The sequence below is a fragment of the Carya illinoinensis genome, chromosome 11 (genome assembly GCF_018687715.1).
Source record: "Carya illinoinensis cultivar Pawnee chromosome 11, C.illinoinensisPawnee_v1, whole genome shotgun sequence".
Taxonomy (NCBI): domain Eukaryota; kingdom Viridiplantae; phylum Streptophyta; class Magnoliopsida; order Fagales; family Juglandaceae; genus Carya; species Carya illinoinensis.
In genome coordinates, this window is record NC_056762.1 from 11,378,506 (window position 1) to 11,450,594 (window position 72,089).

At 34.0% G+C, this 72,089-nt stretch overlaps 3 protein-coding genes and 1 non-coding gene across 7 annotated transcripts; 2 read left to right on the forward strand and 2 right to left on the reverse strand.

Moving 5' to 3' along the window:
- Nucleotides 1-17,577: 17,577 nt before the first annotated feature.
- LOC122281994 (tubulin-folding cofactor A) lies at nucleotides 17,578-22,681 on the forward strand. Of its 4 annotated transcripts, XM_043093901.1 has the most exons (5): nucleotides 17,578-17,778; nucleotides 18,379-18,476; nucleotides 20,073-20,231; nucleotides 20,451-20,537; nucleotides 22,342-22,681. In XM_043093901.1, the coding sequence occupies exons 3-5, from the start codon at nucleotides 20,079-20,081 to the stop codon at nucleotides 22,441-22,443; spliced, it is 342 nt and encodes a 113-aa protein (XP_042949835.1). In that variant the 5' UTR covers nucleotides 17,578-17,778; nucleotides 18,379-18,476; nucleotides 20,073-20,078; the 3' UTR covers nucleotides 22,444-22,681. The 4 variants fall into 4 exon arrangements, with proteins under 4 accessions (XP_042949835.1, XP_042949833.1, XP_042949832.1 ...); XM_043093899.1 differs by lacking the exon at nucleotides 18,379-18,476 and having other exon boundaries at nucleotides 17,594-17,749; XM_043093898.1 differs by lacking the exon at nucleotides 18,379-18,476 and having other exon boundaries at nucleotides 17,617-17,778.
- A 2,599-nt stretch (nucleotides 22,682-25,280) lies between these two features.
- Nucleotides 25,281-31,230, forward strand: LOC122280447 (ent-kaurene synthase TSP4, chloroplastic). Its single transcript, XM_043091347.1, has 14 exons — nucleotides 25,281-25,539; nucleotides 26,816-26,868; nucleotides 26,963-27,248; nucleotides 27,321-27,501; nucleotides 27,865-28,082; nucleotides 28,184-28,304; nucleotides 28,422-28,519; nucleotides 28,602-28,828; nucleotides 28,951-29,063; nucleotides 29,188-29,286; nucleotides 29,671-29,886; nucleotides 29,977-30,118; nucleotides 30,398-30,643; nucleotides 30,761-31,230. The coding sequence occupies exons 1-14, from the start codon at nucleotides 25,488-25,490 to the stop codon at nucleotides 31,058-31,060; spliced, it is 2,352 nt and encodes a 783-aa protein (XP_042947281.1). The 5' UTR covers nucleotides 25,281-25,487; the 3' UTR covers nucleotides 31,061-31,230.
- A 6,785-nt stretch (nucleotides 31,231-38,015) lies between these two features.
- Nucleotides 38,016-38,123, reverse strand: LOC122283561. The gene has a single exon (XR_006230960.1). It is a non-coding gene; the product is annotated as a small nucleolar RNA R71 (small nucleolar RNA).
- A 13,815-nt stretch (nucleotides 38,124-51,938) lies between these two features.
- LOC122282727 (ethylene-responsive transcription factor 5-like) lies at nucleotides 51,939-53,365 on the reverse strand. Its single transcript, XM_043094724.1, has one exon. It carries the CDS (start codon nucleotides 53,246-53,248, stop codon nucleotides 52,283-52,285), a length of 966 nt encoding a protein of 321 aa, XP_042950658.1. The 5' UTR covers nucleotides 53,249-53,365; the 3' UTR covers nucleotides 51,939-52,282.
- Between the last annotated feature and the right edge of the window lie 18,724 nt (nucleotides 53,366-72,089).

Here is a 72,089-nt window from a genome sequence, read left to right on the forward strand (position 1 = left end):
GTGTGCCCTGAAGGTTTCCAAGTACTCGAGTGGGTCCCTGGCCTTGTCATTCATCTCCATGAGGGAGACCCGGACTTTTGGTGGTAAGGGCACCACCATCACTTCCTCACTGTAGGGCAAGCCCGTGTTGATAGGTAGTTGGTCCACTGATGATGATGTGCCCATCTTTCTCGCCATCTTCTCGTACTTTCCCTTAAGGTTATGCAACTCATTCTGCATGTTTTTCCTCTCTTCCTCTGCGTCACCTTCCCCCTCTAGCATTTCTGGACCCAACATGCTCGCTATTGCTAGGTTCCACATCGTTCCTTGGCTTGTTGGTGGTTCCCTTTAGTGACTCATTCTCTTTTTGAAGGGTCTCCACCTCAGCAGTCAGCTTTCCCACCAATTATTCTATTGCCGCTAATCTAGCTTCCATGTTGAATGGCTTTTCTTCCTCTTATCCCCAAGTTATCTAAGTATGGGTTCTAGCGGGCATATTAAGGACACGTGAAGTATATGGTGATCCTACAAATGGCGCCATTGTTAACGTCATATTTTGCAAACCTTTGGGCCAAACTCTTAACAATTCGGGTCTTCAATCTTGGTCTTGTGAACACAAAGAACACAAAGAAAACATTATAATTGTCATGGTAATTTCTACCTCTGACTTTAGAGAACGTTTTAGAAGCAAAGCATGCCCTAAATCCACTTTCTATCATAAATAAATAAAACATTATACTTGCAAGATAGTACTAAGGGCACCCCCTCCTCATTATTAACATAATAATATTTAGTTGGTAAGAGTTTAATTTTAAATATTTCTTATAAATCATATTATGTTACGTTCGGTGGTCCTTCCACACCCATCATATATGAAAAGTCTCAAAATAAATGTACAATTCATTTTTTTGAGCTGAAATTAAAATATGAGGAAAATATATGATTATTCCCTCACTCCCTAATGGGATTTTAATTCTTTGAATTTTTTAAAATATATTAGAACTTGAAAAAACCACAAAAATGGGAGTAGTTGTCTATTTATATAAGTTTGAATATTTTAATACCATAAATCGTGTGGGTTATTACAGCTCAAGCCCTTCATGAATGGAAGGATCTTTTCCTTGCAACTCTACACATTTTCTCGTACATACACTTAGAGACGAAATTTGTTAGAGACAAAATAAATTTTGTTCCTAAAAATACTTTTCAGAGACGTCTCAAAATATGGAGTACCTTATAAATCCGTTCGAACTAATACATATTAGTTCGAACCGGAGATTCTAGGACGAATTAGATCGTCTCCAAAAATCTTAACCTTTCGAACTAATAAAATTTAATTCGAATAGATAATTAATCTATTCGAATGTAAAATAATTGGTTCGAATGAGTATTACCTTGTTCGAACAGTATTATTTAATTGAAAAGATATATTGTTAAAATTGTAATAATACGTATTTTTTATATTAAAAAATATAAAAAATATATGTAATAATTAATTTAAAAACATTTTAGTTAAATAAATATTATTTTAAAGATATTGTCCTTTTTTTAATTATCGTGAACATTAAGTGTAATGAGAAAAAAATATAATTAATAATAAAGAGGCTAGCAAACACTAAAAATAAAAATCATACATTAATTACATCACAAAAAGAGTTAGACGTTCTATACAACATAAAAATAGTAAAATAATAACTAATAATATCTATTTATTAAGTAAATCAAAATCCTCATGTAAGGTATGTAAGCATTATCCCAGGTCTTTTAACTTTTCCATGATGGGCTGAATGAATTCCCTCAATATAAATAACAATAAGGGCTGCCAAAAATTATCTTTAGCTCGAATGATTAAAATTCAATTCGAATGGCCGAAAATTTCATTCAAATGACGTTAAATTCCATTAGAATGAACTTCTATTCCAATCGAATGACAATAAATTCCATTCGAATGGTCTTGAATTTCATTCGAATGGAATTTAGGCTCATTCGAACGGAACTAAGCCAAACAGATATGGTTGAGTCGACTCAGTCCCGAATCTAAAAACTAGTTTTTCACCATAATCCAAGATTTTAATTGGTAGAAATGATTTAGGAGTAAAGCTCCATCATTTCTACCGATTACTTTTGTGTCATTTAGCCCCAAAACAACAAAATGGGGTCAGAGAAGAAACTGTATCGCGGCATATATAACATAATTTCGTTCGAACGAAAAGGATATAAGTTCGAACGAAAAAGGTATAAGTTCGAATGAATTATATAATAATTCATAAAAATATATATATAAGTACAAGAGGTAAAACAATACGTTTTATATTACTAATACTAGTATATAATACTAATATTGGTACTAATAAAAAATTTCTGGATTAGTATATATAATATAGTATATATATAATATATATTAGATATCTATATTATATAGTATAGAGTATTTAATTAGTTACTTATATATATTGTAAGTAACTAGTATATATATAATAGTATATATATTATGCATTAGATGAGTATAAAATAGTATTATGTAAAGCATTGCATTATAAAGTAATATACTAAGTATATAGTAAAACATTGCATTAAATATAAGTACAAAATACATATATCTAATATATTTAGTTTGTATATTAGTAATAAACCAAGTACTTAGAATATATTATAAGATATTATAATACTATTAGTTTTCATATATTTATGCTATCTATACTATAATATCACTTAGTATTATACTATTAGTGATACTTAGTATTATATTTATAGTGATACTAATTATAAGTATAACACTATAAGTGATACTAAATAAAATATTATACTATTAGTAATACTTAATATTACAGATTGGTAAGAAACTTAGTATTATTCTATTAGTGACACTTAGTATTATATAGTGTATATATTTTTTACAAATACTAATAATAATACTGAAAATATTATGTGTATATTTATATATTTCTAGAATTATCTATTCGAACGAATATAAAATAGTTCGAATAGAGATAAAGTATGTTCAAACGATTTTTTTTTTGTTTGGAGGGAAAACTCGCGCCAAATTATCAGTATATGCTGGAGAATATTCCATTTTTTTGTTCGAACGCTTATATTATTAGTTTGAACGGGAAAATATTGTGGGAAAAATTAACAGTCTTTTTGAATTTTCTCGTTTGAACTGCTAAAAAATCCGTTCGAACGTAAATTCACATATTATTAAACCGATCATTTCACTTCATTTTCACTCGGATTGAAGTTTGAGAGAGGGAGAAAGAGCGACAGAGGCTTTGAGAGAGTGTTGTATAGAGAGAGCTTAAAGAAGTGAGAGAAAAGAGATTCTTGAGAGAGAAAAGACAAGGACAAGAGGTAATATGTTTTTTTTTTTTTTGTTATTTTTCATTCCGATTTTCTTTTACAAGTATCTTGATATTTGCTGCATTTATTTGTTGGGATAGAACAACGGTTTAATGTGTTTTATATATATAGGTATTGTGGATTAATATTTTTATTGGATTGCAAAAATTAGAGGTAAGTTGTGATGACCCGCTTTTACGTGTATTTTCACTGAAGGGTTGTTTTTAATTTAATTAATATATTGGTTTATTTATTTTAAATTATTGTGTTTTAAATTGGTTTTTAATTTATTTGAGGTTGTGTTTTATTTCTTTTAGTTGTTGTGTGGTTTTAATCTTTTTCGGCGGTTTGTTTCGTTTCCCGGAATGAGGATTGGACCTCATTTCTTTTCACATCTTTTTCCTTTTTTCTCTTTTTCCTTTTTTCTTTTTCCCTTCTTTTCTTTTTTCCTTTCTTTTTCTTTTTCTTCTTTTTCTTTTTTTTTTTTTTTTCTTCTCCCCGCGTCCGAACCCCCCCGTGCTCTCTCTCTCTCCTCCCTCTCCCTCACGCCGGCGTCCCCTTCTTCAGCTCAGACCGCCGTCGTCCGGCCACCGTTCGGCCTCCCACCAGTCCCATTCTCTTCCTCTCCCTCCGGTGCACCACCCCTCCAAAGCCCACCCCCAACCGGCCGGCCATTTGGCCGGAAAAAGCCCAACAAAGCCGCACGGTTTTGGCTCCGATCCGCCGCCGTCGCTCCACCTCCGGCCACCATTTCTTCACCACTTCATCACCGGTCCCTTTCCGTCCTAACCCACCCATTTCCGGCCTCCAACGACCACCGGAACAGCTCCTACGAGCTTAGTTTCCGTTTTGGGTAATCCGGCCATTTTCGGCGATTCCGCCGCCACCCACGGCCGTTCATCACTTCCAATAGCTTCACAACCATCCCTAGACCATTCCCTATCAATCTCGTGTCATAGTTTGTCCCCGTTCAAAAGTGGGTTTTTCAAACCCACGGCCACAGTGAATTTTCACTGTGACGTTGTTGTTTTTCCGCCGTTTGCAACGCCGCTTGTTTTCTAAAATTGCCATATAGCGCTGTAAGTATTTTCCAAACCCTATTTTCAGATTTAAATATATATTGCTCATTCATTTATTTTATCTGCTAGTTGGTTGATTCCGGACTGAGTCCGAGGAGTTCGGGGGTCGGATGGATGGAGGACGGAGTTGCCTGTTTATTTGATTTATGATTGTTGGATTATTTTATTATGCATTGTTATGGCATGACATGGTGCATGCACGTGTGTTTGTGGATTTATGTGAAAAGCCTGTGTATTGGCGTAAGTGTATTGCGGGTGCGTGTGTATCACGAGCCCAAGCCGGGATGAGTTATTATCTCGGTGGAGCTCCTCTGGTCACTCGGGAGCGGAATAAACTGAGTGATGTCCCCTGAGTTGTCGCTAGACGACGGGAGCGGGGCTAGGGGATGCTTGGCTACGAACGCGCCGGGCGTGAAACCGGGCATCGCTCTACTCACCGACTCCGTGGCCCTTCGCTGGCGAGGGCTAGAGGATGCTTGGCTACGAACACGCGGGGCGTGGAACTGGGCATCGCTCGTTAGGTGTCACATGCGTGGTGGGACTCTGCGGTATGGCACTGGAGCCAGGGTATGCGGATGACCCCTAGGGGAGGTCATGGTGCATACGGTTAAATTTGGATAATGGTTTGTGAGGCCAAATGGGACTTTTGGCGTGGGCCAGATGGACTTCTGGCGAGATATTGGGCCAGATGGACTTCTGGCGAGATATTGGGCCAAATGGACTTTTGGCGGCCAAATGTGACTTTTGGCGTGTTTTTCGGAAAGGTTGTATTTTTGGGCCAAATGGGTTTTTGGCGTGTGTGGAAAACTTGTGTTTTCTGGGCTTGGTGCATTGGGCATGTATCATGCATATTGTTTGAGTTCTATGTGTTTTTATCTGGTAGTGTTTGGGTTTTGCTTACCTGCGGTACCATTTTTGGTTCCATAGCTTTTGGTGCAGGAGATGAGGATGAGGAGGAGGAGGCTGAGCCCGAGGATGCGGCTCCGCCGGGTTGCTTATGATAGGTTTTATATTTGTTTAAATATGTATTTGTGTTTTGTAATATTTAATCTATGTACGTTTTAAACAGCTTGTATTACGTTAAGAAAAATTCTGGTACTTAGTTATGACTTTCGTTATCCGCTGCGTGTTTCTCTGTACACATCTGTTGCCTTGCACACACTCGGCACCCGTCGATGGGATGGTGACCCGGGTTGTCACCATCCGGACGTCTCAATTTCCCCGTGTTCGGGCGTGGGGATTTGAGGGCGTCACAGGTGGTATCAGAGCGGTTTGGCTCTGGGTAAAACCACATGTCCCGTAGGGAGTACCAGAATGTTTTTAAAGTTGTGTTTTAAAATTTATGTTAAGTAAAGTTGCTATTTGATTTGTTTTATTTGTTTGAACTTGTTTGCTGTTTTTGTTTATTTGGTTATGTTTTTGCATGCTGGTTTCTTTTGTTTCTTGCTGTATGGTGTTTGTTTTGGTTTTTGGTTTTATGATGGTTTTATTTGTTTTCTTAAAGGAGGGTCCAGTAGCATGGTGCAAGCCGGATGCACCTATGAGCGCTTCCTGGCGCATAGGACTCCACACTTCACTGGAAATGAGGATCCACTTCAGGCTGAAAAATGGATCAAAGATCTGGAGAGAACCTTTGAGGTGTGTGGATGCACTGAGGCACAGCAAGTACTCTACGCCAGCTATCTCTTGCAAGGTACCGCTTCTGATTGGTGGGATACCAAGAGGGTGATGCTGGAATCGGAATTGGGATCTTTCGCTGCGGTGACCTGGCAGCGTTTCAAGAAGGAGTTCAATGACCGCTTCTTTCCCGCATCGGTAAGGAAGCAAAAGGTAAGAGAGTTCTCCAATCTGGTCCAAGGGGGCGCGACAGTGGAGCTGTACGCCCGGAGGTTCATAGAACTTGAGCGGTTTGCTCCTCACCTTGTCGCCACTGAGGAGATGCGAGCAGATCGTTTCCAGGAGGGGCTACGCCATGACATACGCCGTATGGTGGTCAGCTATCGGATATCCACTTTTCAGGAATTAGTGGATGTGGCCACCCTGGTGGAGCGGGAAAATAATCTGAGTGTGGGCTCCCCTCCAGGGCATAAGAGGCGGAGTTTTTCTGGTGAAGGAAGCAGCTCGGGTTCGCCCCAGAAATTTGTTCAGCGGTACGGAACTCGACCTCAAACGTCCTCGGGTGTTCGTATGGGAGGACGGGTGCCTATTTGTGGAGCTTGTAATAGAGCTCATGAGGGCGAGTGTCGGATGAGTAGTGGACCCCAGTGTTACCGGTGCGGTCAAGTGGGACATATTGCTCGGGATTGCCCCGTCAGAGTTCAAGGAAGCCGTGGAGGTAGACACGGTGGAAGAACCAACCCGAGACAAGCAGTGCAAGCCCGGGTTTATGCTGTCACATCCGGAGATGTGGATGATGAGACACCAGCGACTCAGAATGCTGGAGTCATGTCAGGTATGAGTCTAATCTAATCATTCGTGATGAATGCCTTGTGTGGTTTTGTTTTGTTTTATATATATGTTATCGAGGCTTAAAGAGAATGGCATGATCTGGGTGATCTTTTAGGGAAGTAGAATAATTGAGTCCTTTGGTTCCGTGGAGTTTATGAAATGGTCTATAGCGTAGTAGTTTGTAAGTTCAACAAATTTCAAGGATAGATTTTATGAAATTTCATTAAAGTTTTAAAGTTTGGGGCCTTATAGATTTTAGGAATATAAGTTTATGGTACTTAAGGTGTTAGGTTCGACAAGCTTTGGGGGGGAAATAATTAAATTTCGAGTGGTAAATTTCGTGATTCGGATGAGTAATTTGGTGGCAATTGGGGCTTTAGATTTTACAAGCTTTTAAGGTGAATGATTTGGATTAAAACCACCAATCTTGAGAATTTCAGAAAATGATTTATTATCTATTAATGTTTTAGAATTTGAAAGATTTGGGAGTCGATTGTTCTATTATGGGATGTAAGTTCCTTGATCTTAGAAGTTCCGGAAGATGATTCTTACTTGATTAAAGGTTTTAGAATTGCAGAGTCGAAGGACTGATTTATAATGAGAATTGAGTTCTTAGTTTTACAGACTTAGTGTTGTAGCTTGATTTACTCTAGTGAGTGATTAGTTTGTAATCATTAAAAATGAGGTTGATTCGAGTTGAGTTGTTGATATGAAAGTTTTTCTAGAGTGGATTCCTTTGAGGATTGGAAGTAATGATCCAATTAGTGTTTTTCTTTGAGGATTGAAGATATCGAGCTAGTTTAGAAAATGATTATTGTTAACTCGAGGTTGTAATAGTAGATTTTAGGAAATGATTTTTATTGGTTCGGAAGAAATAGATCCATCGAGGTTTTGGAAACAATAGTTTAATTGTTGGTATTGAATTTGACTGAAGTTGAGACCTCATGTTCTGGAGACTTTTAGGAACGGATTATTAGTAGGTTTAAGGTCATTTTCAGTATAAAGTTTTAAGCGGTAGCTATTTGCTAATGTTAAGGGTATAAGTTAAGCAAATATAGGAATGATTCATGTTGATTTGCGGATATAAGTCGAGATGATGGAAATAGTGGTAATAGACTATTTGTGTGTTGGAATGACTATTCGTTTCGGCTAAGGACGTATGAGATCGACACGTGATAGTGGTGAATAGATTGGAGTGTTCAGTCGAAACGTGTTACTCAATGGTATGTTGGTTGGCAATAATTGTTATAGCTCGAGGTTATAGTGATAGGTTTTAGGATTGATTCATACCGAGTGAGGATAATAGATGATGCAGGTTTTAGAAAATGAATTTTTGTTTATTTTGAGGATAAGGTACGGATGTTGGAAATGGAAGTGATGGATCACTTATCCGTTAGAATGATTATTGATCTTAGCTAAGGGGTACATGAGATCCATTTATAGTGGTGGTGAGGGTGTATGGATTTCGGAGAGTACAAATCCTAGTCTCTTTTTGGCTTTGAGTTGTTTGGTAAGTTGAATGGAATGTACAGTTGAAGTGGGTTACCAATTGGAGTGATGGTTGGCATTAATGGTTGAGTCTATCTTCAAGAATTAATTGTGACTTGAGGTCACACAGGAATTTAAATTGGTGAGGCTATACTTTTCTTTGGAGATCAAGTATCTAGTTGGGAGAATTGGGGATATGGTTATATAGCTTGAAAGGAGATCGTTAGGTCACCATGTGTGGAGTATGAAGTAATGAATCTTGGAAGTTGAAACCTATGCATCAAAGGTGGGTAGCATGATCATATGTATGAAGTAATAAAACATTAGGATTCATGAGTGTTGTTTAATAGTTTTGATGGATTGAAGATTTAAACAGTATGGCCTGTCTTGAGATTTATTTGTGAAGTGCTATTGAAGGAATTAGTTGTGCTAAAACTAAAGTTTTTGAGGGTATAAGTAGGTGGGTGAGTTACCAAGAGCGTTTTGATTATGTCTAGGTGAAGTCAATGGGAGTTTATAGTGAGTTAGTTATTGCAAGATTAGATGTTATTCAAAATATAGGTTATGAGCTTGAAGTGTGGGATATCGGATAGAGGTTATAGGCGCCCTTGTTGGTTGGCGGGGAAGGACTTGGGCCTTTTGGAGATGTTCCTTATCTTTAGAAGAGACAGGTGTATTTTGGGGATGATGTTATATGTTTTCAAATTGGGGCCTGGAGGTTGATTAGTACTGGTTCTGTCATCAATCAATAGATGTATTTTGCGGAATGTTGGTTTTCGATTGGGGCAGCAATGGCCAACTGAGGAATGAGTGGAGATTTGAGGTTTTTGGAGGTATATGATTTTCTATGGAAAAGTGATAAAGGTTTTATTATGATTAGGTGTGGCTTGAGCTTATACTTCATGATATTAATTTTGAGGATATAGCCTTTATGTATTTTGGTGAGTTATCAGAGTGTGCGCGAAAGCGTGATTTTTGGAGATTCTTAGGAGTTCAAATTTTGTGTTGATGTTGAGGATTTAGTAGTGATTCGAAGTTTTAATGGGAGATTAATCTTTTGGTCGTGCAATTTGGTTTATTGATGGTTAATTTTGGAGGTGGCTATTAGGTTACCAAGGTTGGAATAGGATGAAAATTCGGAAGGTAAAGCAGAGGCGTCGTCGATATTAGCAATTTATGGTGTGAAGTTAATAACCATTGGATTTGTTGGGAGTTGTCGATGATATGTATATCTCAAATATGTTCGGAGTTGTATGTTGTATCTGTTTGGCGCTGATGGTTGATCTTGCAAATTTCGAGGACGAAATTTGTTTTTAAGGGGGGAAGGATGTGATGACCCGCTTTTACGTGTATTTTCACTGAAGGGTTGTTTTTAATTTAATTAATATATTGGTTTATTTATTTTAAATTATTGTGTTTTAAATTGGTTTTTAATTTATTTGAGGTTGTGTTTTATTTCTTTTAGTTGTTGTGTGGTTTTAATCTTTTTCGGCGGTTTGTTTCGTTTCCCGGAATGAGGATTGGACCTCATTTCTTTTCACATCTTTTTCCTTTTTTCTCTTTTTCCTTTTTTCTTTTTCCCTTCTTTTCTTTTTTCCTTTCTTTTTCTTTTTCTTCTTTTTCTTTTTTTCTTTTTCTTTCTTCTCCCCGCGTCCGAACCCCCCCCGTGCTCTCTCTCTCTCCTCCCTCTCCCTCACGCCGGCGTCCCCTTCTTCAGCTCAGACCGCCGCCGTCCGGCCACCGTTCGGCCTCCCACCGGTCCCATTCTCTTCCTCTCCCTCCGGTGCACCACCCCTCCAAAGCCCACCCCCAATCGGCCGGCCATTTGGCCGGAAAAAGTCCAACAAAGCCGCACGGTTTTGGCTCCGATCCGCCGCCGTCGCTCCACCTCCGGCCACCATTTCTTCACCACTTCATCACCGGTCCCTTGCCGTCCTAACCCACCCATTTCCGGCCTCCAACGACCACCGGAACAGCTCCTACGAGCTTAGTTTCCGTTTTGGGTAATCCGGCCATTTCCGGCGATTCCGCTGCCACCCACGGCCGTTCATCACTTCCAATAGCTTCACAACCATCCCTAGACCATTTCCTATCAATCTCGTGTCCTAGTTTGTCTCCGTTCAAAAGTGGGTTTTTCAAACCCACGGCCACAGTGAATTTTCACTGTGACGTTGCTGTTTTTCCGCCGTTTGCAACGCCGCTTGTTTTCTAAAATTGCCATATAGCGCTGTAAGTATTTTCCAAACCCTATTTTCAGATTTAAATATATATTGCTCATTCATTTATTTTATCTGCTGGTTGGTTGATTCCGGACTGAGTCCGAGGAGTTCGGGGGTTGGATGGATGGAGGACGGAGTTGCCTGTTTATTTGATTTATGATTGTTGGATTATTTTATTATGCATTGTTATGGCATGACATGGTGCATGCACGTGTGTTTGTGGATTTATGTGAAAAGCCTGTGTATTGGCGTAAGTGTATTGCGGGTGCGTGTGTATCACGAGCCCAAGCCGGGATGGGTTATTATCTCGGTAGAGCTCCTCTGGTCACTCGGAAGCGGAATAAGCTGAGTGATGTCCCCTGAGTTGTCGCTAGACGACGCGGGGCTAGGGGATGCTTGGCTACGAACGCGCCGGGCGTGGAACCGGGTATCGCTCTACTCACCGACTCCGTGGCCCTTCGCTGGCGAGAGCTAGAGGATGCTTGGCTACGAACACGCGGGGCGTGGAACTGGGCATCGCTCGTTAGGTGTCACATGCGTGGTGGGACTCTGCGGTGTGGCACTGGAGCCAGGGTGTGCGGATGACCCCTAGGGGAGGTCATGGTGCATACGGTTAAATTTGGATAATGGTTTGTGAGGCCAAATGGGACTTTTGGCGTGGGCCAGATGGACTTCTGGTGAGATATTGGGCCAGATGGACTTCTGGCGAGATATTGGGCCAAATGGACTTTTGGCGGCCAAATGTGACTTTTGGCGTGTTTTTCGGAAAGGTTGTATTTTTGGGCCAAATGGGTTTTTGGCGTGTGTGGAAAACTTGTGTTTTCTGGGCTTGGTGCATTGGGCATGTATCATGCATATTGTTTGAGTTATATGTGTTTTTATCTGGTAGTGTTTGGGTTTTGCTTACCTGCGGTACCATTTTTGGTTCCGTAGCTTTTGGTGCAGGAGATGAGGATGAGGAGGAGGAGGCTGAGCCCGAGGATGCGGCTCCGCCGGGTTGCTTATGATAGGTTTTATATTTGTTTAAATCTGTATTTGTGTTTTGTAATATTTAATCTATGTACGTTTTAAACAGCTTGTATTACGTTAAGAAAAATTCTGGTACTTAGTTATGACTTTCGTTATCCGCTGCGTGTTTCTCTGTACACATCTGTTGCCTTGCACACACTCGGCACCCGTCGATGGGATGGTGACCCGGGTTGTCACCATCCGGACGTCTCAATTTCCCCGTGTTCGGGCGTGGGGATTTGGGGGCGTCACATAAGTTTTTATAGTTTTTTAAGTTATTTAATAATCATATTTAGGGATAATCATTTAGTTTTCAATGTATTATATTGAAATATGCTGTAGTGTATGTGAAAATTATCTTTTGTGGTTCAGTTTTTTGCTCTGTTTCGTGAATGGTTTCTAGCTTGGTCCCATTCGAACACTCTGAATACCGTTCGAATTGAATTTTCTCCGTTCGAACGGAATCTCACTCGACCAGAATTTAGTTCGAACAGTTTGAGTGTTTGTTCGAACAGTACCAATTACGTAGACATTTTAAAATGTAATTATAAAATGTAATTATAATGTATAATTGTAAATATTTAAGTACTATAATTAAATAGATTAATACTTAAAATCTAATTATACATTATTTAATTAAAGAATTATAATGTATTAGTGAAAATATTTAAGTACTCTAATTAAATAGATTAATACTCTAAACATTCTTATAAAATATTTAATTAAGTAATTATAATGAATTATTGAAAATATTTAAGTACTCTAATTAAATATGTTAATTAGTTAAAAGATAATTATAAAATAATTAATTAAAAATTATAATTAAGTATTTGAAAATATTTAAATGCTCTAATTAAATAGATTAATACTCTACATATTCTTATAAAATATTTAATTAAATAATTATAACGAATTATTGAAAATATTTATGTACTCTAATAAAATATAATTAAAATATATGATTTTGAGACGACATTTAAAATATTAATTAGTTAAAATATAATTATAAATTAATTAATTAAAAAATTATAATTAAATATTTAAAAATATTTAAGTACTCTAATTAAGATGATTAACATAGTGGAATATACTTATATAATATTTAACTAAAGAATTATAATGTATAATTAAAAATATTTAAGTAGTCTAATTAAATAGATTAATACTTCATTTTATACATTTATTATAATTTCAAACAAAAATGTCTCCTAAACGCAAAAGAACACGTGAGACATCCCCACCACTTACTAATTCCCGTGTGATTCACCTGTTAACAATGATGGGCCAACATCACCAGAGCCAGAACAATGTATTTTATCACTGAATATCTTTTAAATAAAATATGATATTATTTTTTCGTATTGTCTCTATTAAATCTTAATATATACATTTTTTTCGTATAAATTATTATATTAATTTTCATTTTGCAGCAAGAAGAAAATCCTACTGATTATGATCTGACCCAATTGGATGCTAAAGTACATAAAAATCATGATGGTGCTTGGAGCAATCTTGAGGCAGAGGCAAATTATGTAAGTTTAAGTTTATTTAATTTCATTGTTTAAATATATTTTTGTTACATATACTAATTTTAATGTTTTTTTTTTTCAAGACAAGATGATATCTCTTAAAGACACTGTTGTGGATCCATCTGATCAATCATCTGTCAACGATGCTCAAATCTTTTGTCAAGTTCTTGGATCACGTTCTGGATATTTGAGGGGCTTAGAACGTTGCGTGAAGCCATCCTTAACATCTTCATCATCTTCTAAAACCAGATCGAATGACGATAAGACTAAAAAATTAGAGGAAGCTGCACTTGAGATAGAACGATTGAGATCAAAGGAAAAATAGTTGCTGACCCGATTAGAGCAAGCAGCAGATTTAGAAGCAAGATTAAAAAAAAGGCTACAATTAAATAACCAAAAAATATTTGAACAATTTCAATTAATGATGTCTCAAAACCCTATACCACCACTACCACCACAATCATAATTCATTTGGTGTTTTTTAATTGCCTTTAATATTTATGATGTTTGTAAACATTTGAACAATTGATGTATATAGATTACAATTTGATGTATATAGATTACAATTTGTATTAGTATCAATTTCATTTTGTTTGATCAATACCGTTCGAATGGTAAATTACCATTTATGCATACATTCGAACAAAAACATATCCATTCGAACAAAAAAATTCCCATTCGAACAAAAAAAATCCATTCGAACAAAAAAATTCCTATTCGAACAAAAATATACCCATTCGAACTTACCGGGAAATACAATCCATGCGTTCGTTCGAACAATTAAATACTCATTCGAATAAATTCATTTCTAATAGTCCGTTCGAACAAAAGATTTCTGTAAATAGATTATTTGTTCGAACAGTTAATATTTTTCTTCGAACTAAAGTCACTTACGAACTTGTTTGTTCGAACGAATTTAGTCAGATATGGTTATTGGTTCGAATTAACATTTCATGTTGTTCGAACAAAAATATTTTCGTTCGAACTTGATTCTGAGACGACATTTTTTTGTCTTAGAAAAAATTTTCCGTTCGAACGGTTTTGACCCGTTCCGCCCAATTTCGTCCCTAAAAATACTTTTCGGAGATGAAATTTCTGGGACAACCTTTTTGAGACAAAATAGAGACGAAATTTTTTCATTTCCCAAAACTTTTAGGGACAAAATTTCCATTTTCTCAAAAAATCATATCTCTTGTAGTGATACCATTTCTCTCTATTTTGACAAGTTACTAATTATAAATTAATTTCATTTCCAATTTATTAAAATAAACGTCATGTTATTCAAAATTAATATTTGTAAACAATTTTACCAATGCAGTATTTTGTGATAAGATGAGAATTATTATTCAAACATGTCATGCACTTATAAAAAAGAAGACATCACTCATTATTTTTCAAATATATCATGTAAACGTGAAAAAAAAAAACATCAATTATTTTTTAAAATTTTAAACTTTCAAACATATCATGCATATATGAAAAATGACATCATTTATTTTTCAAAATTTTAAATTAGTAAGAGATGCATGGAAATATATTTGGGATGTTTGAGAAATGAGATGAAAATTTTATGAATAATAGTAGGATGATTTGTGGATAATAGTAAGATAGTTGAGTTAAGTATATATTAGATTTTGAAAAATGAGAGAGAAAAAGTTGAATAAAAAATATTATAAAATTAAAATATTGTTATAATATAATTTTATATATTATTTTTATTTTAGAATTTAAAAAAGTTGAATTATTTTTTATTTTTTATTTGAAATTTTTGAAAAGTTGTAATAATTAGTTTGAAAGTATTTATATTTAAATGATATTTGAGAAAGAAACAAGATGAGATAAGACAAAACAAGATAAAATGAGATAAACAAGATAAGACAAAACAATCATTTTTCAAATTTTAAATTAGTAAGAGATGCACATAAAGATATTCTAATCTTCAACAAAAGATCTTATATCATCTTATATAATCATTATAATTTTTTAAAATTTTTCACACAAAATATAATAAACAATTTAATTTTTTCAAATCCCAAAACAAAATTACTATTAAAAAATTATATTATAATAATATTTTATTCAACTTTCAACAAAATATCTCATCTTATCTGAATTTTATAACCAAATGAGATTTTAAAGCTTCATAGGTAAATTTGTTCACTTCTTGCTCATGTTTTATTGGTTGATATCTTTAACCTTTTAATACCAATGATATCATGATCAACTTAAGACTCCTTTATACTTCAAAATTTTTGTTGTCATTAATTTATAAATAACTATAAAATTATATGATATTAAATTATAACTTTTTTGTTGTCATTAATTTAAAAATAACTATAAAATTATATGATAATAAATTATACTTTAAGTGGAGTTTGGATAGTGAGATGAAATTATAAAATGATTTTAGATAAAAATTAAAAGTTGAATAAAATATTATTATAATATTATTTTTTAATATTATTATTTTTAGGGATTTAAAAAAGTTAAATTGTTTATTATATTTTATGAAAAAGTTTATAAAAATTATAATGATGAAATGAGATGAGATATATTAAAATTTTTTTATTATCCACACTCAACCTTAGAAATACTTGATAATTTTATTTTTAACCAGACTGACAGCGAAATATAAGAAAAAATGAATAATCTAGTTGCAAGTACAACCACGTACTAATATGTGTAAATCTAATGTGATTGATCAAAAAGTAGATTTTATTGAAAACAATGCCAATTTATATTTTGAATATGAATAAATCAGTATTAATATGTAAATTAAAATGCGACTTTATTTGTATATAACAAAACTTTATAAAAAAATGTCCTACGTGGATTCCATAATATTTAAATTTCTTTAATTTGTTTTTTATGTTAGTCTAAGATCCGTTAAGAAGTCTTCTTCTTTTTTTTTTTCGTGATGATTATTCTGTCACATAGGGTTGGCCGTTTGATGATTACTGAGTTCTATTTTCATTTATAAAATTAAGAGATGATTTTTACCCGCAATACATAAGCTCTGCATAATTTATTTATAAAAAATGAATTTCATCTTAAATAGTATTTGAAAAATTGATTATTTTTAGTGAGATCAGACTTGTTTATTGAGGGTCTGTTTGTGGTTGCATTAAAAAACTTAAAAAGTAATTAAATAGTTTTAAAAAAATACTTTAATAATAATATTAAGTTGTTTGTTTGACACATATTAAAATATTTTTTAATATTAAAAAAATTGAAATGTAGGAAATCAAACCAATTTTTTTGAATAATTAATAACGTAATTCCACATTTTTAATGGGAAAAAATACCTATACAAATTTTATATAATTACAACTTTGTTCTTATCTTATGCATAATTGTATTGCTATTTCATTTATGTATTATTGAAAGGAATTTTTTTCATTATATTTATTGAAAATTTTATTAGATTATTTTTTATGTTATTTTTATTATAAAATTTAATTTCTATGAAGAATATGATGATATTTAAAAAAAAAAAATCAAATGACGGTTGATGTCATTTTTATTTAAAAAAAATAGTTTTTATATTTATTTTCAAATAAATGTAATATATTTAAAAATATTAATCTTTTAGACATATAATTTTCAAACAGTACATAATTTTTAATAATAATACTTATTATAATTTCTATGAGTATGAGCGTTAAAGCTAAAAGTTAGATTACTTTTTTGTTTTTTTTTTAAAAAAAAAAAGAAAAGAAAAACTGCATTCTCATTCATTCATAAACTTATGCATTACACTGTTTTTCAACATTAATACAATGCATAATAGCTTCTGGACAATCTTCCATCCAAACTTTGAGAAGATAATGCTAACTTTGCTAACATATGTGCCGCTTCATTCCCTTCCCTTCTAACATGTTGAATCCTCCACATACCCCTACTGTTAAAAAGGTTCCTTATGTCTTCTATGATTGTTCATTGCACGAACAGTCTTCATCTTTGCTCTGCACAACCTTTGCAATAGCCAATCAAAAACAGCGTTTGAAACTCCTCTCTCAATGCAGAATTCAGTAGTTCTATCTAAAACAACAATCTCAGCCAGTGAGGGATCCTTTACAAAATATTTTGGCATGTAAACCGACCCAATCAACTCCCCTTCCCAATCTCTTGTCACAATACCACCTCCCATATTCAAATTTAACCCATCTAGCATCTCAATTCACTTTATACCAGGTCAACTCGGGCTTCACCCGTCTAACCAAACTTGATTTAACCCATCGATGCCATTTTCTTTTTAATATGTTTCTCCAACTTTTATAAAAAAATTTGTTTGGAACGTGAGATGGGATAAAATAAAATTATTTTAAAAAGAATTAAAAATTAAATAAAATATTAATTTTAAATACTCTTATTATAAATTTGTTAAAAATTGAATTAAAATTAAAAAAAAAATTAAATTATTTATTATATTTTATTTAAAAATTTAAAATAATTATAATAATAAAATTAAAAAAAATGAGATAGGTTGAACCAAATCCAAACAGCCTCTTAATTTCTCCACCAAAGGAGGAAATCGGCACCTTATTCTCGTATTTTCTTACTGTCCACCCGAAGCCTTGCGCCCTGCCAGTGAACCCGGAGCAAATCCTTCACCACCACACCAACCGCCACGTTCTTCTTCGAAGACGCCGCCGCCTTCCAAGTACTCCATAGACGATATTTCTGTCTACGGTATTTTCTGTTCTTCTCTCCCTCTCTTGGAAAATTCTTTCTGCTCTAAATACCCCCCTCTCTCTCGCTTCTGATTTTATACTTTTTATGGTGACTAATTTGTTATTTATGATGATTTGGCTTTGGAAATTTAGGAATATATGGTAGAGTTTTTCTGTATTCTAGGGTTTATTCATGCAGTTCTCTCCCACATTTTCCTACTTGTTTTGGTTGCATTGCTGGGTTCTTCAACTAATTCAATAGCTTGTGGTAAATTTTTAAGTTTAATGGCTGTCTCGCTGCTTGTTACAAAACTCAAAATGGTTTGGTTTTGGTCATTTCAAAATCTAGGGGCTGCATTTTATAGAGGGGCCGAACGCTGTGTTCTTGTTTATGATGTAAATGCGTATAAATCATTTGATAAATGACCACATAAATAATTTGATAACACCACTTGGGCCAACCCCTTGGGGTTAGCCAAACTTATAAATAATCCAATGTGGAATGTATGGGAACTAGATTAGCTAAAATAGCCAAGATCCCATCTTTAGCTTAAATTTAGCTAGAAAAATACAAAATCCAGCATTAGTACTCATACGCACACTGTCATTCTACAATCTGCACGGCCAAGCACAACAAACTCTAGCTGTCACAGCCCAGCCAAGCGACCCACCGTCGTATTTTCTTACTGTCCAATCTCCTCCAATCTTGAAGTAAGGGTAAATCTTGAACTTAGATTTCTCAGATTCATTTGGAGTTTTGAATCCATGTTTTATTTAGTCTCTCTCTTTCTTTAGATCTTTTTTTTTTTTTAATCGCTGGATCCTTTTGTTTCTTTCTTCTTTGAGTCATACCTTAATCAAGCGCTGTCAAATTGATCAGAAACTCTTAAGACTGGAATAGTTCCGACTAGTGTTCATCTAGGGTTAGATCTGTACAATGAAATCTAAGATTGGGATTATTTGGGTTTCTTTCCTTTTGGGGTTTTGTTTCTTAAAAGTGTGTAAATTATATTTTACGTAGCCGTTGGATAATGTGTCACCATTTAATGAAATTTATCAAATACACAATTGAGGTTTTTTTAAAAAAAAAAAAAAAACTCTTTTTATGTTCTTTTGATGTGGCATTGAATACAAATAGTTTAAAGGTACGATCTATGATTGAGGTTGCACTCACAACAGATGTGGATACAAACAAAGTAGCCATTTCATTTGCATTTCAATGGTTGAATAGAAGTAGTGTCAAAGTACTTATAAACAGAATAGTAGTAGTTTCAAAGTATGCAATGCAGTGTATGCCGGATATATGAAGGTTCTCATGTCCTCTATGCAAAAAACCAACAAAGTAGCCAATTCTTTTGCATTTTATGCTTGAAACTCAATCCTTATCTTGTAAAACCCAATCGTTTTAGAAAGGATGCTGCTGTTTAATTTATTTATTTTTTGCATTCCTGATTGAGAGAGTATGCTTGTTTGTGTTGCGTAGTAGTCTTATTTGCACTGCTTGGGATATAGGAAAACAGTGCATACTCATATCATGTTGTGTTTCCTCTTATTTTTGGCATGGAAAGCACCATGTTAGAATTTAGTGTTTCCTCATATTTTTATTCGGGAGCCTTTTTAGGGGTTAAATATACTTTGCACCTTAAAATCCCGAGAGGTTTTGCCATATGAGGGGTAATGCCATCATTTTACCACCTTACTTTTACTTGCAAAAAAACTATCTGAGATTTGCACTGTGCTCCCCAAGCTACCAAAAATGACACATTGCACACTTAAACTACCAAAACCTAACAATTTGCACCTTTTGTTAAGATCTGACCATCAATATTTTTCATCTATGTTAATGGTTAGAATTGTTTTTGTTAAGATCTGACCATCAAGATTGTGTCACATCACCTATTTTTCATCTATATTAATGGTTAGAATTGAAATAAGATGCAAATTGTATGTTATTTTGTAGTTGCAAATTCAGTTTTGATAGTTTGGGCACAAAGTGCAAAACTGTTGCTAGTTTGGGAGTGCAAAGTGTACTTTTCCCTCTGTTTAGTTAATGTTATGGTAGCAAAAAACTGAACCTCACATTTGTTTATGATAGCATGTAAGTTCAGAGCCTCATTATTGCCCCACCTTTTACTCATCAAAAAAAGAAAAAATTAGAACCTCGTTTTCAGATGTTCAATAATTTGGTTGTGTGTTGATTATCTTTAATAAACTCTATAATGTCTCAAATGAGAAGAAAATCATCAAGCAGCATTGTGCCTATCCTAGATTTCTTGTCATGTACAAATAACAGTGAAATTCTTTCTTCAATAGGTTCCTATGGCGACCATAAGAAATCTGAAAATCAAGTCAGGGACTTGTAAACGAATTATTAAGGAGTTGCATTCATATGAGAAAGAGGTTGAGAGAGAAGCTGCCAAAACAGCAGACATGAAAGAAAAAGGAGCCGACCCTTATGACCTTAAGCAACAGGTGTGACAAACTAAACTAATACTTCAGATTAAATTGTTTTTGCTTGGCTGCTGCTGCCTTTTCAACTAATACCGTTTCCAGAAGAAAAACATATATAATACTTCATAATTCATTGTTGAAAAGCCTTATTGCCCAGCTGAAGGAATGAGAGTGTATCTTATTCTAATATTTCCCTCCAGCATCCTACTTAGATGCACTCTTTTGGTTGTGTTTAAACAGGAGAATGTGCTTGCTGAGTCAAGGATGATGATTCCTGATTGTCGCAAGCGCCTAGAGGCCTCATTAACTGACCTGAAAGGAACTTTGGTATTGTGTCATTACTTTTTGGTTTGCATTCTGAATATTATTGTTTATTGCTTTCATTCTAGGTATGTTGCCCTAGTTATATACCAGAATACAACTCTTTGTAAGTAGTTGTATGCAAAAGACATGCCAAGTATTTTATGCCTTGCCCTTTGTAGGTAGAATTTGTAGACTGTTGTTGGGGGGCAGATATGAATCTTACTCCATAGTTATATTAAATTTTGTGACTGTAATGGATTATCGATAATTAGATTACCAACTCTTCCACCCCTTCAAGCCGTGGGTTTTGGGCACACTTACATAGAATGCACTCTGGTAATGTGAGTGTGGTTGTGTGTTCTAGGCAATTAGATTATGTTTTGGCACAGGCAGGTTAAAGATCTACCTACCCAACAGGACTGTCATAAATTTTATATTCAGAATGGGGAGCTTAGAAGTGAATGATATTAGTACTGGATAAATAGATTAATAACCCTGTCCTAACCCTCTAGTGTGGGGTTTGTAACATACCCAAATGGGCTGGACTCTAGGTTCAAAATGGAGTGATTCTTTACATTCAACTATCCTCCCCTCCTGAGTAGGAGGTTTAAAGGCTCCCCAGAGATCCCAATCTGGGCGAGGAAGGCATCGAAAGGAGACCCTACAGGTGGGTTGCTCCTAGCTGATCTCTGGTCTTTGCGAACAAGGCACCGTGGTGAAGGCGACAAATTTGTTGGCGGAGAAATCTTTTATCTTGGGGATTATTCGAGAACCAGAGCCTCATCTAGGGTAGTGAAAGTTTTTGGATACCGTGTCATAAAAAAAAACTATCCTCTAGCGACAGTAGGATAAAGGCTTCTTCTATTAGTCAACTAATGATACCCTTGTGATAGCTTTGATTATATGGGACCAAACAAAAATCAAGCTTTTATGGATTATGACCATTTTGTTTCTTAATTTTGGTGACTCTGACCTTCACATTGAGCTGCTTTAATGGGCGCTCATATTTAGGGCTAGTTTGGTTGTTGGACTACACTGCGATCAACTCAATTCAATCTAATTTTAAGTGGAGTTTAACATCCAAGCACACAACTCTCAAATCATTAAAGTCATCTCAATTCGAAACCTCTTTACATATGGGACTTACAACTTTTTTCAACTTCTCATAAATAGTATTAAACTTATCTTAACATTCAAATACATCTAAACTCATCTTAGATGGACCCCATAGAACTCACTCCACAATCTCAACTTACTACTATTTATAAAGAACTGAACTCAGCTCAATATCCAAATGTAGCCTTAGTAACAACGAAAGTAACTTGTCCAAAGTGGAATTGTCTCCAAAATATGGAACATTAAGTGAAAGATTATTTACTTATCATCAATTTACCATCATGTTCTATTGTTCTTATTTATCTTTTTGTACCAAACTTTTATCTGGATGACGGGCTATTTTGCCATCAACACAAATGATGGTGGTAGCTTTTGTTCTGTTTATTTGAGTCCACGTGTCACTTGCTATTTCATCTAAAACAAAACTGAAATTTATGGAGCACAAGCAATTAACGACAGTTTTACAATCTGAAAGTACTTCTTTATCATTGCTGCATTGTGCAAAATCTCAAAGCCTCTATCTGCCATACCAGGAATAAAGGTTGGCAAAATAGGCAAATCTGACTGGAATCATTGTTGGTTTAGTGTAGTGCAAACTCTGGTGCACATATGGCGAAAATATGCTGCCTTAAACTCTTTTCTGCCTATAAAAAGAATATGGGGCTATTGCTTTTATAAACTACATTTTGCTAAATGTGATATTAAATTTCAGGCCGAGCTTGAGGAGTCAAACCAAAAGGATGCCCCAGAAATCCTGGAAGCACAAAGCACTCTAGCGGAGGTTGAGCAGTTGTTTCACACAACTGAAGCTTAATGTTGTTGGGGGGCTTTCATCAGTAGTGGCAGTCAGTGAAGGGAGTTTGAGTCTGTTTTCGTTTGCTTTCATCCGAAGTTGTTCCCTCTTCGTTCCTTTCATGGGGGCTAAGAGTGAGATAAGATAACAATGGAAACAACTGGTGAACAAAAACAATTGCGCCGAATACTTACCTGGAGCCATTAGGTTGTTTGTGTGATGTTTAATTTTAGATATCAATACGCTGTTTTACTTGATACTAAGAAGGCCTTATAAATCCTCAGAACACATAGACAAAGCCATCACATCTTTTTAAATTCTTGAGGATCTTATGAAATATTTATAATAAAAGTAGTAACAAATAGATGAGACAGATGAGCATCATCCTGGCATGGAGATTCGTTTGTAGCTGGGATTTAGTATGAGCGTTGTACTACTGGCTTGCTATCTTAGGAATTGCATGAGCGTTGTACTGACTTGCCATCTCATGTCAAGAAGGCTTGGATCACTTGGCTCAACAGATTGTGCAAATCCAAATGGGATTTCCACACGAGCAGGCGACATTAATTGGCTGTCTGAAGGTGGCGAAGAAGCAGAAAAGCCTACCAACGACAAGAATCATCACACGGTGGTGAGGTTAAAACTTAAGAATTTTGTTTTAATATATCTATAAATCCGGAACCTGGAATTTTATAACGGGACCCGGACAGTGTAGGGCTGAGTTTTGCAACGTGGGTTTTGACCCGTAACTGGAACTTCGGGTTTCGGATCCGACCTGGGTGAATAGTATTATTTAAATGAAAAAAAATTAATTTTTTAATAATATATATATATTTTTTAAAACAATTATACAATATTTATATATTTCACAATTATATATAGAATTATTGATAATCTTATCTCCACCATTTGAAAAAAAAAAAAAATTGACTTGTAGCATAGCAGAACTCTATAACAAATATTCTTGTATCTACAGTCCCATAGACAATACTTCGCTATGTATGGCAACAGTAATGAAGTCGTGTTTATAAATGAGTTGTACTTGCAGCTTTTATTTTTCCTTTTTCCTAACGTCGCTGTAATATATACTAATAAAATGACTTTACCTGAATAGGAAAGATAGTGCCATCATTTATGGACCTAGATCTTCTATATTTATTGTCCAAATCATTCATTGAATTTATAGAAGTGGGTTTTATAAGAACCATAAATTTTTGAAAAATAAATTTAAGGACTATTTTAAAGAAAAAGAATTCTAAGAAATTCAGATATGTTATATAATTTCAATTTTAACCAAATCTAAGAGATTTACTTCTTTAAAGATATATTTAATAGTCATTATTATTCCAAATTGTGAGATTTTTTTTTTCTTTTTTGGGCATAATTAATGAGAATTCAATAGTACCATTACCATATACACCCAACCCCAATTAAAATTGGAATTACAATAGCATTTAAGTATTATTCTATAATATATCATTCATGAATGGTATGAATCTTAGATTTTTTTTTTTTTTTTAAATGTTGTAGACTTTAAATATTATATATCCCTTTCTTCATATTAAAAAATAAAAAAAAATAATTTATAGGTCTACTTTTTTTAAGGGAAATTATCATCATTAATTTATCAAAACAATTTACATTCATGACCAGATATATTTTGAAATATTTTTATATCAAACATGACTCATAAATCAAATAAATGCATTTGGAGCTATACCAGTATACTATTTCCTTTTGTGATTGATATGGTATTCATTATTGCTGATTTTCTTTACAAATAAATATTCAAGAGATAACACTCTTTGCCTAAATAGAAACTCAATCTTACTCTTAATAAAAAAATAAGACTCAATCTCTACAGACAAAACTTCTTAGAGATAATGTGTCAATTTGTGAAAATATATTTCTATTTTGATTTTTGATACGTATTTTTGTCTATATATAATATGTAAATAGTAAAACTCCATAACAAAATGGTTTTTCTCTTAGAGAAGTTTGTATAATGAGTTGAGACGAAATGAGTCGAAATGAAAGTTAAAAGTTGAATAAAGTATTATTAAAATATTATTTTTTAATATTATTATTGTTTTAAAATTTGAAAAAGTTAAATTATTTATTATATTTTGTGTAAACATTTAGTAAAGTTGTAATTATTAGATAACTCATAGAAGTCATTTCGTAGTTGTCAACTTTATTTTTCTTTTCAAAGAAGGAAAAATAAAAAGTAGAACGTAAAAATAGAAAAATTTTACTTAGGCTTATTTGATAGTAAAAGTGTTTTATCTCATTTCATCGTCTCAACTTTTTAAAATTTTCATACAAAATATAATAAAAATTCAACTTTTTCAAATTTTAAAATAATAATATTCTAATAATATTTTATTTAACTTTTAATTTTTTTCTAAAATTATCTCATTTTAGTATGTAAACTATACCTTAGCATCTTACATTATATATTTATTTAATTTTTATTTTTATGTTTGTTGTGCAACACCGATAGAGTTAATTTTATTTTTTAATATTGAGAGATTTGGAGAGAGAGGAATCGAACATAATACATCTCTTATAGAACTGGTAGAGTTAAAATTGAATAGAAACAAAGTGACTAGTTACGAGAGACTCAAGACCAATTTGATTACTCAACTTATGATCTCAACTTATTTTATCTAATCATTATAATTTTTTAAAATTTTAATATAAAATATAATAAATAATTTAATTTTTTTAAATATTAAAATAATAATAATATTAAAAAATAATATTATAATAATATTTTATTCCACTTTTATTCAACTCAATAACTCAAATTGAAAAGGAAGAGGGTGACAAGTTACGACGTACTTTACCAACTTCTCTAATGGAAAGTTCTATTGTATATATTGACGCTTTCTCAACATCGTATCTATCTGACTCCGATTCCTAGTTGCCTGCCGACTACATACATCCATTGATCCCTCCATTTCCCAACTGTATCTCTCACTCTCTCTTTCAAGTTTCAAGCTTTTTGTTTTTTGATAAAGTGTCGAAGTGCATCAACTTCTTCTCCTCTTTTTGGCACAACCATGTCTCTCTTCCACCCGAACAATCTTTGGTTTTCAGCTTCTTCCACTTCAGGTTCCATCTCTCTCTCTCTCTCTTCTACAGGTGGACTTTTTCGGGAGCATGCAAAACTCGTTTGAATTGGGTTTCTTGTTGTTACGTTGAGCCTTTGTGGGTTGTTGGCAGCTTTCAAGTTTATTCAATATTTTTTGTTTTAGCAAAGTCTTCTTATTGGAAATTTCAACTAACTTGTAGAACCAAAAAATGTGATATGCCAGTTCTATGAGGCCTTGGATTATTTTCAAATTGGAGGATTGAGTTTTTGGAATCAACATTTCTAGTATGAAGAAATACATGATGCTGTAGACATCAAATGTATACACATTTAAGCAAAAGAAAGTGTTATCTCTCTCTATTTGTGTGTACCTAGACGGGCACAGACTGTTTCTTTTACTTCGCAAATTCTGCAGTAATTCTACGGAATAGCTCAACAGAGTATCAAACAGCTTTACAAGGGAAGTTAGGGAAAATCTATTAAAATTAAGGGAAAAATGATGTAAATCAAAAGTAAATGATTAGAAATCAGAAGAAAAACCATGGGAAGGGATATGAGGATTCCTAATTTGATAATATTATCAGGATTTTTTATTTGGTATAATTAGCATGAGTAAGATATTTTTTCATCCTGCTCCTATCCCATTGTGTTGATGTGACATTGTGCATCAGCCCCCAAATTTCTTATTTTAAAAAATAATAGTTGATACTTAAAAAAAAAAAAAAAATAGCAGGAACTTATTTATCTCGTGGATTTCCTATCTCGTTGTATTGGCAACTTTGCACCTTTAAAGATAGGATTTAGTTGACATTAGGGATGGATGGGTAGCCATGCAAGGAAGGATAGGATAAGAAATGAACAGACCTAAAGAAGGTAAAGATAGCACCACTTCGTGAGAAGTGGGACAAAATTTAAGATGGTCTAGAGTCTGCATCTAAAAGAGGGAAAATATGATTCACTGGAAGGAGCTACGCAGACAAGAGGTTGGCTGTGAAGAACATTGGCCGACCCTGAGAAACTACATGATGAAATCTGATTGTTTTAGAAGATGTTGTCCTTGAAAAGAAAATGAAATATTAAAAATGTTAGTTGACCTTAAAAAAGTGGGATTGGAACATCTAGGCAATTCAATTCATGGCAAAACCACAAGTGACAAACCCATTCCTTATATTAGATACTTTTTTCTCTGTTCTCTTAATAGTTAAATTATAGACGTGCTTCAAATAACTTCTTCTGACCTTGTATATTAGATACTTTTTTTCTTAATCTCTGACGGACTTTTTTGTTCTCAAGCAGCTTCTCCGGTCCCTGGACCGATTGTAGCAACAAAAGCCAAGACTCCAGCCTTGGTATGATAATCCTGCATTCAGTGACAATAGTTACATTTTATTCTTATACTTTAGTGTATATTAATTAATATAATGTCTTGTTTTATTCATCCAGTGTTTTGAGGGGGCTAAACAAAGAATTAAGAAAATGTTCAATGAGGTCGAACTTTCTGTTTCCTCATATGACACTGCCTGGGTGGCAATGGTCCCTTCTCCAAATTCTCCGAAGGCCCCTTTTTTTCCTCAGTGTGTAAATTGGTTATTAGATAATCAACTCTGTGATGGTTCATGGGGTCTTCCTAACCGTGATCCACTATTAGTTAAAGATGCTCTGTTATCTACTTTAGCTTGTATCCTTGCACTGAAGCAATGGAATGTTGGTCAAGATCAAATGAATAACGGTATTTCTGCTGTTCTTCTTGCTAAATTTCCTCCTTTTATGTCCAAGAGATAGACGTTCTCTCTTTCTGCAGGCCTCTACTTTATCGAGTCAAATATAGCTGCAGCTACTGATGATAAGCAATTTTCCCCTATTGGATTTGATATAATATTTCCTGCCATGATCGAGTATGCCAAAAACTTGGATTTGAATATACCTCTGAAAGCAATGAATCTAGATGCTTTGGTTCACAAGAGAGAGTTGGAGCTCAAAAGGTAATGGTTCTAATTTAGTGTAGGTTTCTGCTCAACTCTAATACTTAATGTACATTTTTGTGCTAGTGTTTGACTAATGCCCATGACAACGATGAGCATTTTGTAAGTTCTTTTCTCATACTTGGGTGAGGTTAAGCCTACTCAAGCTGGCTTCAGAAAGATTAGCAGCCTTGATCATGCTTGGTTGGCTTAGCTCCATTGGTCTGTAAGAAAGTTTAATTGTATTCTGAATCAAGGTCGAACAATAACTGTTTATAGTCTTGTTAGCGGCAATGGAATAGCGGTAGAAGGACAGGGGAATGTTTTAGTTGCTGAATGATGACCTTAATTCTCCAAACTCAACTATCCAAAATCTAATTCCAGATGCCATGGAAGCAATTCAAAAGGGAGTGAGACCTACTTAGCATATGTCTCAGAGGGACTGGGGAAGTCGCAGAATTGGGAAATGGTTATGAAATATCAAAGAGAGAATGGGTCGCTCCTTAATTCACCATCCACCACGGCAGCTGCTTTTACTCACCTTAAGAATTCTGGTTTCCTTAATTACCTGTGCTCACTTGTAGAGAAGTTTGGAAATGCAGGTCTCTCCCTCCGCACTTATCTATAGTTTGCTATGCATTTTCAATTACATTGCTGATTTCTCTGACAGTCAATTGGTTATTTTCAACTGGTTTTTTCCCAGTTCCTACAGTTTACCCTCTAGATATATATACCCGTCTCTATATGGTTGACAGTCTCGAAAGGTTGGGAATTGATAAGCATTTCAGGAAGGAGATCAACAGTGTATTGGAAGAAACATACAGGCAATGCTAATTTTAGATGAATGCACCAATTATTTGTTTTATCTCGACATTTGTATGAGTTTGTAGATTATACATAGTTATCATTTATTGGAAACATGAAAGTTTCCAGTGAAACAGATACTGGTTACAGGGTGCGGAAGAAATATTTTTAGATGCTGCCACGTGTGCATTGGCATTTCGGATGTTACGTGTTCATGGATATGATGTTTCTTCAGGTACTTTGTTACTTAGGAGACATGGCCTGCAGTATTTTGATTGGTCAGGAAAAAGGTTTAATATGTTTATCCTGTTCTGTAGATCCATTCAGCCAACTTTCAGAAAAAGATCATTTCTCCAGCACCCTTGAAGGATATTTGAAGGACATTGGTGCTGTCTTGGAATTATTTCGGGCTTCAGAAATCATCATACATCGTGAAGAATCAGTTCTGGAGAAACAAAATTTATGGACAAGAAATTTCTTGAGACGGGAATTATCCAATGGTTCAATTCACACAAGTGGACTGACCAACTATCTTTGCCAAGAGGTAATTTCCTGGAATAGAACACCCTTTACTCTTTAGTAATGTTCATTTTTGCCAAATAAAGTGATATTTATTTTTATAATCCAAGATGACTTCCTGAAAACTTCAACCTTTGATCTTTTCAGGTGGAAGATGCTCTTAGTTTTCCCCATCATTCAAATTTGGAACGGTTATCCACTAGACGAGCCATTGAGCGTTACAACAAAAATAATACACGGGTTTTAAAAACTTCATATAGGTAACACTAATGGTGGTTTCTTTCTCCTCCGTTCTTTTCCCTGGATTAAAATTTTAACTCTGGTAGAGTTTTGAGCCATGATTTGTTTGAATTACCTTTTATCCTTTTATTCTTCTTATGTCAGTTCTTTAAATATTGGCAACGAAGATTTCTTAAAACTTGCAGTGGAAGACTTCAACATATGCCAATCAATACATCGTGAAGAACTTAAACATCTTGCAAGGTGCATATCTTTATGTACTATCAACTAACATCCTGTCATGACGGGCATTTTTGGATTTTTAATTGTAGCAAGGTCAAATGTCTGCACATGTATCAGAATTAGGTGGCATATTGACCAAGTAGCAACTTCCAGTGTTTCTTTACTATATCGTACTGGAAGTCAGGATTTTTTTATTTTTTTTTATTTTTTTTCCTGCTAAAAATCATATTAACTTGGAATCACTTGTTTTCCGGGTTCTTGTTACTTGTGGTACCCACTTGACCATAGTATTTATAAAAATTGATGATATCATCAGCCAGAAAGTTTGCTTCTTGCTTTCTATATCGAAAGAAACAAATTATCATCTTTTTTTTTTTTGTATGACATCCATTCGCATATAAGCAGGTGGGTTACAGAGAACAGATTACACAAACTAAAGTTTGCCAGGCAGAAGCTGGCCTACTGTTACTTCTCTGCTGCAGCAACCCTTTTTTCCTCTGAACTTTCTGATGCTCGCATATCGTGGGCCAAAAATGGTGTGCTTACAACAGTGGTTGATGATTTCTTTGACGTTGGTGGTTCAGAAGAGGAGCTGGTAAACCTTGTACAACTGGTTGAAAAGTATGTTTCCCTATTTTTACATTCCTTTTCTGCTTTTGTTGAATCCATTATCAGTCTGTGATTTATGGTTATGTGGAAACTGGACTGCAGGTGGGACATAAATGTCAGCACTGATTGTTGTTCTGTGAATGTTGAAATTCTATTTTCGGCACTTAAAAGCACAATCTGTGAGATTGGCGACAAAGCATTCACACGGCAAGGACGTAGTGTGATAAGCGACCTAATTGATATTGTGAGATGAAATCTTACCTGTTTTGCCTATTTCTATTGTATCTCTTTTGGTATATTACCACCCAAAGCTTTCTAACAGGATTACTGATCTCTTCTAAGACTCTGGTACAACTACTTCACTCCAAGTTGTCAGTTCCATGTAATGTACAGATTTCTGGACATGGACCATCTGAACCTAGATTTAAAAGTCATTTTAAAGAAAAAAAATCCTTGAAGAGGTTTCTCATATTGTTTATTTATTCATTAAAATAGAGATGATGTTGCCATGCTTTCATTGCAGTGGTTGAATTTGCTAAAATCTATGTTAAGGGAAGCTGAGTGGCTGAGAGACAAGTCAGTGCCAACTATGGATGACTATATGAAAAATGGATATGTATCATTCGCCTTAGGGCCAATCGTCCTCCCAACACTCTATCTTGTTGGGCCTAAGCTTTCAGGAAAGGTTGTTCAAGATCCAGAAATCCGTCATCTATACGAGCTTATGAGCACTTTTGGGCGTCTTCTCAATGATATTCAGAGCTTCAAGGTACTTTAACCTTCCCCCCAAACAAGAAAATGAATAAAATTAGGAAAAAAAGTTACGAATTTCTCCTCCGATACGGTTTGTTCTAGTGTTAGTAATCTCTATTGACTTATGTTGCAGAGGGAATCTGAGGAAGGGAAATTAAATGCTGTATCTTTGTGCATAATTCATGGCGGTGGTATTATTACTGAAGAAGAGGCCATTAAGGAGATGAAGAGTTTTATTGCTACTAAGAGGAGAGAACTGTTGAAACTAGTTTTGCAGGAGAAAGGCAGCCTGATTCCAAGAGAATGCAAGGACTTGTTCTGGAAAATGACCAGAGTGTTGCACTTATTTTACATGAAGGATGATGGTTTTACTTCACACGAGATGATCAATGCTGTAAATGCAGTAATTGAAGAACCCATTGTTCTCAAATGAGTTGTAAGTCTATGTCAAAGTTATTCTCAAATGAGTTGTACGTCTATGTCAAAAGCTGCATCCCATGCCAAATTGCTGCAAATACTTATGAATCGAAATTCTACATTAAAAAAAATAAACAAAATTGTTTTAATTTATATCTTTTCGACATATTCCTTATTGTTGTCTTATTACCTTTGTAAATGGTGTGTCAATAAATTTATTTTGTTGCCTTTCTAATATTTTCTTTCTTATGTGTATAAGTAGTTAAATCTGGACCCTTGAATTGTAATGAAGATTGAGCAAGTTGATCACATGAGAAGCTTGTGACTCATAAGCTATATTAGAGGAAATTTATGAGTTTGAGCTGCAAGATTGTGACACGTGTTGACATCTGTAATGATATATATATGTACTTATCAGATCTTTGTAACCCTAATTCATTTATTCATGTGTTTGGTCTGTTTTCGAGAGGCTTCGAGAGAAAGCTTGAGAGAGGGAGAAACTAGGGTTTTACCTAGGGTTTTCATTGAGAGAGAAAATCTGTGCGATTTTTTGGTTTGTGATAGAGGGTTATGTAATCTAATTGTTTTTGAGGCTGCTCTGTGAAGGATATTCCTGTCGTGGATGTAGACCATTAGGGTCGAATCACATAAATTGGTTGTGTTCTTCTTTTACCTTCTTTACTGTTCTTTGATTTCTTATTTTCTTTGATCATTGCTTATATTCTTGTTATTTTTCTTGTTCTATTTTGCAATCTATTTTTGTTAAACTCATTGGATTTGAAAGATGTTTTTTATATGTATATTAAATTGTATCTCTTGAGTTCTGATTGAAAGAGGAACTAGAGTAATTTTATAACAAGTGGTATCTAGACCCAAAGTTCGATGGGGACCATGAAGTTTGATATAGAGAAATTTACTAAGGAAAATGACTTCGGCTTATAGAGGATCAAGATGAGGGTATTGCTAGTCCAACATGGATTGCAGGATGTCCTCCTTGGTGAGAAAAAGAAGGATTCTTCCTTGAAAGAGGAAGAAAAGGAGGCTGTTCATAAGGACATTCTCCAAAAAGCCCACAGTGCCCTAATCCTCTCTCTTGGGGATGAAGTCCTGAGAGAGATGGCTAGTGAAGACACTGCTGCAGGTATATGGCTGAAATTAAAGAATCTTTATATGACTAAATCCCTAGCTAATAGACTTCACAAGAAAATCAAGCTTTATACCTCTAAGATGACCCCCGGGACTCCAATAGGGCAGCATCTTGATGAGTTTAATAAAATTATCATAGACCTAGCAAATATAGACATTAAGGTGGAGGATAAGGATCAGGCCATCCTCTTGATGAGTTCTTTGGACTCATCATACCTAAGTCTAAAAGAAATCATGATGTATGATAGAGACTCATTGACACTAGGAGAAGTACAATCTGTACTTCATACTAGGGAATTACAGAACATAGGAGATACCAAATAGGATCATGGGGAAGGTTCTTCTGTTAGGGGTAGAACAAAAAAGAGAGAGAAGAGGGGCAAGAATGAAACCAAGAAATCTAGGTCTAAGTCAAAGGGAAAACATCTTAAATGTTTTCAGTGTTACAAGGAAGGGAATTTTAAGAATGATTGTCCTGGTAGGAAAGCAAACCTTGGGAATAAGCCTAAAGAGGTAGGGGATGCCTTTGTGGTATTAGAGGGATATGAGAGTACTGAGGTACTCATTGTAAGTGAAGTTGATTAAAAAACAGAACGGATAATAGACTTGGGCTGTTCCTTTCATATGTGCCCAATTAGAGACATGTTTGAGACATGCTCTGAGTTAAATGAGGGACATGTAATCCTAAGAAATAATAAGTCCTGCAAAATCATGGGTATAGTGTTAGTTAGACTTAAATGCATGATGGTACTGAAAGAATTTTGAGGGAGGTCAGGTTTATACCTGAGTTAAAGAGAAACTTAATTTCTCTTAACATGCTTGATTTATTAGGTTGCACTTTCAAATATGAGGCAGGGGTTCTTAGGGTTACTAAAGGTTCTTTAGTTATTATGAAAGAGGTAATTAAAAATGGGTTGTATACACTATTTGGGAAAATTGTAGTTGGGGAAGCATTGCCTATACAGAATACTATAGAGAATAAATCTGTGTTATGACATAGGAGACTTGGACATGTAAGTCAAAGGGGCCTTTTAGAATTGCAAAAACAAGGGTTGCTGAGTGACAGAACCTAGGGAATTTACTTTTTTGTGAAGATTGTATCCATGGAAAGGCAAAGAGAGTCAGTTTTAAGTCAGTAACCCATAACACTAAACAAACTTTAGATTATGTTCATTTTGACCTCTGGGGACTTGCAAGAGTAAATTCACACAGTGGAGGAAGTTATTTTTTCTTCTTAGTGGATGATTACTCTATGAAGGTTTAGATATATATCCTTAAGAATAAGAGTGACACATTTGAAAAATTTAAGTATTAGAAGTCTAGTGGAAAACCAAGTAGGTAGAAAACTCAAGACTCTAAGGATTAATAATGGTTTATAGTTTCTGTCTAATGAGTTTAACCTGTATTGTCAAAAGGAAGGAATTCTTAGGCATAAGACAGTGAGGGAAACCCCTCAACAGAATAGTTTAGCTGAAAGAATGAACATGACCATCTTAGAAAGGGTAAGGTGTATGTTGTTTAATTCAAGGTTGCCCAAAACTTTTTGGGCAGAAGCTGTCACGACTGCTGTTCACCTTAAATAAGTGTCCCTCCTCTGCTATAGGGCTTAAAACCCCCTAAGATTTATGGTTTGGGAAACCTCTCAGCTATAACTACCTTAGAGTTCTTGGGGGTGTTGCGTATGCACATTCAAAAACTGATAAGTTGGAACCTAGGGAACTTAAGTGCATTTTTATAGGGTAACCTGAAGAGGTAAAGGGATACAAACTTTGGGTAGATGGACCTGGAAGGTATAAATGTATTGTGAGCAGGGATGTGACCTTTAATGAGTCACAAATGGCTTGTGTAAAAGATGAAAAACTAAACCAAGAAGTTGATAAGTGCTTAGGGGGATTATAGGTTGAGGTGGAGCAGGTTAACACTCAACTTGAACCTGAAACTAGAGAAGGCAATAACCTTGAGGAAGAAATCTCTGGAGACATGGATCAAGGTGGAGTTAGCTACTATAATTTGGTTAGAGATAGGCAAAAGAGAGTTATTAAACCACCTATAAGGTATGGTCAAGCTGAACTTATAGCTTTTGCTCTAATGGTAGCTAATGAGATTGTTTACCAGGAACCTAGATCTTATCAAGAGGCTGTGACAAGTAAGGACTCATCTAAATGGATATATGTCATGCATGATGAGATGGAATCTCTTAATAAGAACAAAACCTGGGTTCTAGTGCCTAAACCTCAAGGAGTCAAACTAGTTAGATCCAAGTGGATCTATAAGAAGAAAGAAAACATACTACGAATGGAAGGGACAATGTATAAGGCTAGGTTTGTAGCCAAAGGCTTTACACAGAGAGCGGGAATTAACTTTAATGAAATTTTCTCTCCAGTGGTTAAACATAGCTCAATTAGGCTACTGCTAGCCTATACAGCTTTTGAAAACTTGCATTTAGAACAATTAGATGTTAAGACTGCTTTTCTGTATGGAGAACTTGAAGAAGAAATTTATATGCAACCTCCTAAAGGTTTCGCTAATGAAATTAAAAATAATTAAGTGTGTCTTCTTAAAAAATCTTTATATGGCCTGAAACAATCATGTAGGTAGTGGTATAAGAGGTTTGACACACACACACATATGATTAGTAATAATTTTAAAAGGAGCTGCTATGATGGTTGTGTTTATTACAAGGAAGAAAAAGGAATATTTGTTTATCTCTTACTATATGTAGATGATATGCCGGTGGCTTGTAAAGACACTAATTTAATTGAGTAAGTTAAATGCATGCTGGAATAAGAGTTTGAAATGAAAAAATTGGGTCCTGTTAAGAAAATATTATGAATGGAAATTGTAAGGGACAGAAGTGCTAGGGTGCTATATCTATTCCAAAAAAATTATATTTCTAAAATTCTTAAGAGGTTTGGTATGGAACATGTGAAACCTGTTAACACACTCTTAGGTTAGCATTTCAAATTGTCAGTTAATTAGGCTCCTAAAACATAATCAAATATTAGCTTTATGCATCAAATTCCCTATGCTAGCATGGTGGGAAGTATAATGTATGCAATGGTATGTTCTAGACCTGACTTGATCTATGTAGTGAGTATAGTTAGTAGATTTATGGGTAATCTAGGAAAACCTCATTGGCAGGCCATTAAATGGGTATTAAGGTACCTGGCAAGCTCTACTCATTTAGGTCTCAGTTTTGTGAATAATGTTGAAAAGGGTTGTGAGTTGACTGGTTTTGTAGACTCTGACTTTGCAGGGAATATAGACACTAGAAAGTCTTTAACTGATTATGTGTTTACTGCATTTGGGGGAGCTGTTAGCTGGAAATCACACTTACAATCTGTTGTAGCTTTGTCCACCACAGAAGCGGAATATATAGCATTGATTGAAGCTATAAAAGAGGCCATATGGTTAAAGAGTATTGCAAGTGGGTTAAATATTTTCAATGGCAATATCATAGTATATTGTGATAATCAAAGCACGCTACACTTAGCTAAAAATCAAGTTTACCATGAAAGATTCAAACATATTGATATAAGGCTTCACTTTGTTAGGGATGTTATAGAGTCTAAGGTTATAAGTGTGGAGAAGGTCTCAATTGAGGATAACTCCTCAGATATGATGACCAAGTCTCTCCCTTGGTCTAAGTTCAAACACTGTCTGAACATAATTGGTATGAAGTCTAGAGTCTGTCCCCATCAGGGGGACAATGCAAGAATAGCTGATGATGAGGATTAATGAAAACTTGGCAATAAATGTTTTGCCAAGGTGGAGAATTGTAAATGGTGTGTCAATACATTTATTTTGTTGCCTTTCTGATATTTTCTTTCTTATGTGTATAAGTAGTTAAATCTGGACCCTTGAATTGTAATGAAGATTGAGCAGGTTGATCATGTGAGAAGCTCGTGACTCGTAAGTTGTATCATAGGAAGTTTATGTGTTTGAGTCACAAGATTGCGACACATGTTGGCATCTGTAATGATATATATATATATATGTACTTATCAGATCTTTGTAACCCTGATTCATTCATTCATGTGCTTGGTCTGTTTTCGAGAGGCTTCGAGAGAAAGCTTGAGAGAGGGATAAACTAGGGTTTTACCTAGGGTTTTCACTGAGAGAGCAAATCAGTGCGATTTTCTAGTTTATGAGACAGGGCTATGTAATCTAATTGTTTCTGAGGCTTCTCTATGAAGAATATTGATTATCAATAAAGCTTTGAGGCCATTCTTGCCGTGGACGTAGACCATTAGGGTTGAACCATGTAAATTGGTTGTGTTCTTTCTTTACTTTTCTTTGGTTTCATTGATCATTGTTTATATTCTTGTTATTTTTTTTTTTGTTCTATTTTGCAATTTATTTTTGTTAAACTCGTTGGATTTGAAAGAGGTTTATTTATTTATTTTAATATATTAAACTGTATCTCTTGAGTTCTAATTGAAAGAGGAACTAGAGTAATTTTTGAACAACCTTATTGTACACAACTTCCAACGAGCGTGTTGCACATTCAGCAACTTTTAAAAACCACTTTATCTTTCATCATTTAGTTTATAAGAATTTTTTTTTGTATCAAACGTGTTACGTTGAGATATTCTCACAAAATCATGCACAGAAATTGAGCTTTTTTGGGATAGTAAAATGGAGAATACAATGCTTACCTTGTTCCAGAAAGGTTTGGTTCATGCGGGTATTATATTGAATAGATCATGAAATATATTTAGCCGGTAATGGGTGTATATGTAACACACCATATATTTGTATAAAAAAAACTAGAGTTGCTCTCTTCTAATGGAGACAAAAACTAACGTAAACAACTAAAAGCCATGGGCCAAGCCAAAGGCTGGAAGCTGGTCCACAACATCCTAAAATGTAGAAGAGATAACATAATTGGCCCAAGGAATATACTCCCTGCCCACACACATTAACACTTAAATAAGTAAGTTCAACTAATTAAAAGAAGGTCCATTCACAGAGCACTTGAGCCCAACATCATCTCAGCCTGGTCCATCAGTCAGACACTGAGTAGAAAACCCTAGATCTAGAGCTCAGCTTGTTACAACTCCTCCCCCCTTCAAAACACATTGCTTGCAAGGTGAGGAAAAAATTCCTTGAGCTTCGCATACGTCTCTCATGTTGCATGTTTCATGTCCTGTCCATGCCATCACACTGAGAGCTCGATTTTAGCTCTGTTTATAGACTTCACCATACGGCGGGCGAGGATCTCTTCCATCTCAAGCCTAAGGACCTCGTGGTCGTCAATTGGTGGTAGATCTGGATTGATAGTCTTTGAAGATCCCAACTTTTTCTTAAACTGTGAAATATAAAAAGTGGGGTGGATCTTGGAGGAGGACAGCAGATCAAGGCGGTAAGCAACCTTCCCTACACGTTGTAAGATCTAGAAAGGCCCAAAAAACTTTAGGGCTAGTTTGTTGTTGTGACGGTGAGCCACCATGGTTTGCCTATATGACTACAACCTTGGGTAGACTTAATCACCTGTAGAAAACTGTCTTTTCTTCTTAAGTTTGTGTACCTCTTCTTTTTGTCCAGGTCTTTGTGCAAATATGCTGGAGCAAGTGGGATATTTGATCATGGGTTTTGAGATGCTCTTCAACTACAGCTACATGAGTAGTCCCAGGTATACATTCCAATAACCGGGGAGGGTGGTAGCCATATAGGGCCTTGAATGGTGAAATTTTGGTTGACATGTGGGGAGTGGAATTGTACCACCACTCTACTAGGGATATCCATAATACCAAGTCCTTTGGTTTGTCTCCTTATAAGCAAACAGATTTTTTAAAGAAATTTTTTCCCATGCATAGAACCAATGCCTTAAAAAGACAGATCATGAATTTTGGCCAAAAGGATGTGGAAACATTTTATCATTGTTGGGAACGATTCAAAGACCTTTTAAATGCATGTCCCCATCATGGATATGAGAATTGGAGGGTCATTAGTTTTTTTTATGAGGGGTTGCAACAAAAAATGAGACAATTTGTGGAGACCATGTGTAATGGAGTGTTTTTTAACAAAGAACCTGATGCTGATAAAAATAAGTCCATTTGGTCTATAAATATTAATTGGACTTTTAGCCCAAGTATTGAGTCCAATAAAAATTATCTAATCCACCATAATAAATTTTGGGCACATGATTATTTAAAAATTACAATTGGGCTTTTCTATATGGCCCATCAAAATAATTTAAGCCCAATAAAATTATCCTTAGAATATTGGGCCAAGTCATTACTGCAACAGATAAGGCTGAAGGAGTTATTGGCATTGGAATCGTTATGAGAAATAGTGAAGCTTCAATATTAGTAACATAAAGAATGACCAAAACTTTTAAGCATGATCCTTTTTGTTTGGAATTAGGTCTGCAGGATATATCACCTTGGAAGAAGACTCACTACAAGTTATAAAAGACATCTTAAAGGATAGTGATAACCTCTCCAGTTATGAAATGGTGCTTAGTGATATTAAGTCAAAGCTTTTGAGGTTCTCTAGTTTGTCTACAAATCATGTGAAGAGGAAAGCTCATTGTTTAGCTCAATCTCTAGCTAGATTAGCTTTATTTGTTACTAATCTAACAGTGAATAAGAAGGTTTGTCCTCTATGTATTGTTTCCCTACTTTTAAGGATTTTGATTATGGGTATAACATGTCCAGTTTGGTTTGATTTTGTACAAATTTTTTAAACCAAACCAGTTACACAGGTTTTACATTTTCAAGAACCGATTATGCACTGATTACCCTTATAAACCGGTACTTTTGGTTTCATCGATTCCGGTTCGGGTTTTCAATTTTAGTATAATATTATTATTATTAGTTATAGTGATTTAATATGATATTAGTATTACTATGTAAAAGTGATTTAATATAGTACTAATATTAATATTAAATCACTAAGTACTAGTATAGTATTAATATTAATAATTTATAGTGATTTAATATAATATATGTAAAACTTAGACCCAAGGCCCAGACTTGAGGAAACCTAGCCCATAAAGAGTTAGGCTAGTGACACCTAGAAACGATGTCGTTTCAGGTAAGGCCTAAAGCCTTCTATTTTTTCTCTTTTCCTCCCCCGACGGTTTTTTCCCTTTCCCTCTTTGATTTTCAATTTTTGGCTTGTTCCACACTTCACTCTCCTATCTCCACATCTTCTCAATTGCATCTCTTATCCCTGACTCTCAAAAATTTTCACTCTCATCAAACTCTCTCCCTATCTTGCACCCTTCATTTCTCTTGTGTTTCTTGCTCCGATTTTGGAGGTGTCCAAATCTGGTAGCCAAAGTCGACATTGATTGTAGTCGAGCACTATAAAACGTAGACACATTTGCCTATCCCTTTATCACATCGTTCTCTTTGCCTGGTATTTTTGGGTGGTTGTGGGTGGTGGCAGATTTTCAGTTTTGGGGTTGCCGAGACCCTCACATCAGTAAGCCCTCACCCACTTTTTCCTTTGCTCATTCAACACTCACTTCAGTTTCTCACTCATAAATTTACTCATCACTGACCGTAACTACTCTCTATATTACTCATCACGCCATATATTTCCATATTCAAGACATCGTAGACTTAGTTCACACGGGTAGGACCCTCACTCATTTCACATTTTTCTTATTAATTACTTATTGTGAATTGTACGGTATTTTTTTTTATTAATTGAAAATACTACAGATTGTGTTGGGTTTTGAGCATGGAAATTATGGTAATTTCTTGGTTGGATGGAAACATGGTTAGAGTGTGGTTGATGTGGTGGTTGCATGGAATTTTTGTAAGCAAACACCTTGTGTTGGACTGTTCTTGAGTTTTGGACTAATTCGGTTTGATGAGCAGTGAACCAAATGGATACTCGGGGTTTGAATAGTGGCTATTTTTGTACTGTTTGGGGTTACATCTGACCGTTGGATTGGAGGTTAAATTATTTGAGGGTATATAATTGTTGTTTTGGGTTGATATTGGTTAGGGAATATGTAGGTAGCATTGTGGTTATCCAACTTTGCTCGTTCATTGTTATTGGGTTTTTGTTGTTGGTCATTAACGCTTAGTATATATTTTATGAAGAGGTGGCGAGACTAATATAGGTCGGACTCAAGAATTTGACAATACACTACGAGAGTCGGGTAAGCGGGATTCCTATACTAGGTTTTACACGAATTATTAAGACTGAGGTTGACTTTCTGAAAAGTTTGCATGTTTTGTTATGAAATGAGAACTTGGGAAAAACAACCTCGGTCGTTCATTTGCATTACTCATGAAATATGTATGAAAAAGGAAGAATGTTTTTTGACATGCATTGTCTAGACATGAGCTTCATTTTGTCTTACTGTCTCTGAGTTGTGAATAGAGCGATATTGAAAATTTAAAAATTTGTGCATTGCTTAGTATAATGCTCTGACTTTTGTTTTTACTATTTGAGAATGATCTGAACATATTTCCATACTGTGTTTTGTTTTGGTATGGCATCTGAAAATCTTGGCATAGTGTACTGATTTTTTATTTGACTCTGTCTCTACCTCTACTCTGTTTGGGTTGGTACCAACTTTTATCTCTGAGTGCACACACTTTGGAAACAGTGTGTTTATTATGTATGTGAGACTTCAGATTCTAGATAGAATTTAAGAACTCATTTTCATATTTGTTGTGATAGTGGAGCAAACTATAAGGAATAATATTGTTCGTATTGGAGGTTTTGGAATTTGCAGACTTTAAGAATGATTTTGATGTGTAGGATTATACAAGTTTATGAGCTGAATTGATGTTGATTGAGGTTTGTTTTGATTCTGGAGACTTTATATAAAAATTTGATAGGGTAAAAGGTTAAGACTTTGGAGATAGATCAATACTACTATTGCGTGATCTTTTTCTCTTTATTATAGGTACCTTTATAACTCTAACGTATTACATATATATGTTTGCTTTACGAGTACCGCTATTTTATCTATATTTATATGAACTCTATATCTTTGAAACAATTATTAAAGGTCCAAGTTTTTCACGATGCCACCTCATTGTCGGGAATGAAGTATCTTGGATTTGAACGCGACCAGTAATGAAAAGGGAGCAAATCCGAGTGCTTTTGAAGTACTTAAGCAGTGGCACATCAATTAATAGATAATCTCGCGCAGAATCCCCTGGGTAACCAACACAACAATAATGAAGGAAGCTATATAGTGGAACAATTTAATCGGTTGCACCCCCCTTCATTTGATGGGAGGGGTGAGCCAACTCTGGTGGAAGATTGGATTCAGGATATTGCGGAGATACTGTAGGTCCTAACCTGCATAGGTGAATAGAAAGTGGCCTACGCCACCTTCAAGCTGACCAGGGAGGCGAAAAGATAGTGGATTTCTGAAAGAACTTTCAGAAAAGCTAAAGGGAAATAAATAATCAGTTGGCTACATTTCAAGCAGATTTTTCAGGAGCGCTTCTTCCCAAGCTCGATCAGAGATGAAAAGGCTTTGGAAGTTGCCACTTTGGTGTAGGGAGCTATGACGGTACACCAATATGCAGTCGGATTTACCGAGTTGTCATGTTTTACTATGTACCTAATCCCTGATGAAGAGAAGAAGGCGCATAAGTTTGAACAAGGGCTAAACAAAAAACTTTATGAACGAGTGGTAGGCTTTTAGATTTGAAACTTTTTAGAGTTGCTAAATAAAGCCACAGTATTTGAACAAAGCCTTCAGAGAAATGCTGCTCTACATGATCAGGGGAAGAGGACTACTCCATCTGGGTACCATTCTGGCATGGACCAGAGACTTTGGAAAAAGAGGAATGAAGGTAGTAGATCGAGTAAGAGGCCGGTTCAGGGTAACCAACAGCCTTATCAGTGTAGAACATGCAACCAAGTGCATTCTGGGAAGTGCAGAAAAGGGGTAGGATTATATTTCCATTAAGGCAAACCAGGACACTACATCAAGGATTGCCCTTTGCAATCGGACAGCAACCAGGCGATCATACCGCCACTTCAGAGAAACGAAGTTATAGCACGAGGCAACAACCAATGCCCTACTAAGCCTGCATGGGTTTTTGCATTAACGCTTGGAGAAGCTAAGGATAGAGGAATGATGTGATCACTAGTAAGACTTCTTTGATTTGCTTTAAGTTATTAATTTGTTGGTTGTAGTTAAGACTTTGGACATTTTAGTTCATGGATAATGTTGACCATGATCACAGGTACCCTTTGTTTGTTTTCTAATAATGCTACTGTGTTATTTGACTTGGGAACAACACATTCTTTTGTTTCCATGGCTTACTCTTTGATTTTACACTTTAGAAACCGAAAATTTGAAGCACAAGTTAGTGGTCTCAACCCCAATAGGGAATTCGGTAGTTTGTGATGAGATCCTTGCGTTGTGTTCTTTATCTATCGAGGGAAGACTAATGCTAGTTGATTTAATAGTGTTTCATATTATTGGTTTTCTTGTGATCTTGGGTATGGACTAGTTGGCTTCCTACCACGCCAGTATTGATTATTTTAAAAAAGTAGTGTTTAGACCCCCCAAAAGAAAGTGAATTTCGGTTTGTAGGGTCAAGTTTGAATGGACAACAAAGTGTGAGGAAAGTTACCAAGATTTGAAATAGAGATTAATGATAGCTCCAGTGTTAATAGTCCCCACTGCTAGAGGAGGATTTGTAGTTTATAGCGATGCATCAAGGCTTGGATTGGGGTGTGTATTGATGCTACATGGGAAGATTATAGCATACGCCTCATGCCAACTAAAGGTATATGAGCAAAATTATCCCACGCGTGATTTGAAACTCGCTACTGTCACTTTTTCACTTAAGATTTGGAGGTAGTAACTGTATGCGGAAAAGTGAAAAATTTATATGGATCACAAAGTTTTTAATATTTCTTCACCCAGAAGAAATTAAATATAAGGCAAAGGAGATGGCTTGAGTTGATCAAGGATTATGATTGCACCCTCAATTATCACCCAGGCAAAGCCAATGTTGTAGCCAACGCCTTAAGCAGGAAGACAATGGAACCAGAAGTTGCTGCCCTTACCACTCAACAACAGTTGTTAATGGACCTAGAAAGAGTTGGTATTGAGGTCATCACTAGTGAAGCAAGTACTTTCATGGCTAGTTTGATAGTTCAACCAGCCTTGGTAGATAGAATCAAAGCTGCTCAGAAGGTGGATTCAGGGTAGGTGAAACTAGTAGAAGAAGTTGGGAACGGGGACAAATATGACTTTATTGTTCCCAAGGATGGAGTCTTGAGGTTTAGAGGTAGATTGTGCATGCCAACTAATGACAAATTGAAAAGGATAATTCTCGAGGAAGCACGCCATTTTTTTGTACATAGTTCACTTGGGAAGTACCAAGATGTATCTAGACTTGAGAGAGTCTTTTTGGTGGAGTATCATGAAAAGGAAAATTGCCAAATTTGTGGAACAGTACCTAACTTGCCAATAGGTAAAGGCGGAGCATCAAAGACCAACAAGATTGTTACAGCCACTTCAGATTCCAGAGTGGAAGTGGGAGCATATCTCCATAGACTTTGTGATAGGCCTACCAAGGACATTGTGTGGACAAGATGTTATACGGGTGATGATAGATTGCTTAACAAAGACTACTCGCTTTGTGCCCATTAAAGTTTCTTATAAGCTAGAGAAACTAGCTGAGTTGTATGTGTAAGAGATAGTGAGGTTGTATGGGGTACCGATATCCATTGTATCGGATAGAGACCTTCATGTCACTTCCAAGTTCTAGTGAAGCCTACAAGAGGCAATGGGTAATAAGTTAAGCTTCGATACTACTTTTCACCTTTAGACAGATGGGTAGTCAGAAAGGGTTATTCAAATCTTAGAAGATATGTTGAGGGCATGTGTGATGGATTTTAAGTGAACTTGGATGCGACATTTACCATTGGTCGAGTTTGCTTATAATAACAATCATATTAATTAGTTATTGTGAGTTGTATGGTATTTTTTTCATTTAATTTAAAATATTGTAGATTGTGTTGGGTTTTGAGAGTGGAAATTATGGTAATTTCTTGGTGGATGGACGGTTAGCATGTGGTTGATATGGTGGTTGCATGGAATTTTTGTAAGCAAACACCTTGTGTTGGACTATTCTTGAGTTTTGGATTAATTGGGTTTGACGGGCAGTTTTTGTACTTGGATACTCGGGGTTTGAATAGTGGCTTTTTTATACTATTTGGGGTTATATATCGACCGTTGGGTTGGAGGTTAAATTATTTAGGGGTATATAATTAATATTTTGGGTTGATATTGGTTAGGGAATATGTAGCATTGTGGCTCTCCAGCTTTGCTCTTTAGTTGTTATTGGGTTTTTATTGTTGATAATTAACGCTTAGTATATATTTTATGAATAGGTGGCAAGACTAATATAGGTTAGACTCAAAAATTCGACAATACACTACAAGAGTCAAGTAAGCGGTATTCCTAGGCTGGGTTTTACACAGATTATTGAGATTGAGGTTGATTTTTTGAAAACTTTGCATGTTTTGTTATGAAATGAGAACTTAAAAAAACAACATCAGTTGTTCATTTGCATTACTCATGAAATATGTATGAGAAAGGAAAAATATTTTCTGACATGCATTATATAGACATGAGCTTCATTTTGTCATGTTGTCTCTAAATTATAAAAAGGAGCGATATTGAAAATCTGAAAAAAATTTCATTGATTAGAAAGATGCTCTGATTTTTGTTTTCAGTATATGAGAATGATCTGAATATATTTCAATACTCTGTTTTGTTTTGATATGGCATCTGAAAGCTTTTAGCATGGTGTACTCATTTTGTATATGACTCTATCTCTGTTGTTTGGGTTGGAACCAACTTCTCTATCTCTGAGTGCACCCAATTTGGAAAGAAAGTGGCTATTATGTTGTCTTTCCTATGTGCACACTCAGGGCACTGAGAATAATAAAGGAAAAATTTCACCTCTGTCTCTGCTTGGTTTGGTCACCGGGGTTAGTAACTTAGCATAACCCTACCACGGGAGTTAAAAATGGTCTACTTTGTGAGATGCTCTATTTTGATGTGATGATGATGCTCAGGTTATATTATGCCAAAGTACCTTGGGTTTTATATGTCTTAAAACCATCGCTCTGTTATGTTTGAAAACATGTTTTGTTTTGCATGATAACTCTAGAAAATATTTAGTTTTGCATATTGTACTCTGTAAATGCTCATGTTTACACGTTAGTATATATCTTCTGCTTACTGAGTTGTTAATAACTCACCCCTTATCTTCATAATAATTTTCAGATGATATTAATGACCTAGCTAAGGTTCAGGAATAGAAATTGAAATTTGGTTAGCTATGGAATAGGCGGTCGAGTACCTAATATTACCAATGTTATAAGAAGAGTTTGAATTGAGTATTTGGAGTCCTTTTTTATTTTTTATTTGAGACTTATTAAATTATTAGTCTATTGTTTTAAGGTTACTGGAAGATTGTGGAGATAAGGATTTATTTATATTAATTGATTCGTTTTGCTTTGATGTCTTTATGGTATGAAGTTGATAAAGATGAATATATGATTGTTTGAAATCATTGGAAATTTATTTGTATTGGGAGACCTAAATATAGGTGACAATTATTAATTTTCTGACCATCTCAGTACAGGGCGTTATGGTATTATTATCACTAATACTATAGTGATTTAATATAGTATTAGTATTAATATACATTAATATACTAATGTATACCAATTAAATAAAGTAAAATGTAATTACTATACTAATATATATTAGTATTAATAATGTATTATATATATCAAAATGATTCAAAGGATTATGTTGAGAATTTATTAAGCTTAAAAATATAATTAATTTATATATTTTATATTAATAACATTTGATCAAAACTATATATAATATTTTATATAATATTAAAAATTAATTATACATATATATATATATATATATGAACCAATCCAATCTTAAAAATCTTAAAATCGAAATCGAGAAATCATAAAATCGGTTTTAAATCGAATCAGACCAACCGATTCAATCCAGACTGATTTTCTAATTTTTTTCCAATTAAACTTTCGTCAATGGTTCTAATGAATAAAAATTTTCCTTCAAAAAAAAAATCTTATCTGTTATAAAACTATCGAAAGGAGAGAGAGAGAGAGAGAGAGAGAGAGAGAGAGAGAGAGATAGAGCTCAGAGAAGTTATGAAACTTATGAATTTCTTAAAGAATTCAACGATATATATAGGCGTACAAAGGGGACTATGCTAGCTTACTATGCTAGCACTATGCTAGCATTATGCACTATGCATATGTCGGCCAACTCACTATGCTAGTACTATGCTAGCACTATGCACTATGCATATATCGGCCAACTCACTATGCTAGTACTATGCTAGCACTATGCACTATGCATATGTCGGCCAACTCACTATGCTAGCACTATGCACTATGCATTTGATGGCTAGTTCAAGGTGGTCATACAATTTATTTTACAACAATGTTATTTTACAACACTCCCCCTTTGGATGACCATATATAATGAATATGCCTCGTTAAAACCTTGTCAAGGAAAAACCCTGTGGGATAAAACCAATGGCGAAGGAAAAATAGTACAATATTCATGTGTACCGTAAAATGTTTTAAGATTGCCTCATTAAAACCTTGTAAAGGAAAACCCAGTGGGAAAAAACCTTAGCGAAGGAAAAAGAGTACAATCAGTATAAGTCTTCAAGACATTACTCCCCCTGAAAAGTGCATGATAAAAGGTCTTCAAGTCTCCGCATTCCAATGTTCTGCACAATCTTCTTAAATGTTGCAGTTGGTAATGCTTTTGTGAATAAATCTGCCAGATTATCACTTGATCGTATCTGCTTAATTTTAATTTCACCTTTCTCTTGAAGTTCATGAGTATAAAAGAATTTAGGTGAAATATGTTTGGTTCTATCACCTTTGATATATCCTCCTCTAATTTGAGTAATACAAGCAGCATTATCTTCGTATAAATGTTGGACTATCATTAATCACTGGAAGACCACACTTTTCTTGAATATGTTGGATCATTGATCTTAGCCAAATACATTCTCGACTTGCTTCATGAATTGCAATGATCTCTGAGTGATTTGAAGAGGTAGCAGATAGTATTTGTTTGACAGATCTCCATAATATAGCAGAATTTCCATAAGTAAATACATATCCAGTTTGAAATCTACCTCTGTGTGGATCTGAAAGATAACCTGCATCTGCATATCCAACTAATTGTGGACTTGAACCATGTTGATAAAATAATCTCATATCAACCGTACATCGAAGGTATTGAAGGATATGTTTAATGTCATTCCAATGTCTTCGAGTTGGTGCGGAACTATATCTTGCAAGTAAATTAACTGAAAATGCAATATCAGGCCGAGTACAATTTGCAAGATACATTAGGGCTCCAATTGCACTGAGATAAGGTATTTCAGAACTAAGAATTTCTTCATTGTCTTCACAAGGACGAAATGGATCCTTCTGTACATCAAGTGATCGAACAACCATTAGAGTACTCAGGGGATGAGCTTTGTCCATGTAAAAGTGTTTCAAGACTTTCTCTGTATAATTTGACTGATGAATGAGAATTCCATTTGGCAAATGCTCGAGCTGCAGGCCGAGACAAAATTTTGTTTTGCCAAGATCCTTCATTTCAAATTCATTCTTTAAATATGTAGCGGTTCTTCTGATCTCTTCAGGAGTTCCAACAAGATTTAGATCATCAACATAAAGCGCAATAATAACAAATCCGGAGTCTGATTTCTTAATAAAAACACATGGGCATATTGGATTATTCTCAAATCCTTCTTTCAATAGATATTCGCTAAGGCGTTTATATCACATGCGTCCGGATTGCTTTAACCCATATAAAGATCTTTGAAACTTAATAGAATACATACTTCTGGATGTACTAAGATTAGAAGCTTCAGGCATTTTATATCCTTCAGGGATTTTCATATATATGTCATGATCTAATGATCCATATAAATATGCAGTGACCACATCCATCAATTGCATATTCAATCTTTTTATAACTGCCAAACTGATCAAATATCTGAATGTGATTGCATCCATAACAGGAGAGTATGTTTCCTCATAATCAATCCCCGGTTTCTGCAGGAAACCTTGTGCAACAAATCGTACTTTATATCGCACAATTTCATTGCTTTCATTACGCTTACGTACAAATACCCATTTATATCGAACGGGCATTACACCCTTTGGTGTTTGTATAATTGGTCCAAAGACCTCTCGCTTTGCTAGCGAGTTTAATTCAGCTTCAATAGCTGATTTCCATTTTGACCAGTCATCTCTACGTTGACATTCTTCGACAGTTCTTGGCTCAATTTCTTCATTACTTCTGGTAATGTCAAGAGCCATTTTATATGAAAATATGTTGTCGACAACAGTTTTATTTCTATTCAAAATTTCTCTTGTACTCATGAAATGTATCGAGATCTCGTTATTTTCAGGTACCTGTCCCTCTTCAAGGGAAGACATTTCATGAAATACCTCTTCAGGAGGTTCTTTCTCAGGAGATTTACTCTCTTCAGGAGCATCAATTACTCTTATGGCTTGTGTTGGTATGGACTCTTCAGGAGTACCAAATTCATTTTGTATTTTCCTCTTCCGAAGAATTTTGTCCTTAGCACCAATAGGCCGTCCACGCTTCAGGCGTATCTTAGACTCACCTATTGCTATTTTGGCAACTTATCCTTCAGGGACTGCAATCCTTGCTGGAACATTAACAGCAGGAATATATGATTTTACCACACCTTTAGTGTCAGTAAATACATCCGGTAATTGGTTTGCAACACTTTGCAAATAAATAATCTTTTGAACCTCTAGATTACATTCTTTTGTACGAGGATCAAATTGGGAAAGAGCTTTTATTTCCCAAGTAATTTCCTGTCGTGCTACAGGCACCGATTTATCATTACCCAATGTTGGAAAAATGGATTCGTCAAAATGACAATCCTCAAAACATGCCTTAAACATATCCCCTGTAAGAGGCTCAAGGTATCTGATAAGAGATAGAGAATCAAACCCAACATATATCCCAAGTCTACGTTGAGGGCCTATCTTTGTACGTTGTGGAGGTGCAATTGGAACATATACAGTACATCAAAAAATACGAAGATGAGAAATATTTGGTTGCTGACCAAATGCAAGCTGTAATGGTGAATATTTGTGATATGCTGATGGTCTAACTTGAATTAATGATGCTGCATGAATTATAGCATGTCCCCAAGCAGAAATAGGAAGATTTGATTTCATGAGTAAAGGTCTAGCGATTAGCTGAAGCCTTTTAATCAATGATTCAGCTAAACCATTTTGAGTGTGTGTGTGGGCAACTAGATGTTCAACATCTATTCCTATTGACATGCAATAATTATCAAAAACTTGAGATGTAAATTCTCCTGCATTATCCAATCGAATAGTTTTAATTGGATAGTCAGGGAATTGTGCTCGTAGCTTAATTATTTGTGCAAGAAGTTTAGCAAATGCAGCATTTCTAGTGGAAAGTAGACAAACATGTGACCATCGACTTGATGCATCAATTAAAACCATAAAATATCTAAACGGTCCACTTGATGGTTGAATAGGCCCACATATATCTCCATGAATCCTTTGTAAAAAAGATGGAGATTCAAAAACAACTTTTGAGATAGATGGTTTGATAATCAATTTACCTTGAGAACATGAAGAGCATGGATATTCATTGGGTAAGATAATCTTCTGATTCTTTAGGGGATGCCCATACGAATTATCAATTATTCGTCTCATCATTATTGATCCCGGATGTCCAAAGCGATCATGCCAAGTCATAAATATTTTGGGATCAATGCACTTCTGGTGCATTACAACATGTGATTCAATTGTTCTCATTTCTGTATAATACAATCCAGATGAGAGAGCAGGCAGTTTTTCTAATATGAGCTTCTGGCTTGAAATTATTTTAGTAATGAGAAGATGCTCTTTCTTGTCTTCGTTAATGGTTTCAATATGACAACCATTACGACGTATATCTTTAAAACTCAATAAATTTCTTCTGGATTGTGAAAAAAATAGAGCATCATCAATACAAAAATTGGCGTCATTAAGCAATACAATATAAGCTCTTCCAGAGCCTTCAATTAGATTCAATGAACCGGAAATGGTATGAACATAGGCTTTACTCAATGTTAGATTTTGAAAATATTTTTTATCCTTAAGAATTGTGTGAGTTGTAGCACTGTCAGCCAGACATACATCTTTATTATTCATCTCGGAGATAGAAAGTTCATCAATAAGACTCGTGATTCTACAAAATATATAAAACTTTCATTACTACAAAACATTGCAGAATAAAAATATTTTACAATAATATGAAGGAAATACATTAATTAAAAAGAAACACTTCCATGATTAACTCTACCACTAGAATTCTCAAAGAAATCAGAAACATCAAGACTTGTAATATCTTCTCCATCTATAGAATCTAAAGCATATGATGGTTCAGCAAAATTTGTTTCAAATTTCTTTGTTTTTTCTTTTATAGAAGATTGGTATAAGTCAACCAAGTGCTTAGTTGTACGACAGGTACGAGACCAATGTCCAATCATACCACATCTATGGCATCCATCTTCATATTTCTTTAAAAATTTATTTTGAGGACTTTTGCCTTTCTCTGAGTTGAACCACTTCTGATGGTACGGTGTATATCTATTATTTTCCCTTTTAGTGTGGTCACTTCTAGGACCTTCACTTCTATAGTTTTTCTTACCACGTCCACGCCCCTTTTTTTTTTTAAAAGATGCACCATTCGCTTCTGGAAATGATGTAAATCTAGTACCATTCACTTCAGGGAATGATATAGAACCAGTAGGACGTGACTGGTGATTTCTTAATAAAAGCTCATTATTTTGCTTAGCTAATAGAAGACAAGATATAAGTTCAGAATATTTCTTGAAATTTCACTCTCGATACTGCTGCTGCAGGAGCACATTCGAGGCATGAAAAGTAGTATATGTCTTCTCTAACAAGTCATCATCAGTGACTTTTTCACCACATAATTTCAATAGCGAGCTAATTTTAAAGAGTGCAGAATTATACTCACTAACACTCTTGAAGTCTTGCAACCTCAGGTGCATCCAATCATGACGAGCTTTTGGGAGGATTACAGTTTTCTGGTGTTCATATCTCTTCCTTAAATCATTCCACAAAATAAGTGGATATTTCACCGTTAGATACTCAGTTTTTAATTCTTCATGAAGATGGTGCCGAAGGAAAATCATTGCCTTAGCACGGTCCTGCAGGGACCCTTGATTTCTTTCTTTAATTGTATCTTCCAGGTTCATTGCATTCAGATGGATCTCAGCATCAAGGATCCAAGATAAATAATTTTTTCCAGAAATGTCAAGAGCAACGAATTCCAATTTTGTAATATTTGACATTTTCTACATATATAAATTAGGAACATAAGTATGTTTAATATTTCATATTCATTTTGAAAACTACAAAAATATATTGAAAGACTTACTTGAAGTAGAGGACTACTAGTTTCAAAATCGTCAGAACTTTCGTGCTGATAACGTGTTATAAAACTATCGAAAGGAGGGAGAGAGAGAGAGAGAGAGAGAGAGAGAGAGAGAGAGAGAGAGAGAGAGAGAGAGAGAGAGAGAGAGAGAGATAGAGCTCAGAGAAGTTATGAAACTTATGAATTTCTTAAAGAATTCAACGATATATATAGGCGTATAAAGGGGACTATGCTAGTTCACTATGCTAACAGTATGCACTATGCATATGTCGGCCAACTCACTATGCTAGTACTATGCACTATGCATATGTCGGCCAACTTACTATGCTAGTACTATGTTAATACTATACACTATGCATATATCGGCCAACTCACTATGCTAGTACTATGCATTTGATGGCTAATTCAAGATGGTCATACAATTTATTTACAACAATATTATTTTACAACATTATCCTTCTTTGTTTTCTTTTGAAACAATCCTTCTCGGTAAACTTCGTCGTATGTACATCGCATTAATAAATAAATAATAAAATAATCAATACGGCGACGTGTGGGAGTTCAAAGTCCAAACATTCATATGACCGTAAGCTACGGATAACCTAAGGATGGGTGAGGAGATAACGGTGACAATGGCGGAATACTGAAAATCCCTTGAAGATCACCGTCCCATACCGCCTTCCAATTAGACGGCGTTAATGGGACATCCGTGGAAGAAGTACCGGTCGTATTCTTCGATTCCGTCGACCTCTCCTTCTTGACGACCACTACCTTCACTTCCTCCTGCTCACGATGTCGTTTTCTCTCGCCAGACTCTGGGGTTGTATCCGAGTTCCCGACCTCGAGTGGGAAGTTGAGGATCGCTTTCGAACCACGGAGCTTGAATGCGGCTCGGTCATAGGCCTTGGCGGCTTCTATAGCCGTGTCGAAGGTCCCTAGCCATACACACGAGCCGCGCCGGTTAGGGTCTCGGATCTCCGCCGCGTACTTTCCCCAAGGCCTTTGTCTGACTCCTCTGTAGTGCTTTTTGGCTTCGAGACTCGCATTTTGCTCTACGGAGGAGAGCAATGATGCATCCGGCTGGTGATTGGGATTGCCCAATTGGATCCACTTGGCGTTGCTTTTGCTCGGAAGCGAGATCTCCAGCGAGGGTTTCGTCCGATTTGTTTGCGGTTTCGATTCTAATGCATAGTAATCACGGGTTGATTGGGAGTACGAGATCGAAGTTTGGGTTTTGGGATTGGCTTCGAATTGAAAGAAATCGTTGTTCGAATGGTGGGATTTAGGCGTAGCGAGGCACATACTTTTCCGGAATCCGAAGAAGTCGGTTTCATTATGCTGGAAGGTAAAAGAGTCGAAGAGGTCGTTGGAGCTGGAAAAGTTAGTGACCGCCATGGGGGAGTTGGAACTCGAAGTTTGGGAACAGAGAGATTGAGAGGACGAAACCTCAGTGTCTGAATTAGATAAGCAGGGCAGAGCCACAGAAGATACCTCACCAAGTAGGTGAAGCTTGATTAGATAGAGAGCAGAAGAAACATCTTCGTTAGAGGTCTCCATGGATAGAACTATAAATCTTTTGAAGGCACAGCCGCACAAGAATTGCTTAAAACAGAGGAGGAGCTTTGAGAGAGAACGAGAAGGGAGAGAAGAGTTTAAATTTCGGAAAGCCAGAGAATTGAGACTTGAGAGTGGAATGTGCAGTGGAAAGGATAAGTATATATAGTGGAAGGATACCCCGGAAAGGAAAGAGGACCTTGCTTTCACACAGCTTCCTCGCTCCATGTAGGAACCATCGTCTAGATGGATCCTTCCTGTTTCCCGACATAGGGGTGACGTGCTCCTCACTTTTACAACCGTTGGATCACTTCTCAGAGTCAAACAACACCCAAGTATGACCTCTCGATGCAGGTACTGTTTGTTTCTATCGCCAGACTGCTTTTCTCTTTTCCAAGAAGGTTCTGAAAAATGCACCCACGAATAAAATAATTGCAATAATAATAACTATAATAAATCATAATAATAATAATAATAATAATAATAATAATAATAATAATAATAATAAATTATACGGGAGGGAAAATCGTGGGGTTTGTGAATATACGATATTAAATAGTGTCTGACATCAAATAAAATATCGTAAATTGTTAATGTAACTCATTTATATCACTCACTATAATCACGTGATAAAAAGAATATAAAATGATAAAAAAAAGTTTAAGATTCTGGTCTTTATTTTTTTATATTTTCAGGAAGTATTTTGTTTTGAATATATATTTTTAAATTTTTTTCAATAAGCTAAGTACCACTTCAAGAGATAAAGTAAATGGTATAAATTAGGAGATATAGTAGTATTACCCTAAAAAAATTAAGAGCCAATAAATGAAATAGATTAAAAACAAAAGGTAGAAGTATTATATTAAGTCATCATTTTACTAACATAGTACATCACTCGTAATATTTAGTCTTTGCTTTAGATTATTTGATCTCGCAAGGTTAAAGGTCCTAAATCCCTTATGAGTTTATAACTTGAAGGGAATTCATGACCTCATGTCCTATAATATATTCATGTTTATATCGAGTCAAAACAAAATAATCGCTCGGACTATGAATCATAAAATAACAAATAAGAATACAAACAATCTACTTTAGACACTCGAGTCAACTCAAGTAGACTTGTTTGCTTTCCTAGACATGTTCTATGAGATCAAATCATTCGTGGCCCTAAAAAAACATGCTAAAATATATCAAGTTTTCATCTCATGACATTATTTTATATTCAAATGCATATTAATATATCATTTATTGATCCATTAGGACTCAAATAGTGATAGAGTAGGGACCCATCCAATCCCCCCTCAGATGGTCGTTTATAACACATACAATATGAATATATGTTACGGCGGAACTTCCATTTAATTGGGCTTGTTACATTCAAATGTCATAGGAATCTTAGTCTAATTGCTAGGTGCCCTAACTTGACTTTCTTACTCATCTAGCGCCTACATAAAATCTCACATTCTACTTTAATCAAGCTTCATGAAGTTGTGCAAATATTTTATATACAACTCTTATAAGTCTTATTTTAGCTAAGTGAAGGCGATATTATTTAAATTTATCTTAAATGTTTCTAAAGCATCAAGATGTTTACTTGCTCGCTTTCCAAACACCAAAGTAATTAATTTATCACATCTTGTTCGCTATTCAAGCGCCAAGGTGATCATCCATGTGAGTAGATTGATTTTTGCTTGTGACATATTTATAATATATACTTTTCACTTAGTGTCAATTAACTTATAATATAAGATAAACATAATAATCTCACCAATGCAATAGATATTAACAGTGTCAAATGTACAATAAATTTTAAGATATCCTTAATACAATAGATATACAATCTGATAAAACCTCAAACTCCTAATGTGAGTTTGGAAAACACTTCTACTAATAGCCTTAGTAAGAGGATCAATTACAATCTTGTTAGTAGAGATATGTTGTAGGATCATCCCATTTCACGCAACAATATCTTGAATGTAGTGAAAATGAATATCTATGTATATGGTTCTATCATAGTTGGAATCTTTGGCATATATCTTAATGCCTTCATCTACAAAGCTGTAAGTTCTAGACTCTTAAAACATTCTTCAACCAAACAGCCTCTTATACAACTGGTAAACAAGCAGCGTACTCTGACTCCATCATGGATAAAAAGCAATGCATGATTGTTTTTGCTATACTTAGAAACAACTCTCCCACTAAGCATAAAGTTGTAACCTCTCCCCCCCCCCCCCCCCCTTAACCTAGCATAAGATCGTAACCTGTCATGGATTTACTCTAATATTTATCACTAACCCAATTAGTATCACTAGAACCCTCCAGTCTCATATCTCCACCCTAATAGGAAAGAACAAGGTCTACTGTCCCACAAATGTATCGAAAAATCTTATTAATTGCTTGCCAATAAACAAATCCTAGGTTACTTTGATAATGATTAACCAATTTAACTGAAAAGAAAATGTTAGATCGTGTAGACAATATAGCATACATCAAACTTCCAATTTTGCTTGCATAAAGAAATCTAGTCATCTTTTTATTTTCCTCATCATTCTATTGGCAATGATCTGGGTTTAATGTGTATCCCTTCTCAATTGGAGTGTTTATGGGTTTGGGGTTATGTATACGAGATCATTTTAGAATTTCTTAATCTCTTTAGATAACCAAAAAGCTTTCTAGGTCAATTCCTTGAGATTTTAATTCATGGCACATAATTTGCTTCACCCATGTCATTTATCTCACAAGTAGAGGACAACTACTCTTTGTGGTGACTATTATCTTCATATTATTTCTAGCTAATAATATGCTGCCATCTATGCACAAAGATAAAATTAGAAAACTCTTCCTTGTACCTTTGACATACATATAATGGTGTTTTTCTAGAATCTCAAAGCTAATTGAAGTAACAACATCATAAAATCTAAAGTAACATTGTTTAGACGATTGTTTAAGGCCACAAATAGAACGTTTCAGCTGGCATACTTTGTTTTCTTGTCATTCAATGTCAAAACCAACAGGTTGATTTATATAGATCTCATTGTCTAACTCTCTATTGAAAAATGCAGTTTTTACATCTATTTCGAAAATTTCTAAATCTAAATGTGCAACTATAACTATAATGAGGCGAATGGAAGCAAATATCACCATAAGGGAGAATATTTATTCATAATTTGTACCCTCTCTTTGGGTAAGAAAGGTTATAGCCATTCTCTATGAATCATACCTTATACTTGTTAATTGATCCATTTGTCTTGTGTTTAATTTTTAAAACACATTTGTTTCCAACAAATTTGTGCCCAGGTGGAAGATCAACTAATTCCCAAACTTGATTATTTGTCATAGAACTCAGCTAATCTCTAATAGCAGCCTACCATTTATTTGAAACAGTTGAATTTAGTACTTCATCATAAGAGCATACATGAAAGATTCCCCTTCAATTTCAAAATGACGATGAGGAATAGTTCCATGTTCGCTTTTATATAATTGAGACTCTTGTGAGTCACTTTTTCTAGTACACTCCTACTATCTTTTGTGATTCAAGGATGTAATAATTCTCCACCATCACCAAAAGATGGTTCTTGCTCAAAAAGCTTATTCCTTCATTAGGATTTTCACCATGCATTATATAGCCCTTTGAGCTCTTTAGATATCTTATGAAAATATATTTATTTGCTCTAGGTGCAAGTGTCTCATATATTGAGGAAGTGGTGTGAACCTAACTTGTATAACTTCAAGGCCACAACTGTTTCAAATTTGATTTTGCATCATTCTATAATTCATATTGGTTTGAAGGAATAGACTTAGAATGCACATGGTTTAAAATATAGGCATCAACTAGAAGAACATCTTACAAGATGATAGCTTAGCTTGCACCATAATTTATCAAACCATTTCCAATAAGGTATGATTCCTCCTTTTTACAACACCATTATATTGTGGTGTACAAGGAATTGTTAATTATTTGTGTATCCATTTTTACTCACATAGTCTCTCAAACTCTTTAGATAAGTACTCACAACTCTGATCAGTTTGTAAAATTTTTTAATTCCTTATGATTCTCAAACTTAGCTACAAAACGCTTGAAGCTATCCAATACTTCAAAATGATAGAAGATCACATGATATAACTTAAACGTGAGTAGTCGTCTATAAAGGTGAGAAAAATAAGAGGTACCTTAGCATGTGTTCACATTTATAGGTTCACAAATATCATAATGGTCTAGTTCTAAAGAATAAGATGCCCTATGAGCCTTTCCATAATACATCAGACAGACATTTCCAGCTAAACAAAGCTCACATATACGTAGACTTACATTAGCAAGAGACCTTAATAGGCTTTCTCTAGCTAGTCTAACTACTCTATCTTTTCCTATGTGGCATAATCTAGCATGTCATTTTATTGGATCAGAAACAACATAATCATCATTTGAAGTCATAAAAGAAAATAAGAAATTATCTAAATCCAATATAAAGAAATCATTCAAAAGAAAACCACGTTCAAACAAAACCCTATACAAAAAAAGTCCTGCTAAGGGCCATCAAAGTGAAAAGTAAAACCACATTTCAACATATAAATAAATAAAAATAAATCACATTGAACACCTGATGCATAAAGCAAATTATGAAGAAGTAACAAGCGTCATCTTGGGTTTGGAGGTGCCAACTCCAAGCACTTCCTCCTGAGTTCCGTTAACTAATATAACGTACTATTTACCAGCGGGTATTCTTCTATAATCTATGAACCCAACTTGACCTCGAGCTACATGTTTGGTAACTCTTGTGTTTTAGAATATATTTAGGGATTTAATGAGTAACAAAAATATGTGAATAAACATATGTAAGAGTTGTGTTTAATGGATACATTTTTTGCCTTAGTGCACTCACGAGCAAAATGTCTCACTTTTTCATACTAATAGCATTTCAATTTGGACTTGTCCTTACCAACACGCTTGCCTTTGCAGCACTTTGCTACCTTTCCATCCCTTAGCCCAAGATTATTTGCAGCTCTAGTAGATCTCCTATGTTGCTTGCGCTTAAGCCTAAATGTCTTGTGCTTCACAGCTTGGGCAATAAAAAGAGTACTATGATGTGCATCTATGCATTCTGTCTCTAACTCCAAATAATGAGATATATTAGCCAAAATCATAATATTCTCATTGTGTGTCAAAGAGCTTTATTTGCCCCCATGTTGACTCGAGCAAAGATCATATTATAACGATAACTTTCTGTTTATCAGTTAGATAATTTTTAGCAGTCTTTAGATAACAAATTAAGTCAAACATGACCTCAAATGCTCAATCATGATATATTTATGGTCTATAACATATTGCTCAAACTTTAAAGTGAGAGCATGTAGCCTAGTAGCAAATGTCCCTCATAGGTAATTTTCATTTACTTCTACATATATTAGGCAATTGGGCAGTTATTAACATCTCCAATAAGATTATTGTGCATGCTGCTAAGTATGGCAAAGTGTGCGCACAAATATTTCTTTATCCAAGTCTAGGGCTGAGCACAGACTAAGTTGGAGTCAAATGGCCCAACCTCTGATTCCAACTTTGTCAAAGGTCGAATTCGACCTTCGACTTGCTCATCCTCCACTCTGACTCAAACTTCGAATTGTTAGAGCAAAGTCAATTTTTGGACTTTTTTTTGTTGTTTTTAACTTTATATTTGGCCCACTTTTTTTTAAAAAAAAATGCATGGGCTTTCAAATTTCAATTTTAAAAAAAATTACATTCTAAACTAAATAATTTACTTTTGATTATGACAAAAAATACTACTAACTAAAAACAAGTAACACGCTAACATGCTTTAAAAAGTTAAAAAATAAAAATAAAAAGAAAGTTATATTGTTACAAGTACTCCCATCATCTATTATCCACATCCAACTAATAACTACAATAATCATCCACACCCATCATAATAATATTTATTTACCACTACTACAACAATTATTTTCTAAGTTCCTATTTTGACAACAAAAGAAATCCAACATTTTCTAAATGCTAAATAAATTAAATGTTCCTAACAACAACAAACTACAAACTTTCAAATGTACCAAAATATATTAAATTACAAACTTCTAAATGCCCAACAAATGAACCAAAATAAATTAAATGTTACAAACTTCCAAATGTTTCAACTTTCATGTTGTGCCTTAAAAAATTATAATAACTTAAGTTTAACTAACTATATAACTTTATAAGATATAGTTATATAAAAGTTATATCATCAATACTTTAGTTATTTACATTAAAATTACATGTAATTATGAATTTATATATTAGTTAGTGTTACATGTTATTATACATTAGTATTACAATGTTATATGTTGTTATGCATTTTAGTATTTATACATTAGTATTACATGTTACACATATTTATACATTAGTAATTTAGTGTTTCATGATAGTAATATTGAAAGAGGATGATGTTTACATATATTAAACTATTATTAGTCAATTTAGTCTATATATATTATAGTATAAATATATTATTTTATAATAATTATAACTCATGCTAGTATATTATTGAGTTTAACTAATTATATAAGATATATTTATATAAAATCTATATCATCAATACTTTAGTTATTATACATTAGTATTACAATGTTATATGTTATTATGTATTTTAGTGTTTATACATTAGTATTACATATTATTATAAATTTATATATTAGTATTTATCCATTAGTATTATATGTCATTATACATTAATATTACAATATTACCTATTATTATGCATTTTAGTATTTATACATTATTATTATATGTTATTATATTTATATGTTTAATATATAGAAAAATACATACATTTTTATAAAATATTTAGAATATCTTAGTAGAGTCGGAGTTGGAGTTGAAGTCGGAATTTGATGGCCGAGTCGAAGTTAGAGTCTTTGAGTTAGAGCAGAGCGGAGTTGGAGTCGATTGACCTCCGCCTCCGACTCTAACTCCGACTTCCTAGGGAAACAAAACTCTGACTCCTTGTCGGAGTTGGCGTGGAGTCGAGGTCGGAGTCGGATTTTTGAATTTCTGCTCGGCCCTACCCAAGTCTGATAAGCTTCCATATCACAATAATGTTGGAAAATATTCTCTTCTTCATGTTATCTCTTAAGGTGAGACAACTTTTCTAAGATCTCATCTTCATTAAGCAGATATTGGATTTTCTTATACAATATTTTATAGTTGGTCCCATCCAGTTTCTCTCCTTTAGTAAGGTCACCAACTATATTCTTTGTAGTTATTATCACTACATTCATTGCACGAGATTGATATTAGTTTATATTTAATTTTTTTTCAAAATCTAACTAGACCATGAAATTCCTTCCTATGTAGTGAGATAAAAAATTTTGCAAAAAATTAGTAATCATCTCCCACTATATAAGTTAAAATACCACATCTAATTAATTTTGAATAAAATTTATAGAGGAGTTTAAAAAAACTCAAAACTCATGCACATATAATTCATTCTTCAAGTATGAAAAATTCACAAGTATTGCACTATACATATTGTGCATAGGTTCTACCCAAAGCCTCATTGATAATTTAGTGCATCATGTTAAAGTGAGTTTAAAGTATATTAATAGACGTTTTTTGTTGAACAAATCCCTTTACATGACTTTAATAATAAAATTACATTCCTAATATTACATTTCCAAAGAAAATTCAACTACAAATCTTTTAGAAAAACAATAAATAAATAGTGATGTCACGTCACCAATATATTTATAAGCTACACCTTATTCATTTATATGAAAATAAATATATCCATTACTTATGAGCACAACAAATTACCCATGTGAACTCTATTCATTTTAATAAAAAAATAATGAACTCAAACATCCAATCATAATGGTATGTATGATAATTCAATGGATAAAGAACCCATATTCTCAACTAATGAGTAGAGTTTAATAGGTCATCAAATTTAGATATACATATTCAATATGGACATGTATTTAACAATAACAATTCAATACATGCATCCACAAATAATCTATACAGATGTTCATATAACATAGAAAAATTGGATTGGAGGAAGTATGACAAGTGTCACAAAAATAGTTTTTATTATCATCCATTTTTTTAAAGCATTTTACTAAGAATGATTTAAAAAAAAATCTTTTTCGGCTCTCAATTTTAATTAGGGGGAGTTCAGTCTGGTCCTAAAAGGTTTCATGGACCGGACTGGACTTATTCAATCCAGGGTTTTCCCACCTTGGACCAGACCGAACTTACTAAGGATGAGGCCGGTCTAATCCGGTCAGTCCACCTTGGACCTTTTTTTAATTAATAATAGTTATTAACTTATTTACTATAACTAATAATATACTAGTGCTAATACTATAACTAATAACTATATGTAATAATAATAATAATATTATTATTATTATTATATGCAATATACTAGTATTACTATATTTCTTCAAATTCCACACATTTATTAATACTTTATTTAATTCTATATTTAATAATAGTAATACTCTTATCACTAATATACTCTATGTAGTTATATCAAATTGTTGCCCAGATGACTAACACAAGAGGGGGGTGAATTGAGTTATATTTAAAAAAATAACAATTATAAATCAAATATACAATATAAAATATAAACAAAATGCGAAACAGTAATAAATATAAAGAGTAAGGGTAAGAGAGAAACAAACTCAGTATGTTAACGAGGTTCGGCCCCACTGCCTATGTCCTCGCCTCAAGCTACCCATTGAGGATCCCCAAATTCACTATTCAACCTCTTTCAGGTGGAGATAGAAACCTGTTACACCTTTGAACAACATCGCTACAAAGGATCCGTGTAGAACACCCTCTACACTTGCAATCACCTTACAAGTGGTGATTCAACTATTTCCCGTATAGAATACTTTCTACACGCACAAGGGTTATACACACCCTTTTTCTGATACAAAAGCTGATAGTGGGCAGGTTATCAGAAAACACTCCTCAATGAGTAAAATAAGAATAATACAGCGTAAACTATATCTCTCAAAATGAAAAAGGATTAAGGCTCAATGCTTAGAGAAGAGAGAATGAAAGCTTTGAATGAATGTTGTATGCTCTGAATGTTGTAAATGTGAAGCTCTCAAATGATCTATTTATAAGCATATGAGACTTCATATTCAAATTTAAAAAGATTCACATGTCAAAGACAATATCATTAACTTTTTCAAAAAATTCAAATAAAAGGTTCTTCTTTTTCAATTTGTCAAAGATAACATCATTCACTTTTTTTAAAAAAATCAAACCTAATCTTTTACTTTTGGCATATGACAAAATGAGCATACTTACCTTTTCAAAAAATTCAAACCTAATCTTTTACTTTTTGCATATGACAAAAAGAGCACACTTTCCTTTTCAAAAAATTCAAACCTAATCTTTTACTTTTTGTATATGACAAAATGAGCACACTTTACTTTTCAAATTTTTCAAACAAAATTATCTACCTTTTGTATAAGTCTAAGAAAACATCAATCACTTTTGAAAATATTCAAATAAAACATGCACATGTGAAAGATGACAATCAATCATCTTTAATATTTTCAAAGTTCAACCCTTTAATCAAGGCATGCACATGTAAAAGATGACAATCAATCATCTTTCAAAATTTTCAAATTTAATTTTCAAAAATATTCATGCACATGTGAAAAATATATTTTAATGCTTTATGATAAAATATTAATTTTGAGCATTAATCCTAATTTTGAATTTTAAGAGATTTACAACATTACTCTATGACTTTAATGTGAACTTATTGCCTTCTTGCTCATGCTTGGTTCTTTGATGTGCTTGACTCCATTGTGTGGACAACTTGAACTTGAAACTCCTTTATTCTTTGAATTCATTTGTTATCATCAAAATCTATGTGTAGATTTATAATCACATGAAACTTGAAACCTTGGATTCAACAATCTCCTCCTTTTTGATGATGACAAATACTTGATAGAACTTGAAACCTGTATTAATACTTAAGCTCCCCCTGAAAATATGCGTTAGTTTTTCAAGCAAAAGTATAAATATAATTCCAAGCATATATAACAAATTTAGCAATTTAAACAATGTTAATGTTCTAGTCTAAAACTTCTCCATCTTTTGGCATCATTAAAAAGGATCGACATCAAGTAAATGGATTGAAGAAAACGATGCGTTTAATAGTCACTGTAGATAGTTGAAAAAGGAGTCGTCCGTGATCCGACAAATGCTGCAAAGTCTCGAGACTTAACTCTATGAATTTAGTGCGGTTGGAGATTTAAACAATCGCCTGATGTTGTTGACAAACGTGATTGAAGGCTCTGGATTGCTATAAAAAAATGATCATTTTCATCTATCGGATGCCAAAAAAATAATTGCTTCTTGACCTGAGTTCTGTTTTTCCACAACGATAGAATGTCTGAGCAATTCTCTTCCACTAATGTTCCAGACTTGAATCAGGAACCCTTGATGCATCAATCATCAATCTTCTCTCCTGAGGCCGTCAATACCATGATAGGAGCAGAGAACCGTTTTTCTAGTAAGGCTGATTCTGAGATTATTGCAGAATCAAGAATGCTCAGTAGTCAATATGCTGCCTCTGTTACGATCATGTCTCGGAGGTTAATGGCGAGGGTGAGTGAGATTGATCATCTTAACATGCAAATATCTGAGTTACGACAGAAGCTTGCTAATAAGGATAGTGATAATAAAAGGCTAAAGCAAGAAAACCAAGAGTTGAAAAAATTTGTAAATTGGTATGCTCATGATCTGCAACCACGAATAGAGGAGCTGGAACGAGAAAGAGTTCAGATACAAGGTCAACATCGGCAGATAAACAGCAGAGGTTCATCATTTACTAGAAAAATAGGGACAATCTACTGTTAATCTCGCTAGTTTAGTAAGAAAACTTTTGACAATGTGTGTCCAGCATATCTTGTATTTCTTTTGACTAAATAAGATTTGAAGAGACAATAGTTTGTCTTATTCTTTATGCTATCTCTATAAAATCATTCCTAAGTTCATCCAATCCGCATCAAGTTTTCTTCTTATCTCTATAACTCATCTGCATTCCTTCAACATTCTCGTTTTAAGCCTTCTATTCTTTTCTCAATGGCTCATTCTTTTAACATTTCTCTAGATCCATCCATGAGGCATTCTGCATCTCAACCTCCTGTCCTTTCTGCAGCTGCCATTGGTGCCATGTTGCAGCAGGAAAATAATAATCTGACTAATATGTCAGATTCTGATGCTATTTATGACTTGGTGAGTCTTGAGACTCGCTACTCTTCCTCTATTGTTGCTTTTTCTCAGCAGCTACAAGCCAAAAATCATGAAGTTGAAAAGCTCAAAGAAGAAATTGTTGTACTTCAACGAATTGTTCAAGAGTCTCACACAAGGGAAGGAATCATTCGGCAGAAGAATAAACAGTTGAAATCTTTATTAGATTCTTCATTCCGCTTGTCGATTCCCATGAATAAGAATGACATCATATTGTATGAAGAGAATGAGCGTCTCAAACATGAGGCTAAGAATCTCAAGTTTATGTAAAAGTATTTAAAAAATCTATCTCTATTTTTATTGACTCTAGTTTATCTTTTAAGAGATATTCATAGCATGCATCATACCTATTTCTCTTCTGATCATACATAATCTATCTTCTGGTAAAAGTTTTGTGAAAATATCTGCTAATTGATCGTGTGTGTTTGTGAATTCTAGTACTATATCGCCTTTCTGCACATGATCTCGAAGAAAATGATATCTTATTTCAATATGCTTAGTTCTAGAATGTTGTATTGGGTTCTTTGAAAAATTTATAACACTTGTATTATCACATTTGATTGGAATGTGATTATACTTGAGTTTAAAATCTTCAAGTTGTTGCTTCATGTAGAGAACTTGAGCACAACAACTACCCGCAGCAACATATTCTGCCTCAGCAGTAGATAGTGCAACAGAATTTTAATTTTTACTAAACCAGGAAACTAATACATGACCTAAGAAATGGCATGCTCCACTAGTGCTTTTTCGATCTATTTTATAGCCAGCATAATCTGCATCTGTGTAGCTAATTAGATCGAAAGATGTGTGCTTAGGGTACCATAATCCTAGGTTAATTGTACCACTAAGATATATAAGAATGCGCTTAACTGCAATTAAATGTGATTCTTTTGGAGATGATTGAAAGCGTGCACATAAGCACACACTAAACATAATATCTGGTCTACTAGCTGTTAAATATAATAAGCTACCAATCATATCTCGATATATTTTCGAGTCAACTGGCTTACCGGATTCATCTTTATCAAGTTTAGTTGATGGGCTCATTGGTGTTCCAATTTCCTTAGCATTTTCCATCGCAAACTTCTTCAGTAATTCCTTAATATATTTTGATTGATTGATGAATGTCCCACTTTTTGCTTGCTTAATTTGCAATCTGAGAAAGAATGTAAGTTCTCTCATCATGCTCATCTCAAATTCTTCCTGCATAGTCTTAGAAAAAACTTGACACATATTTTCATTAGTAGCACCGAATATTATATCATCAACATAAATCTGAATCAAAAGAATATCATCATTTTCATATTTAATGAAAAGAGTTATGTCAATTTTTCCTCTTGAAAAACCTTTTTTAATCAAGAAACCACTGAGTCTCTCGTACCAAACTCTAGGAGCTTGTTTAAGTCCATATAGTACTTTTGTGAGTTTGAAAACATGATTTGGGGAAATATGATTTTCAAAACCTGGAAGTTGCTCAACATATACCTCTTCATTTATAAAACCATTTAAGAAAGCACTTTTAATATCCATTTGAAAAAATTTAAAATCTTTATAACAAGCATATGCAAGTAGCATTCGAATAGCTTCTAATCTTGCGACTGGTGCATATGTCTCATCATAATCGATTCCTTCTTTTTGATTAAAACCTTGGGGTAAAAGTCGAGCCTTATTTCTAGTAATGACTCCGGACTCATCTTTCTTATTTCTAAAAACCCATTTTGTTCCAATAATAGTATGATTTTTGGGTCTAGGAACAAGTGTCCAAATATCATTTCTTTCAAATTGATTCAACTCCTCTTGCATAGCTAGAATCCAAGATTCATCAAGAAGTGTGTCATCAATATTTTTGGGTTCAATTTGAGATAGAAAAGCAGTATGATTGCAAATATTTCTAAGAGCCGATCGAGTACTTACACCTTGTGAAGGTTCTTCCAAAATTTGTTACACTGGATGATCTTTCACAAATTTTCACTGTTTGGTTGCATCTTGTATTAAATTTTGATGATCTTTCTTGATGGCTCCATGTTGAACTTCCTCTATTGTTTTCTCTTTGTTGAGATTGAGACTTTCCGTGTTATTTATACCTCCTGTTTCTTCATTAATAGATTTCTTGAAAAGTGGAGAATTAGATTCATCAAATACTATATGCATAGATTCTTGTACAGTCAAAGTCTTTTTATTAAATACTCTATAAGCTTTACTATTAGTAGAATACCCGAGAAATATACCTTCATCAAATTTTGTATCAAACTTGCCTAAATTATCCCTATCATTCAAAATAAAACATTTGCATCCAAATACATGAAAGTAACCAATGTTGGGCTTTTTCTCATTCCAAAGCTCATAGGGGGTTTTATCTAACTTAGACCTTAGCATAACTCTATTTATAACATAACATGCAGTACTTACCGCTTCGGCCCAAAAATAATTAGGCAAGTTATTCTCATTGAGCATTGTTCTTGCCATCTCTTGAAGAGATCTATTTTTCCTCTCTACTACTCCATTTTGTTGAGGAGTTCAAGGAGCAGAAAAATTATGCACAAAACCATTTTCATCACAAAATGTTTCAATATTTTTATTAACAAACTCTTTTCCCCTATCACTTCAGATACTTGAAATAGTATAACTCTTTTCATTTTGAATTCTCTTGCATAACTTGATAAAGGCATTATATGCCTCATCTTTATGAGCAAGAAAGATGACCCAAGTATATCTAGAGAAATTATCAACAATAACAAAAGCATAATATTTTCCTCCCAGACTTGCAACTCTATTTGGTTCAAAAAGATCCATGTGTATCAGTTGCGATGGTCTAGTAGTGGAAATATGTTTCTTAGTTTTAAAAGAAGTTTTTGGTTGTTTACCAAATTGACATGCATCACAAATTTTGTCTTTAAGAAAATATGTTTTTGGTAAACCTCTCACAAGATCATTTTTTGAAAGTTTGGAAATAAGTTCCATGTTGGCATGACCTAGTCTTCTATGCCATAACCAACTAGTTTCATTTTGAGCTGAAAAACAAATTGCATCTTGTGGGGTAATTTCTTCAAAATTGATTGTATAAACATTGTTACTTCTAAAAGCAATAAAACAAATATTACAATCATGATCATTCAAAATAATGCATTTATCCATTTTGAAAGTAACTGTAGATCCTTTATCACATAATTGACTTATACTCAAAAGATTATTTTTTAGACATTCAACAAGTAGAACATCTTTAATTATGAGAGAAGATTCATTACCAATTTTACCTATTCTCACGATCTTCCCTTTCGAGTTGTCTCCAAATGTCACGTGTCCTTCTTCTTTAGATCTAAGATCAAAGAACTTAGTCTTGTCTCCCGTCATGTGTCTTGAACATCCACTATCTAAAAACCATTTGTTTTTGCTTGTGGAAGACTTCATGCATACCTATAAAAACAATTAAAATGATTTTTCTTGGTACCCAAGTTATTTGGGTCCTTTATTTATTAGTATTAGAAGAAACAAGATTTTTAGGTACTCATATGACCCTAATAGTCATTGTATGATTTCTTCTAATAGGACAAATATGATAATTATGACCATTTTTATTACAAAAATTGCAAATAACATGTGACATATATGAAAAACTTGAATGATTATAATAATATCCTTTTTTGATAAAATTATTTTTATGAAAAAAATTTTGAATATTAGTCTTTGATGTAGAATGATTATTAAAGAAATTTTTATAAGGTTTGTATTTTTGTTTTGACATATATCCCAAACCTGTCTTGTCAAAAACACATCTTTGACTACCAAGAAGTTTTTCAAAAATTCCTTTTTCCATTCGTAAAGTTTTCAACAATATTTTCTAAATCGATTTTCTTTTTATTCAATTCAAGATTTTCATCTTTCAAAATGATACTTTCTTTTCTTAAAATTTCAATTTCGTTTGTTAAAGAAGAATTTTTCTTTTTCAAAGAAGTATACTTGATACCCAATTTTTCAAATTCCCCATATACCTCTTCTAAAACATTTTGCAATTCTTCATATAAAAGATCTTCAATATTATCAAGATTTGTTACCTCAATGTCATCTTTAGGCATAAGACAAAGATTTGCTGATTCTCCATTGCTTGCTTCACTATTTGAACTACTTGAATCATCATCCCATGTAGCTTTTATTGCTTTCTTGCCCTTGTTTTGATCTTTCTTTATCAGAGGACAATCTGATTTGATATGACTAAGTTTATTGCATTTATAACAAATTAAAGTGTCATTTTTATCTGAATCTTTCTTGGAAAACTTTTTGAAAAATTTTCTTGGAGGAGTTCTATTTTTCTTCAAGAACCTCTGAATTCTTCTTGTTATCATTGCAACTTCTTCATCTTTATCTTCATTTTCCTCATCTTCATCACCTTCACTTTCATGAGGAACAACTTTAAGTGCTAAACTCTTCTTTGGCTTTCCTTCTTCTTCTCCTCTTTTCAATATGTACTCATGGGTGATAAGTGACCCGATGAGTTCATTGATTTCGAGCTTCTTGAGGTCTCTAGCTTCAAAAATCACTGTAACTTTTGATTCCCAACGTTTTGGTAAAGAGTTGAGAATTTTTCTTACTATCTCCACCTTAGAATAAACTTTTCCAAGAGCTGTTAAGCTGTTTATGATGTTAGTAAAACGAGTGTGCATACTAGAAATAGATTCATCATCATTCATCTTAAACATTTCATATTTATGAGTAAGAATATAAATTTTTGATTCCTTGACTTGCGAAATTCCTTCATAAGTTACTTCCAAGTTATCCCAAATTTCCTTTGCTGTAGCGCAATTCATTATTCTATTAAACTCATTTCCATTAAGAGCATTATATAATAAATTCATAGCAGTTAAATTTAAAGTATAAAGTCTATCATCTTCACGATCAAATTCTTCTTCTTCCTTTTTGACCTTTACTCCATTAACCACTTTTGTTGGAATATAAGGTCCATTTACAATACATTTCCAGATTTCTCTACCTTGAGCCTGAAGAAATATTCTCATTCTAACTTTCCAAAATGAGTAATTATCTCCACAAAAGAGTGGAGGCGGACTGCTAGATTGACTTTCACCAAATGAACCTGCAATGTTAGCCATACGATCTTAACTCAAAAGATAGTTAATCTTATAATAGAGTTCTTAGCTCTGATACCAATTATTACTGATCATAGGTCGCACCTATGTCACCTAACAATTGTACCTACCAGACTAGCTGGCCACCGTCTCTACCGGTGTACCGTCACTCATGGTCGGAGAGTCTTGCTTTTGGTGACACAGTCACAAGCGAGAGTTCCCATGAGTGATTTGCCTGTATGAACAGTACAGGTCAACTAGTTCTGATACCAATTGTTGCCCAGATGACTAACAAAAGAGGGGGGGTGAATTGAGTTATATTTAAAAAAATAACAATTATAAATCAAATATACAATATAAAATATAAACAAAATGCGAAACAGTAATAAATATAAAGAGTAAGGGTAAGAGAAAAGCAAACTCAGTATGTTAACGAGGTTCGGCCCCACTGCCTACGTTCTCGCCTCAAGCTACCCCTTGAGGATCCCCAAATTTACTATTCAACCTCCTTCAGGTGGAGATAGAAACCTATTACACCTTTGAACAACACCGCTACAAAGGATCAGTGTAGAACACCCTCTACACTTGCAATCACCTTACAAGTGGTGATTCAACTATTCCCCGTATAGAATACTTTCTACACGCACAAGGGTTATACACGCCCTTTTTCTGATACAAAAGCTGATAGTGGGCAGGTTATCAGAAAACACTCCTCAATGAGTAAAATAAGAACAATACAGCGTAAACTATATCTCTCAAAATGAACAAGGATTAAGGCTCAATGCTTAGAGAAGAGAGAATGAAAGCTTTGAATGAATGTTGTATGCTCTGGATGTTGTAAATGTGAAGCTCTCAAATGATCTATTTATAAGCATATGAGACTTCATATTCAAATTTAAAAAGATTCACATGTCAAAGACAACATAATTCACTTTTTCAAAAAATTCAAATAAAAGGTTCTTCTTTTTCAATTTGTCAAAGACAACATCATTCATTTTTTTAAAAAAAATTAAACCTAATCTTTTACTTTTGGCATATGACAAAATGAGCACACTTTTCTTTTCAAAAAATTCAAACCTAGTCTTTTACTTTTTGTATATGACAAAAGGAGTACATTTTCCTTTTCAAAAAATTCAAACCTAATCTTTTACTTTTTGTATATGACAAAATGAGCACACTTTACTTTTCAAATTTTTCAAACAAAATTATCTACCTTTTGTATAAGTCTAAAAAAGCATCAATCACTTTTGAAAATATTCAAATAAAACATGCACATGTGAAAGATGACAATCAATCATCTTTAATATTTTCAAAATTCAACCCTTTAATCAAGGCATGCACATGTAAAAGATGACAATCAATCATCTTTAATATTTTCAAAGTTCAACCCTTTAATCAAGGCATGCACATGTAAAAGATGACAATTAATTATCTTTCAAAATTTTCAAATTTAATTTTCAAAAATATTCATGCACATGTGGAAAATGTATTTTAATGCTTTATGATAAAATATTAATTTTGAGCATTAATCCTAATTTCGAATTTTAAGAGATTTACAACATTACTCTCTGACTTTAATGTGAACTTGTTTCCTTTTTGCTCATGTTTGGTTCTTTGATGTACTTGACTTCATTGTGTGGACAACTTGAGCTTGAAACTCCTTTATTCTTTGAATTCATTTGTTATCATCAAAATCTATGTGTAGATTTATAATCACATGAAACTTGAAACCTTGGATTCAACACAAATACTATATTACTAATATTCTATGTAGTTATAATAATTTAATACTAACATATTACATATTAAGTTAACTATACTAATGCTATTATAAATTTATACATATATGATATATTATAATTTATACTATAACTCTTATAATATGTTAATATATTAATATATACTAGTATTATATATTATAATTAATAGTTATACATTAAAGAATATAATAATATATTGATACTAAATATATATAGTTATATACTTATAATGATTTAGTTATTTTGAATTTATGATTAGTGTAACTAGATAATAGTATTAGTATTAGACTATTAGTACTTTAGTATAGCTATATTATATTATTAATATTAGTTATGTTGAATTAGTCAGTTAGTATAACTATATTTTACATTATTGGCATTAATATAAATATTAGTATTAGTTATAGCTATATAACCTATATTAGAATTGAGAGTCTTAGACTATATAATAGATTAATAGTATTAGTACAACTGTATGAGTATATCTATAGCTATATATTAGTATTAATTATAGTGATTGATATAACTATATAATATTAGACTAATAGTATGGCTATATATTAGTATTAGTTATACTGTTATAATGATTCAGTATTTTATAATGTCTATATTATAATTTATACAATAACTCTTATAATATGTTAATTTATTAATATATACTAGTACTATATATTATAGTTATACATTAAAAAATATAATAATACATTCATATTAAATATATATATTTATACTTATATTGA

Excerpts from the sequence above, each read along its gene's own strand:
- LOC122281994 (XM_043093901.1), top strand. The coding sequence starts at position 20,079 with ATGGCGACCATAAGAAATCTGAAAATCAAGTCAGGGACTTGTAAACGA. Across the intron at positions 20,232-20,450 it reads CTTATGACCTTAAGCAACAG|GAGAATGTGCTTGCTGAGTC; the intron begins GTGTGACAAACT and ends GTGTTTAAACAG. Across the intron at positions 20,538-22,341 it reads CTGACCTGAAAGGAACTTTG|GCCGAGCTTGAGGAGTCAAA; the intron begins GTATTGTGTCAT and ends ATTAAATTTCAG.
- LOC122280447 (XM_043091347.1), top strand. The coding sequence starts at position 25,488 with ATGTCTCTCTTCCACCCGAACAATCTTTGGTTTTCAGCTTCTTCCACT. Across the intron at positions 25,540-26,815 it reads TTCAGCTTCTTCCACTTCAG|CTTCTCCGGTCCCTGGACCG; the intron begins GTTCCATCTCTC and ends GTTCTCAAGCAG. Across the intron at positions 30,119-30,397 it reads TAAGCGACCTAATTGATATT|TGGTTGAATTTGCTAAAATC; the intron begins GTGAGATGAAAT and ends CTTTCATTGCAG.
- LOC122282727 (XM_043094724.1), bottom strand. The coding sequence starts at position 53,248 with ATGGAGACCTCTAACGAAGATGTTTCTTCTGCTCTCTATCTAATCAAG.